We start from the raw sequence: 72,089 nt of genomic DNA, 5'->3' as shown, positions 1-72,089 counted from the left end.
CTCAAGGCTTCTCCGTAGCTATCTCCCACCAGGAACTCTTTCCCTACTTGGAGTCCCGGGGGCCCTACTGCTGCCCGATGGGGATGATGAGACCCCTGAGGTGGTGAAACTCACACAAATCAATTTTTTTCATCATTTTAGGCCAATTTGTTTTCTGCTACATATTTTTGGTAAAAAACAAAAAACGCAATAAGCATATTTTGATTGGTTTGTGCAAAAGTTATCACATATACAAACTACAGGAAAGATTTATGTAATTTTTGATTATTTATTACTAGTAATGGTGGCGATCTGCGATTTTTAGCGAGACTGCAACATTGCGGTGGACAGATCGGACTCCTAACTGACATTAGATAAAAAAAATGACACCATGCTTGAAAGTCGGAACTGGTTACTACAATTTTTGAATCCCACCACTGCTTTAATTTAATTTTAATTTAGTCTAATTTATTTTAAAGGGTTTTTATTAAATCCTTTGATCTGTTGCTCCTTCCATTAGTGCATATTTTTTTCTGGTAACCTGCTTGGGTACCCACTGGTGGATAGCCTTGTATGTTGTGAGCAGCCTAACGTGAGCCAGTGAGCTCTCAAAATGTTTTTGTCTTTGTATTACTTTATATGAACTCACATCAAAGTCCCAGCACCTCTTGGATGCTTTTTTCTTCATTGGAGGATTTTTAATCCTGTCAATCAACTTTTGTGATTTATAAAGTGAAGGGATACAGTGGTGCTACTTTACTGTCTGCAGCCTAGTGATTGGACAATGTAGGAGTAGAAACACTCTAAAAATGTAATTACCTTTGATCACTTTGCTTTATTCTTCTGTCAGCATGATTCCAGATGGAAAACACCAATTAATCTTTACTATAAAATGCTTACTTGGCATTTTCCACATACACCCATACTTCTCACTGCTTCCCTGTACTTTCACCTGAAATGTAGCAAAATACAATAGTCACTGTGAATCTTAATAACAAACTTGATATAGAAGATAGTAGCTACTGCAAACAGTTTCTGATACTACTCTTTTCTTAACCACTTCTGAGCCAGAAAGACTTACCCCCTTAAAGCGGAGTTCCGGCCACAAAACCATGCCTTTAGATTTTATGGCATCCGCTTCCTTATCCTTACCTGAGCAAGAATTGGATATTCCCGGTTTTTTTTTTTTTACTTACCTTATTACAGAGGATAGTATACACGCCTTTACATCCACTTCCTCCTTCCTCGGCCGCGGTCCGCGCCGTCACTTCCTGTCCCGCAATGCATCCTGGGAGCTCTTACTTGTCGCTCCCAGGATGCAATTGGCCGCTCCTCTCATCGTGTTATTTCCAAACAGTAAATAATGATAGGTATCCCTATACTATGCCGATTGCATAGTACTGAGCATGCGCGAGATTTCGCACTGCATTCACTGGCCCCTCTCCTTCTCGAACCAGGAAGCAGGGCATTCATTAACACAGCGGCTTCATGGGAACCCGGACAAAGATGGCGGCGCTCAGGAGACTTTTTATAAAGTAAGATTTTCTAATTTCCAATCAATTATTATACTGTAAAACACAGGATTAGTTGATGTATGAAGGGGGGGTGACATTTTGGGAGGTATTGATAAAAAAAAATGATTCTGTGGCCGGAACTCCGCTTTAATGACCAGGTAATTTTTTGCGATTCGGCACTGTGTTACTTTAATTGACAATTGCACAATAGTGCGACGCTGTCCCCTAATAAAATTGATGTCATTTTTTTCCCCACAAATAGAACTTTTTTTTGGTGGTATTTGACACCTCTGCGATTTTATTTTTTGCGCTATAAACAAACAAAGAGCGACAATCATGAAGAAAAAAAAAAAACAATATTTTTTACTTTTTGCTTCCTTTTTTTCCCCAATAAAAAAATTTTAAAAATCTATTTTTTTTATCATTTTAGGCCCAATATGTATTCTGCTACTTATTTTTTGTAAAGAAATCCCAATAAGTGTATATTGATTGGTTTGCACAAAAGTTATCATGTCTACAAACTAGGGGAAAGATGTATGTAATTTTTATTTATTGTTTTTTTTTAGTAGTAATGGCGGCGATCAGCGATTTTTAGCAGGACTGCAACATTGCTGCGAACAGATCAGACACCTAACTGACATTTTTGCCACTTTTGGGGGGACCAGTGACATTACTACAGTAATCAGTGCTAAAAATATGCACTGTTACTGTACAAAAGGTTAAATGTGGGTGCTAGGGTGCTTTCTAACTGTGGGAGGGGCTTGGTGCATGAACACAGAGACCTGTGTTCCTAAATAAGAGGAACACAGGATCCCTGTCTTCATTACTACCAGAACAGCGGTCTGCCGTGTTTACAACGGCAGACCGATGTTCTGTCTCCACGGGGAGCGATTGTGGTTTTGCACAAATCAGCCCCGAGAATCTTCTTCTGGGGTTCCCTGCTGGTGCTCCTAGCTCCTCCCCCACTCTGAGTGCCCTCCTAGCAAGACTCTAACTATGAGGGCACTAGGGTTGCCATCTCATCCCTTTATACCAGGACACATATTAATTACACAGGTTCTGAGGCTAAAAAAATGCACATAAGGCACTAAGTGAGTTTAATTACTACCTTAATCAGCCACAGAAGCTGTGTAATTAATGTCCCGGTTTAAAGGGATGAGGTGGCAACCCTAGAGAGCACTCTTGTGGGTTCGTGTCTGAGCCGCTGTGTGTGTCTATTGACACACAGAGTGTGGTTCAGCCCCATCTCCTGCTCTCTCCTCAGTGGCTATGATTGGCAGCAACAGGTGTAAATGGGTCATCAATGCAACAGAGTAACTAGATATTATGTTAAAGTGCAACTCCAGTTAATTAGCAACCCCTCCTCCTACCCCTCTCTAACTAACCACTGGTAAAAAAAAGTTAAAAGAAAATTAACCACTTAAGGGCCCAATTTTTTTTTTTTTCTGACATTTGTTGTCTACAAGTTTTAATCTGTATTTTTTGCTAGACAAATACTTTCAACCCACAAAAATTATATTTTTTAGCAGAGACCCAAGAGAATGAAATGGTTGTAGTTGAAATGTTTTATGTCACACGGTTTTTGCGCAGCAGTTTTTAAAACAAACCTTTTTGGAAAAAACACACTTTAATGAAATAAAAAAAAACAAACATGTTATATACCCTAATTATTTTGTAAAATATGAAAGATTAGGTTACACTGCGTAAATAGATACCTAACATGTCATGCTTTAAAATTCATTTAATGGTGCCAAATTTTGTTACCTAAAAATCTCCATAGACGACGCTTTAAAAAGGTCTACAGGTTACCATTTTAGTGTTACAGAGGAGGTCCAGTGCTAGAATTATTGCTCTCGCTCAGACGTTTGCGGCGATATCTCACATGTGTGGTGCTAACACTGTTTACATATGTGGGCATGACCTATGTATGCCTTCACTACTGCAAGTGGGGACAAGGGCGCTTTAAAAAATATATATATATTATTTGGAATTATATTTTTTTACATTTTTACACTGTCCCTTTAAAAATCATGGTCACTTTTATTGCTATCGCAAGGAATGTAAACATGCAGCATGACAGGTCCTTTTTATAGAGAAATCTGGGGTCTAAAAGATCCCAAATCTCTCCTCTTACAAGCAAAAGATCAAAAAAAAAAAAAAAAGGAAATTATCTTTTGCTTTAAGAATTAAAAAAAAAAACATGACGTCCCTCCAGTCTTCCAAGTGCATAGAGATGACCGGTGGCCATCTTGCAAAATCCCTGCTAACGATGGGTGGCTTCTGGGTTCAGCAATCGGTAAAATTAGCCTGGGAATGACTGGGAAGTGGCGGGAGGAGGGGTGCTTCTAAAAGTGATCCCGCAGTGAATGCACCTGCTGGGATCACTTTTAACGGAAAGCCGGCCGCCTAAGGGAAAGAATGATGCCAGGGTTATGGTAAGGTGACCAGATTTTAAAGTGAAGTCCATGGACAAATAGCACAGGATCGCATAATACAAAGAGCGCTGGGTACAGGGCTGCATTATACACAGAGCGCTGGGCACAGGACTACATAATATAAAGAGCGCTGGGCACAGGACTACATAATACACAGAGCGCTGGGCACAGGACTACATAATACACAGAGTGCTGGGCACAGGACTACATATTACACAGAGCGCTAGGCATAGGACTACATAATACACAGAGCGCTGGGCACAGGACTACATAATACACAGAGCGCTGGGTACAGGACTGCAAAATACACAGAGCTCTGCTTACATGACTGCATAATACAAAGAGCGCTGGGTACAGGGCTGCATTATACACAGAGTGCTGGGCACAGGACTACATAATATACAGAGCGCTGGGCTGCAGCCATAACCCCAGTAATTAGCATCAAATACATGATGTACATTCCCAGTTAGGCGGTTGGCAAGCCGCCCATTTTATTCCAGGTGATTTTTTTTTTCTCTTCATCTGTTTTCTTCCTGAGGTCCTTATTCTGGTGTTCACATCGTCTGCATGATGTGGACATCTCCTAATGGTGGAGGTGACGCTTCCAGCAGCTGGATCCTCTCTCATAAGCTACTAGGGCAGGAGAACTTACAGTGATGGATCAGCCACCAAAAACATAACAAGCAGGAAAAAAAATGTTTGGTTCCCAAGGCAGGGTATTGTCTTGGCTTATGGAGGAATCTGTGACATTGATCCATTACACTGCAGGATGGCTTATGGAAGTGTTTGGAATCAAGACTGAGGAGTAAGATAATTGATGCACAATGCACTATTTACATGTCATTTCAGAGTTGGGCTTTATTGAAAGCTGAAAATTTTAAATAACTTTTAAAATGACATTAACACATTATATGAGATTTTAGTGATTACCGTAAGGCTCCTTTCAGACATGCTGTCCATTTGTCCATTTTTCATCCATCTGTTAACGGATGAAAAATGGACATCAATGCATCTCGATGTAAAAAGCTGATCATCCATTTACATCAGTTTACATTTGCATCCGCCATCATCCTTTTTTTTTTAAATGATCAAAGCTCTATTTTCCTTCCATTAAAAAAATTAAAAATGGATGTAAATTGACAAAGGGCCCTTTCACACAGGCTTTCCAATCAGGTCTGTCTGTCAGTTTTTCAGGTGGACCTGATCGCAGTGGCGGCTGGTGCTCAAAATTTTTGGTGGGCACAAACAGAAAAATGTAATAGGCATTGCTTTGCGGCAAAAAACGCTGTAAATAATTGCATGACTTTGAGGTCGCAAAAGTGTGAAAGGGGCCTTCAGTTATTAAGGTATAGTGTGCCCCATTTCAATGCAGAGAGACCAGCATGCCCCTTTCAATGCAGAGAGACCAGCATGCCCCTTTCAATGCAGAGAGACCAGCGTGCCCCCTTTCAATGCAGTGACCAGCGTACATGCCCCTTTCAATGCAGTGACCAGCGTACATGCCCCTTTCAATGCAGTGACCAGCGTATATGCCCCCTTTCAATGCAGTGACCAGCGTACATGCCCCTTTCAATGCTGTGACCAGCGTACATGCCCCCTTTCAATGCAGTGACCAGCGTACATGCCCCCTTTCAATGCAGTGACCAGCGTACATGCCCCCTTCAATGCAGAGACCAGAGTACATGCCCCCTTTCAATGCAGTGACCAGCGTACATGCCCCTCCAATGCAGTGACCAGCATATAGGCCTCTTCAATGCAGAGACCAGCGTACATGCCTCTTCAATGCAGAGACCAGCGTACATGCCCCATTTCAATGCAGTGACCAGCGTGCATGCCCCCTTCAATGCAGTGACCAGCGTACATGCCCCCTTTCAATGCAGTGACCAGCGTACATGCCCTCTTTCAATGTAGTGACCAGCGTACATGCCCCTTTCAATGCAGTGACCAGCCTACATGCCCCCTTTCAATGTAGTGACTAGTGTACATGCCCCTTTCAATGTAGTGACCAGCGTGCATGCCCCTTTCAATGTAGTGACCAGCATACATGCCCCTTTCAATGTAGTGACCAGCATATATGCCCCTTTCAATGTAGTGACCAGCATACATGCCCCTTTCAATGTAGTGACCAGCGTACATGCCCCTTTCAATGTAGTGACCAGCATACATGCCCCTTTCAATGTAGTCACCAGCACACATGCCCCTTTCAATGTAGCGACGAGCGTACATGCCCCCTTCAATGTAGTGACCAGCGTACATGCCCCCTGTCAATGTAGCGACCGGCGTACGTGCCCCTTTCAATGCAGAGACCAGCGTGCGTGCGTGCGTGCCCCCTTCAATGCAGTGTGCCCCCCCCCCACACCAGTGCACTTACCTGGAGCCCTGGAGCAGTCCCGGCGTTGGCTTCTCTTCAGTCCCCCGGCGGCGCGTCTCCACGAGTCCTCCCGCCCCTGCCTCCTCCTCGGCCAATGGCATGGGGTTTGCCTTGCGGCCAATCAGGAAGCGCGTATCGAACGTGCTCCCTGATTGGCCAGGAGGAGGATCCGTGTGACAATAGCGAATTTTCATTCGCTATTGTCACACAATGGGTGGGCTCGGGGGGCACTGCTCTGCGCCTCGGGTCTACCCTTTGCATTGCCCTATTAGAGTCTCTGGCTCTAATCAGGTGATGCCAAAAAAAAAAAAGCCCCATTGAACTCCATGCGTCCAGCGCCCCTGCATGTAGATTAGGGGGCCGGACACATGGATAGGGGGGGCGGCGCCCCTGCGCCCCCAACAAACCGGCCGCCACTGCCTGATCGGACCCTCCATGCACCCCTATGGAGCAGCGAATGTCAACCGTGAAATGTCCGCTGACACCCGCTGCTCCCCGATCCAATCCTGTCCGTGAAATCCAGATGGATGGAAAACCTAGTTTCTATCCGATTGGAGGATTCGATCAGATAGGATCGGACGAAAATGGACAGGCGGTCCATTTTCATCCGATCTTCCATAGAGGGGATTTGACAGGTCTGTCTCTGCAAAGTAAGCGGAGCCAGACCTGTCATCCACCTGCTCAGCGGGGAACGGTGGGATCGATCCCCCGCTGAGCAAAACTGAGTCTGCCAGGCAGAAAGCCCATCTGAAAGGACCCAAATGGTCAGTTTTCCCATCTGTTTTTGCATCAGTGGTGGATGTAAAAAAAACTGATGAAAAACTGATGATCACTGATGAAAAACTGATAAATACTTCATCCATTTTGACATGACAAGTGATGAAATGATGTGTGAAAGGGGCCTTAGATTTACGGTCATGCGCAATGTGTATGAGTATTTCCTGTACCAAAGAACATCAGTCTGATATTATCTGTGCATATTCTGATCATGTAATGACAATCTAGTTACTGTTTATAATCCTGCTTTCCATATAAAAGATCGTTCATCCGCAGACTTGTCAAGTCTGTTGCTCGGTGTCGAATGTTAATAGTTACGCTTCATTAATTTAACTAGAAGTTTAAAGAAAGAACGCTAGCATAGTATCTAATTTCCTAGTAGATGATACTTTGCCAAATCATATGCTTCATCGGTGGCAGATGTACAGCGCAAATCATAATCATCATTTGTGCAAATTCATTGCTGCATAGTAAACCTGGAAAATCACAATGCAAAGTCATTTTTATATTGCTAGAACTTTTCCAGTCATGACTGTGTTTGTGACCGAAAAACCCTTTGTGAGAGAGCACATTCAATTGCATTGCTAACATCCCCCCTCCCTCTCATGGTTTCCTATGTGACCTGGTGAATTCGGTTGGACCGCCCAGAATGCAGTGTGTTTTTTCCTTATAGCTTTCTATTGGAATACAAATAGATTTTTTTAACATCTGAATCAGGGTGTTTTGCTGCCATCTACTGTGTCTCATTGGGAAATGCAAGGTGAAATCACAGTCCGACACCAGCATACTAAAATGGTGGCCTTAATTTTCTTTGGCTTATTAAATATTCACTTCATGCTCTTATCACATTTGCTCTCTGCTTAGGTGAAACATTTTGATAACTAACCAGCATGTCAGGCTTTTTTTTCCCCTACACTTGAAATATCTGTAATCTGTACCTTTTAATACATAGATTTCCAGTATTTACAGTATATCAGGGCAAAAAAAAAAATTTAAAATGAACACAAAACGGGTATAAAAGTAAAGTTGTTGCCAATAGCAACACTCCTTATTTGTTTGTAGAGCATAAAAGAAGACCTCCGCCCGTTTTCTTTTCTCAGTTTAAATTAAATTAAATACACTTTGAGCTGGTTAGGCTACATATATCTGGAATAAGACATAGAAAAGGAATAGTAAAAAAAAAGAAAAGGAATAGTGATTTGGTCATTTTAAAAAATCCATGATTCAAATTATATATATATATATATATATATATACTATATTGTCAAAAGTATTGGAACCCAAGGATTTGTGTATCTGAAAAGAGTTATTTAAATAATATGATGACTAAAGCCTTTACACTGCATCCATGGTTTAAAAATAATAGTGCGTGTACAGTATCTCACAAAAGTACACCCTCACATTTTTGTAGATATTTTATTATATCTCTTCATCATGTGACAACACTGACGAAATTACACTTTGCTACAATGAAAAGCAGTGGGTGTACAGCTTGTATAACAGTGTAAATTTGCTGTCCCCTCAAAATAACCCAATACACAGCCATTAATGTCTAAACTGCTGGGAACAAAAATGAGTACACCCCCTAAGTGAAAATGTCCAAATTGGACCCAAAGTGTCAATATTTTGTGTGGTCACCATTATTTTCCAGCACTGCACTAACCCTCTTGGGCATAGAGTTACCTGAGCTTCATAGGTTGCCACTGGAGTCCTCTTCCACTCCTCCATGATGACATCACCAAGCTGATGGATGTTAGAGATCTTGCGCTCCTCCACCTAGGTCTGGAGACATGCTTGGCCAGTCCATCACCTTTACCCTCAGCTTCTTTAGCAAGGCAGTGGTCTCTTGGAGGTGTGTTTGGGGTCGTTATCATGTTGGAATACTGCCCTGTGGCCCAGTCTCTGAAGGGAGGGGATCATGCTCTGCTTCAGTATGTCACAGTACATGTTGGCATTCATGGTTTCCTCAATGAACTGTAGCTCCCCAGTTCCGGCAGCACTCATGCAGCCCCAGACCATGACACTCCCACCAACATGCTTGACTGTAGGCAAGACACACTTGTCTTTGTACTCTTCACCTGGTTTCTGCCACACAGGCTTAACACCATCTGAACCAAATAAGTTAATTATGGTCTCATCAGACCACAGAACATGGTTCTAGTAATCCATGTCTTTAGTCATCTTGTCTTCAGCAAACTGATTGCGGGCTTTCTTGTGCATCATCTTTAGAAGAGGCTTCCTTCTGGGACGACAGCCATGCAGACCAATTGTATGCAGTGTGTGGTGTATGGTCTGAGCACTGACAGGCTGACCCCCACCCCTTCAACCTATGCAGCAATGCTGGCAGTATTCATACTTCTTTTTCCCAAAGACAACCTCTTGATATGACGCTGAGCACGCGCACTCAACTTCTTTGATCGACCATGGCGAGGCCTGTTCTGAGTGGAACCTGTCCTGTTAAACCGCTGTATGGTCTTGGCCACCTTGCTGCAGCTCAGTTTCAGGATCTTAGCAATCTTCTTATAGCCTAGGCCATCTTTATGTAGAGCAACAATTCTTTTTTTTAGATCCTCAGAGAGTTCTTTGCCATGAGGTGCCATGCTGAATTTCCAGTGACCAGTATGGGAGAGTGAGAGCAATAATACCAAATTTAGCACACCTGCTCCCCATTCACACCTGAGACCTGGTAACACTAATGAGTCACATGACACCGGGAAGGGAAAATGGCTAATTGGGCCCAATTTAGACATTGTCACTTAGGGGTGTACTCACTTTTGTTGCCAGTGGTTTAGACATTAATGGCTGTGTGTTTAGTTATTTTGAGGGGGCAGCAAATTTACACTGTTATACAAGCTGTACACTCACTACTTTACATTGCAGAAAAGTGTAATTTCTTCAGTGTTGTCACATGAAAGGGCCTCCTTATGGTGTTAAAGGATAAGTTCAGCTTTTTCCAAAAATGTATATTTGTTGTAGGAGCCTGTAAAGCATTGCATCAGTGACCAGCGGATCGTTGATGCCATGCCAGACTCCTATAGACCTGTCAGTGTATCGGCTTGCTTGTACCTTGGACGGGCAAGCCGATACACTCTGAGAAGAAGAATCAATAAACCACCACAGCGCTCATAGCACCGTTGTAGTTCATTGAGAGCTACAAGCCGACTGCCGCTAAGGCTGTCTGGACCTGTTGTTTCCTATTCACAAAATACTGTGAATGATTGACGCGGCTGGACAGGCAGAGCCCCGCACCTTTTTCAAATTTTGACAGGTACCGGGGGGGGGGGGGGGGTAGTTGAGAGTGGAAAGAACAGGGGGGAGTCGGGGTTAGTTCTTTCATAACATGTTATACCCTAAATATGAGTGTAACATGACATGGGGCCTTGTCTATTTGCATAAGTAAAAAATGTATGTCTACACCATCATAGAGCCTTCTCTGCTCTTTCAGTAAGCAAAAGGCTCATTCCAAGCAGGGCCGGTGCTAGACTATTCTGCACCCTAGGCAAGACCAGCTACTTGCGCCCCCCCCCCCCCATAAATAAATAAATAAAAACATCAAAATTTCCCTATGTTCCTATATTCGCAGCACTTGCATCAATGCATTCTCCATACTCCCCCCTATACTTGAATTACTCATAGTGTCACGGAGAGGGGGAGAGCAGTGTGTCCGGGTGGGGGGAGAACAGGGTGTCAGGTGAGGGGGGGTAGCAGGGTGTCAGGTGAGGGGGGGTAGCAGGGTGTCAGGTTAGGGGGAGTAGCAGTGTGTCAGGTGGGGGGGGGGTAACAGGGTGTCAGGTGGGGGAACAGTGTGTCAGGTGAGGGGGGGGTAGCAGGATGTCAGGTGGGGGGACAGTGTGTCAGGTGGGGGGACAGTGTGTCAGGTGGGGGGTAGCAGGGTGTCAGGTGAGGGGGGTAGCAGCAGGGTGTCAAGTGGGGGGTAGCAGGGTGTCAGGGGGGGACAGTGTGTCAGGTGAGGGCGGTAGCAGGGTGTCAGGTGAGGGGGGTAGCAGGGTGTCAGGGGGTGTCAGGTGAGGGGGGGTAGCAGGGTGTCAGGTGGGGGGTAACAGGGTGTCAGGTGGGGGGACAGGGTGTCAGATGAGGGGGGTATCAGGGTGTCAGGGGGTGTCAGGTGAGAGGGGGTAGCAGGGTGTCAGGTGGGAGGTAGCAGGGTGTCAGGTGGGGGGACAGGGTGTCAGGTGAGGCGGTAGCAGGGTGTCAGGTGAGAGGGGGTAGCAGGATGTCAGGTGGGGAGACAGGGTGTCAGGTGAGGGGGTAGCAGGGTGTCAGGGGGTGTCAGGTGAGAGGGGGTAGCAGGGTGTCAGGTGGGGGGACAGGGTGTCAGGTGAGGGGGGTAGCAGGGTGTCAGGGGGTGTCAGGTGAGAGGGGGTAGCAGGGTGTCAGGTGGGGGGACAGGGTGTCAGGTGAGGGGGGTAGCAGGGTGTCAGGGGGTGTCAGATGAGAGGGGGTAGCAGGGTGTCAGGTGGGGGGGACAATGTGTCAGATGAGGGGGGTAGCAGGGTGTCAGGTGAGAGGGGGTAGCAGGGTGTCAGGTGAGAGGGGGTAGCAGGGTGTCAGGTGAGGGGGGTAGCAGGGTGTCAGTTGGGAGGACAAGGTGTCAGTTGGGAGGACAAGATGTCAGGTGAGAGGGGGTAGCAGGGTGTCAGGTGGGGGGTAGCAGGGTGTCAGGTGGGAGGACAAGGTGTCAGGTGAGGGGGGTAGCAGGGTGTCAGGTGGGGGGTAGCAGGGTGTCAGGTGGGGGGTAGCAGGGTGTCAGGTGGGAGGACAAGGTGTCAGGTGAGGGGGGTAGCAGGGTGTCAGGTGGGGGGTAGCAGGGTGTCAGGTGGGGGGTAGCAGGGTGTCAGGTGGGAGGACAAGGTGTCAGGTAAGGGGGGGTAGCAGGGTTTCCGGTAACATAAGGCACAGCACAGCAGCAGCAGCACACAAAGGTCTCCATGCACTTACCTCTCCCCGAGCAGCCACAGCACCGCCTCTTCATGGCTCAGCAATGCATCCTGTGTTCTCTGGTCTTCGGGCAGCCAGTCCCGCCGCCAGCACTTCCCTTCCTGCCATCACGGGCGCTGAGAGAGGAGGAAAGCGCTACGGGGGCCAGCATTCATGGGGGGGGGCGCAGCGTGAGTGGGGACAGCATCCAGGGGGGGGGAGGCGTGCAGCATGAGGGGGCCAGCATTCGTGGTGGGACTGAAGCAGGAGGGAGAACTGCATCCGTGACTGCGCCCCTAGGCAGCAGTGCGCCCTCGGCGACCGCCTAGCTCGCCTAGCGGGAGCGCCGGCCCTGGGTGTTGGGGATTTCCAGTGTTTAGCTATGGCAGTTTTCGCTGCAAGAAGCAGATGTATGATAATCGTCCTATGACAGGGCTTAAAGTCATGTACATTGATATGGAGGATGGCCAAAGCCGGTGATGGAAGAACCTTATCTTGTGTTATGTCCGAAATGAGTGCAAATAAAGCGTTCCAGAAGGACCGCAGCGATTTACAGGACCACATTGTGTGATATAGAGTACCTATTTCTCCGCATTGCCTCCAGCAGAGGGAGGAGTGGGTTGGGTAGAACTTAGAAAGTTTGAATGGGGTGAGGTACCAGGAGTGTAACACCTTCTGGTACTGTTCCCAATGAGTAACACATTTTGTGGAGCCAAATGTTCTAAGCCAGGTGGAATCAGAGAACGAGGACGCCAGGGTACGTTCCCATTGGAGGACTGAAGGGGGTTTAGCAAAAGAATTGTGTTTGTTGTAAATGGCATAAAACAGCGTGATACCTTTCATGTGAGTTGCTGTGTTTTGAAGGAAAAGGTATACCAAATTGGGTATCTCTATATAAGTGGGGAGCGGTTGTTTGTGGAGAAAGGATCTAATCTGGAGGTATGAGAGGAATGCCCCCTGCGGGAGGCCGTAGCGGGCTTGTAGGCTAGCAAATGTACATATGCGAGAGTCGAGATACAGGTCACTGAGGAGAAGCACTCCATGTCGCAACCATTGTTGTACATCTAGGTGTGGGAGGATGTAGCCCAGGACCTTCAACGGGACATGTAGTTTGTGCATAAAAGTGGCAGGTAATTTTAAATGACAAAACTCAGGGAGGGAGGGAGGCCTGCACCATCGGGTTCTCGGATGTCCCAGGCCAGTCTCTAAATGCAGTAGCTACAAAAGCCAACTGTAAGTCAAGACCTGAGACGTCAGAGGACTCAATGGAAGTCCACGACTTGTGTGGGGATGGCACCCACCAATATCTAAGTTGGTCTAAAACACATGCCTTGTGGTAGGCGGCCAAATTAGGGACCCCCATACCGCCGTGCCTTCTGTGTAAGACCATGGTTTTAAGGGGGCATCTCGGAGGCTTTGCGTTCCACACAAAACAGGTCAGTTGTTTTTGGAGAGCAGAGAGGAAGGACACCGACAAGGGTATGGTAAGGGTTCGGAATAGATAAAGTAGCTTCGGGAGGACAAGCATTTTAAAGGAAGCTATTCGACCCATAGTGGATAATTCCTGCGTTCTCAGCTGTTGCAAAAGGGAGGGCAGGGAATCTAGGAAGGGTTTAAAGTTTTGAGCATACAATTGTGACGTGTGAGGTGTAAGGTGAATACCGAGAAAGGGGATTGAATGAGGAGACCAGATGAAAGGAAACCTCCCGGCCAAGGAACTCTGCAGGGTGGGCGGCACGTTAAGGCCCAAAATTTGGGATTTGTTAACATTGAGTTTATAGTATGATACCCTACTGAACTCAGTCAGGAGGGAGTATGTTTCCGGTAGGGAGGAGGCAGGGTCTGTGAGCATAAGCATAACATCATCGGCAAAAAGGCTTATCTTGTGGTCCAAGCCGGCCACCGACAAGCCTTTGATGCCCGGGTGGGAGCGAAACCGTTCCGCCAGGGGCTCTATGAGAAGGGAGAATATAATGGGGGACAGAGGACAGCCCTGTCTAGTGCCATTAGATATCTGGATGGGTTTCAGTCCCGAGGTGAGGACAGTGGCTGATGGGTTGGAGTACAGAGACAGGACGGCTGACTGTATCCTCCAATCCCAAAGGCCTCAAGAACCGCCCGTAGATACCCCCAGTGGACCCGGTCGAACGCCTTCTCCGCGTCCAAAGAGAGAAGCAGAGAAGGCGTTTGAGCGGCCCCAGCCCGGGAGATCAAACCGACAAGTCGCCTCGTTCCATCCGGAGCCTGATGGCCAGGGACAAAGCCAACCTGATCCGGATGAACCAAAATAGGCAGAACCTTTTGGATCCTGAGGGCCAGCAGTTTAGCGAATACTTTAACATCGGTGTTTAGAAGGGAAATCGGCCTATAATTGGCCGTAACCTCAGGGTCCTTGCCTGGCTTAGGAAGAGTCCCTATCACAGCCCTCAACATTTTCCGGAGGGAACATAGACGAGGAGGAAGCAAGTTCAAAAACAGGCTGCAGGTGCGGAGTAATGTCATTAACCAACGCCTTATAATATTCGTTGGGGAGACCGTCTTCCCCCGGGGATTTATGGTTGGGGAGTTTGCTGATGGCCGATGATATTTCAAGAGAAGTAAAGGGTTGAGATATAGACTGGAGTTGATCCGCCGAAAGAGCGGGAAGCTGGACCTTGCTAAGAAAGTCCGCAATCAGTTCAGGGCTGTGCTGAGGAGTGGCAGGGTCCGACCGCAGGTCATAAAGCGATTGATAGTAATCCGCAAAGGCGTCGGCTATATCTTTTGGATTAGTCTTAGGGACTTTCGTGTCAGGGTGCACGATGGAAGCAATTTTGCGTTTGGCTTGTTGCGTTTTGACCCGCCTGGCTAGCCACGCCCCAGCCCTGTCCCGAAGACCATAAAATTTGGCCTTGGTATATTTTAGGTGGTTCTCATACTTATAGAGAAGTAGTGAACGCAGTTTTTGCCTCTCAAGCAACAATTCCTTAGTACGAGTAGGAGTCGGATTAGATTTGTTGGTTGCCTCCTTGGTAGCTATGGCAGCTAAAAGTTCCTCAACCTGCTTCCTCCTTCGTTTCTTAAGACCTGAAGCCAGTTGTAGCAAAATACCCCTCATATACACCTTATACGTAAGCCACACGGTGAAAAGGGAAATATCAGCTTTATCATTAAACTCAAAGAAATCATTATGTGCCTGCACGATCTTTTGGTACGAAAGCTTGTCCTCCAACAAGGAGGTATTTATCCTCCAAATGGGGGGAGGCGAGCTGCTAAGATTATCGTCAAATTCCAATGTAATCGGAGCATGGTCGGACCAAGATATCGTACCAATCTCAGAGCGCAGAACATTTTGTAAGGACCTCTTATCCGTCAAAAAATAGTCAATACGAGAATAAGAAGAGTGGACAGAAAGGTGAAGTCCTTCTCGTTACCATGGAAGCATCTCCATATATCATACAAGTCATATTTTTGAAGCAGGGATGAAAGAGAGCAAGTCGGTCTCCTAGCCAGGGCAGTAGAGTCCATGCTTGGATGCACAACAGTATTAAAGTCCCCTCCAACAATAAGCGTGCCTTGCACAGACCCATCTAGCAATTTAAAGAGGCGGGTGAGAAAGTGTCTCTGCCGGACGTTGGGAGCGTACAAGTTCAACAGGGTGAAAAGGGAGCCGTTAATTTCACACATCAGAACAATATACCTCCCCATCGGATCCTCAATGGTGCGTTTGTGCAGGAAGGTAGCTGAGGCGTTTATGGCTATAAAAACCCCCGCATGCCTTTTTGGGAGCATTAGCCATATACAGGTGAGGAAAGTTAGGGAAGGAGAACTTCGGACACTTTTCCTTGGCGAAGTGGGATTCCTGCACAAACAGAACATCTGCGCGAAGGGACTTCGCTTCTCTCAGCAACGAGGCCCTTTTAGCTGGACAGTTCAGGCCCTTAGCATTCAATGACACGAACTTCAGCGGCATAATATCATAGGAGGGCTGCGTAGTTTAGTGGCAATGAAATGCAATAAAAGAAGATGTAATACTACTACTTGCCGATATATAATGTCCTGCACTGGAATTGGGTATACGCCACGAAGTCCAAGCAACCTGGGGAGCAGTCATCACGACATCTTCGGAGCAACAGTGCACTTCGACAACCAAATAGGAGGGCGATGGTGAGCACAATGAGCCACGGTGGCCACTGGACCAGGAGGGAGAAAGCCAGAAGAGGGGATAGCAGGGGAAAAAAAATCAAACCAAAAAAGTACACAGTTACACATAAAAAAAGTCTGAGCATGCAGGCGCAATGGGCGGCCGAGGCCGCTACAGCACAGCGGGGGAGATGACAGAGAAGCATCACTGAGAGGCAAAAAATCAACCAATGTGAGAGGTTCCCTGTCCCATCCCTCCTATAGTGGCATAATGAAGCGGAGAAGCGTAGTAATTCAAGTATCCATCCCAGACCCGGCTTGGTTCAGACGCTCAGGGGTGGACCTCCCAGGCGGCTCAGAGTCAGCCGGCAGCAGGTTCCATTGTTTGAACAGTTGGATGCCCTTATCCACGCTGTGAATAGGAAACATTTTACCATTCCACGTGACAAGCAGTTTAGTGGGGAAGCCCCATTTGTAGATAATACTGTTGTTACGGAGAATTTTTGTAAGCGGGGACAATTTCTTCCTGTTGAGAGCCGTTTGTTGGGATATATCAGTGTAGAGGGATATACCCGTAAATTCATCAGGCACAACCGGGTCGTGTTTGGCTGCCGCCATAACCCTCTCCTTAACATGATAGTAGTGGATACGGGCCAGAGTGTCTCTAGGTGCGGTGTCTGGCAGGAAGTTAGGCTTAGGGATGCAGTGGGCCCTATCCACACACAACTCAATGTCACTGAGAGAGGGGATAAGTGACTTCATAAGGCGCTGAACAAAGTTGGTCAAATCTTTATGCGGCACAGATTCAGGGATGCCTCTGAATTTCATGTTATTACACATAGAGCGGTCCTCTAAGTCCACAAGTTTGTACTGGAGGCGCAGCATCTCACTTTCCTGGTCAGCATAGGCATGAACAAGGTCATTGTGGGCAGTGTACAAATCCGCCATTTTAGACTCTAGATGCTGTATCCTGTCATCATGTACTTGTACAGTGTCATGAAGTGGAGAGAACATGGTGGCAAGTTCATTAAACAGGGTGCTTTTCATGGAGAGGAGCATCCGTTTCATGGTGGCCTCTGAGATTGCCTGATCTGAGGCAGGGAATGCCTCTATATTTATGCCTGGGTTAGGCAGAAGTAGTGCCTGACAGGCCGCAGCACGAGCTCCAGGGGGGTCTTCTCCCTCAAGCCTGCGGTACTTAGTTTTTGTGGGGCTACTGGTGGTAGGAGACAGGGGTGGAGAAGGCACATCCAGGGCGCTCTGGGTGGATCAGGTCCGGAGCCGGCGCCATCTTGCCGGCTTCTGTGAGGAGCCACCAGGTAGAAGTCCGTCAGCCGCTGCGGCGGCTTGTTAGTCTTGCACCGCTTGGACATGCTCGGGACCGGTCTGTGGGAGGCTCGGAAGGCTGTAGGGAAGTTGCTAGCCCGAAATTCCGCTTCGGTCCGCCGCTGTGAGGAGAGGTAACAGGGAGCTCTCACGCTATGCGGCCATACTCAGCGCCGACATTAGCTTATTTGATAACTTGTATTTACAGATCCTTTGCTAGTGTTCCTCTGCCTAGAACATCTGGGTTTGTGTCACGGAACCATGAACCAGACGTACAACAACAGATAAGTGAAAATAAGAAGGCTTTATTGAAAATCAAGCTGTAAAGCAAAAGTCCAAACGGATGGCGAAACCGAGGCAGAGTCCTTGCGAAACCAGAGGTCAGGAACCAGGAGGGTAGTCAGACGAAGCCGGAATCAGGAACCAGCAGGGTAGTCAGACGAAGCCAGGATCAGGAACCAGCAGGGTAGTCAGACGAAGCCAGGATCAGGAACCAGCAGGGTAGTCAGACGAAGCCAGGATCAGGAACCAGCAGGGTAGTCAGACGAGGCCAGGATCAGGAACCAGAAGCAGCAGCAGTCTTAGAAGCATGTGAACACAGGAGGACCAAGCAAGGAACTGAAGCCACAGACCTCCTATATATATGAGCTAGGCATCCAGCTCCTCCCAGTGGGAAGGAGGAGCCGCAGGGTGGGAGGCTACAAGAAACCCAGAAACCAAGATGGCCACCAGCACATGTCAAACGAAGGAGAACCGCAAGAAGGTAAGACCATGACAGTACCTCCCCCTCAAGGGCCCCTCCTCCGCGGAGTAAAGAACGGTTTCTGAGGGAAGCGTGCGTGGAAGGCTCGGAGCAAGGCAGGAGCATGGACATCTGCGGAGGGAACCCAGGAACGCTCCTCTGGACCATAACCACGCCAATGAACCAAAAACTGCACCCGACCGCGGACCAGGCGTGAGTCCAGGATATTGCTCACCTCATACTCCTCACGATTGCCCACTTGGACCGGACGAGGCCGAGGAACCGAGGAAGTGAAACGATTACACACCAGTGGCTTCAACAGGGAGACATGAAACACGTTGGAGATCCGCATGCCAGGAGGAAGCGCAAGGGCATAGGCTACCGGGTTTACCCTGCGAAGCACTCGGAAGGGACCAACAAAGCGAGGCGCCAGCTTGGGAGTGGGCACTCGAAGGTTGAGGTTGCGGGTGGACAACCATACACGGTCTCCGGCCTGGTAGGAAGGAGCAGGCGCTCGTCTGCGATCAGCCTGGAGTCTCTGGCGCTGCGCAGAGACCTCAAGGGACTTCTGGATCTGTACCCAAGAAGCACGTAGGACGGAAAGGTGATCCTCCACAGCCGGAATATCCTGGGGAGAGAATACCTCCGGTAACACGGCAGGTTGGAACCCATAATTGGCCATGAAGGGAGACGTCCCAGAGGAAGAGTTCACCGCCGTGTTCCTGGCAAACTCAGCCCAAGGCAGGAGGTCAACCCAATTGTCTTGGTGATCGGAGACATAGCAACGAAGGAATTGCTCCAAGGCCTGATTGGATCGTTCTGCGGCCCCATTGGACTGAGGGTGGTAGGCCGAGGAGAAGGAGAGATGAATCCCCAACTGGGAGCAAAAGGCGCGCCAGAACCTGGACACAAACTGACTCCCCCGATCCGACACAATCTCCTTGGGCAAACCGTGCAACCGGAAGACCTCCCTGGCAAAAATCGTGGCCAACTCCTGTGCAGAGGGTAACTTCTTGAGAGGAACACAGTGGCACATTTTGGAAAACCGATCCACAATCATGAGAATGACCGTATGGCCTCGGGATGCAGGGAGGTCCACAATGAAATCCATCCCCAGGTGTGACCATGGGCGCTCCCCGGTGGCTATGGGTTGCAGAAGGCCCAACGGAAGGTGCCGAGGGGACTTACTCTGGGCACAAACGGAGCATGCCGCTACATATGCGGCGATGTCGGAACGTAGGGAAGGCCACCAGAACAGACGTGAAACAGCCCAGGACAGCTGATTCTTTCCAGGATGCCCCGCGGTCTTGGAGTTATGGTAGGTTCGCAACAACCGAGTGCGCAACTCCTCAGGCACAAAACATCTGCCGTTGGGTCTCCCAGAGGGAGCACCAGATTGAGCCGCCAAAATCTGCTCACCCAGGGGAGAGGTCAGGCTGGTGCGAATGGCGGCCAGGATCTGATTCGGAGGTATGACCGAAGTCGGAATCGACTCCTCCCTGGACAGGTCGGAGTACTGCCGTGATAAGGCATCCGCCCTGATGTTCTTGGAACCGGGTAGGTAGGAGACCACGTAATTAAAACGTGACAAGAACAAAGCCCATCTGGCCTGACGTGGTGTCAATCTCTTGGCCTCAGAAAGGTAGGTCAGATTCTTGTGGTCCGTCAGGATGAGGACCGGAACCACCGAACCCTCGAGCAAGTGCCTCCATTCTTTAAGGGCCTGCACGATGGCCAATAACTCCCTGTCACCAATCTGATAGTTGCACTCCGCGGAAGACAGTTTCCGGGAGTAAAACCCACAAGGGAGCAGAGGACCCTCTGGTGTTCTACGCTGAGACAGAAGGGCGCCTACTCCCGTCTCAGACGCGTCCACCTCGAGGACAAAGGGCAACCCAGGGTTGGGATGCGACAGAATCGGAGCCGACACAAAGGCGGACTTTAGAGCCTCAAAAGCTCGGATGGCCTCGAGCGGCCAGACCTGGGAATTACTGCCCTTCCTGGTCAGATCCGTGAGAGGCTTGGCTAGTATGGAAAAGTCCCTGATGAACTTCCGATAATAATTGGCGAAGCCCAAAAAGCGCTGCAGGGAGCGAAGACCACTGGGCTGGGGCCACTGTAAGACAGCCGAAACCTTCTCAGGACCCATGGAGAACCCCTCAGCGGAAATTATGTAACCTAAGAAGGTTACCTGGGATCGGTGAAATTCGCATTTCTCAAGCTTACCGAACAGCTTGTTCTCTCGTAACCGTTGCAACACTCGTCTGACATCCAGAATGTGGGTCTCCATGGATTCAGAATATACCAAGATGTCATCCAAATAGACCACCACACACTGCTGCAACAGGTCACGGAAAACATCGTTGATGAATTCCTGAAAGACTGCGGGCGCATTGCACAACCCAAAGGGCATAACCAAGGATTCATAATGACCGGTCCTGGTGTTAAACGCGGTCTTCCACTCATCGCCCGCCTTGATCCTTACGAGGTTATATGCCGCCCTCAGGTCGAGTTTGGTAAAGACCGTGGCCCCTTTAAGGCGATCTAACAGCTCGGAAATCAAGGGTATCGGGTAAGCGTTCTTGATCGTGATGCGATTGAGACCCCTGTAATCGATGCAAGGCCTCAACTCACCGCCCTTCTTTTTCACAAAGAAAATCCAGCCCCTGCCAGGGACGAGGATTTGCGAATGTGTCCGCGTGAAAGCGCCTCCTTCACGTACTCCTCCATGGCCTCATTCTCCGCTACCGACAGTGGATAGACCTTGCCACGAGGAGGAACGGCACCAGGTTGTAACTCAATGGCACAATCGTATGGGCGGTGCGGAGGTAGGGCAACCGCACGCACCTTATCGAATACATCCCAGTACTCCTCGTATTCAGGAGGCAACAGAGAGTCCGAGGAAGTACACAGCAACTTGACAGGCCCATGGATGCAACTAGCCCCACACTGCGGTGACCACGAGAGGATCTCGGCCGATCTCCAATCGAAAGTCGGATTATGCTTCTGGAGCCAGGGGTACCCCAAGACCACCGAGTAGTGTGGAGACGAAATAACCTGGAAGCAGACCGACTCTCTGTGAACGGCACCAATGGCTATCCCCACTGGAAGGGTCTCATGAGTCACGTGTTGCGGCAGAAGGGGTCTGCCGTCTATCGCCTCAAGAGCCAGTGGAGAACCTCGAGCCTGCAGAGGAATGGAATTGGCGGCAGCGAACACACTATCAATGAACAAACCACCAGCACCAGAGTCCACCAACGCCTGGGTCGTCACCGAGCCCCCGACCCAGGAGAGGACAACAGTGATCAGTGGTTTGTCAACACGGGAAACCGGGGACGAGGAGACTCCACCCAAGATCTGCCCCCGACAGGATCTCAGGTGCGAGCGTTTCCCGGATGGTTCGGACATGCCAACCGAAAATGCCCACCGAGACCACAGTACATGCATCGGCCCTCGCGTCTCCGGAGTACCCTCTCCCCCTCGGACAGGCGAGCAAACCCCAGCTGCATGGGTTCACCCCCAGCCAAGTCATCCCCAGGAGGCGTGGGAGGAGAGGGAGGCACGGGTGGGACAGCAAAGGTAGGCGCCAATCTGTTAGGAGGCCTCCGCAGACTCTCCTTAAAGGAAGGTCTCTCCCTGAGTCTGGTGTCAATCAAAATCAGGAAAGAAATAAGAGACTCGAGCTCCACTGGTAGGTCCTTAGCTGCAACCTCATCCTTCAAGACATCCGAGAGACCATGAGAGAAAGCAGCGACCAGAGCCTCATTATTCCAGCCCACCTCTGCTGCCAGGGTACAAAACTCAATGGCGTATTCAGCTACGGATTGTGAACCCTGTCTGATGGACATAAGGAGCTTCGCAGCAGAGGCAGCACGAGCCGGCACATCGAATACCCTCCGAAGAGAAGCAACAAAACCGGAAAACTCGGCAACCACCGGATTGTTGTTCTCACATAAAGGGCTGGCCCAGGCCAAGGCCTTGTCCGAGAGCAGCGAAATTAAGAAGCCCACCTTTGATCTCTCAGTAGGAAAGGCATGTGGCAGCAACTCGAAATAAATGCCCACCTGGTTAAGGAAACCTCGGCACTGAGTTGGCTCTCCCCCAAAGCGCTGTGGAAGGGGGGCAGAACCGGTCATACCCCGAAACACCGCAGGCGCAACAACAGGTGTCGGGGTAGACTCTGGCGCAACAACCGGAGCGGCAGTAGGAGCGGGCCCAGGAGCGACAACCGACCCATCGGCAACGGGAGCGAAATGAGCCGTGTGTTCAAGCAGGGTTTGCAACGCCACGGCGAACCGACCCAACAGGTGATCCTGCTGATCAAGTCTGGCAACCAGCGTGGGTAGCGAGGATGGCCCTGTACCGTCAGAATTCATGGCTTGGTCCTAATGTCACGGAACCATGAACCAGACGTACAACAACAGATAAGTGAAAATAAGAAGGCTTTATTGAAAATCAAGCTGTAAAGCAAAAGTCCAAACGGATGGCGAAACCGAGGCAGAGTCCTTGCGAAGCCAGAGGTCAGGAACCAGGAGGGTAGTCAGACGAAGCCGGAATCAGGAACCAGCAGGGTAGTCAGACGAAGCCAGGATCAGGAACCAGCAGGGTAGTCAGACGAAGCCAGGATCAGGAACCAGCAGGGTAGTCAGACGAAGCCAGGATCAGGAACCAGCAGGGTAGTCAGACGAGGCCAGGATCAGGAACCAGAAGCAGCAGCAGTCTTAGAAGCATGTGAACACAGGAGGACCAAGCAAGGAACTGAAGCCACAGACCTCCTATATATATGAGCTAGGCATCCAGCTCCTCCCAGTGGGAAGGAGGAGCCGCAGGGTACAAGAAACCCAGAAACCAAGATGGCCGCCAGCACATGTCAAACGAAGGAGAACCGCAAGAAGGTAAGACCATGACAGTTTGAGCAGTAGGACTGCTGTGGCACAGAGATAACAGATTTGCACTTTAAGGTTCCATCTGGGTTTCGCTGCATTTGGGTAGCTTTGCTAAAACAAAAACTGAATGTGAATGTTTGAACTGCTATCATGTATATTGCCTGAACTGCTTTTATGAATATTGCTTAACTGAGACTGTTTATTGCCATAATTTCCTAAAGGTGTCAGTTGCTATGATACTGAATGGTTTTGCCAATAAAGATTGTCAAGTTTACTGTTATGCTTTGTAAAACATCTAATTCTGTCCATTACAATCTCTTTTGTGTGGTGTAGTGTTGGGGTTATCTGATCTATACTTACTGTAAGTGCACCTGTACCCAGACTATGGACATTTAACTATTTACATATCCTTTAGAAGCAGAAAAAGGTTTTGAAACATGTCCCATATCATCTCTCTAGCTGCTCCTACTGGGAAATAATTAATTTTCTGAAGAGGCTGGAAGCACATAGTTTTTGTTGTTTCAAAGGCACACGATTTATTTTTTTCTTTTTGTAAACTCTTTTTATTGAATTTTAAAAAAGTAGGTATATAAAACAAAGCCTATTGGGCATACCCAGGCTTAAAGTAGAACTATAGGCAAAACTTTTATTTATTTTGGCTAGAACAAGGGAGAGTTATAACCCCTGTCAGATTTTTTTCTCCCCATTTGTGTCCCATTGGGGAGATTTTCCTTCACTTCCTGTCCCATAGCCAAACAGGAAGTGAGAGGAAATCCCTGAAAAATCCACTTTAAAGCCAGAAATGTGGAAGTGGGGTACTGGTATGGGCGTGTATTATTACAGATGAGCTAGTTGGACCTTTTGCGGTTGAAGATGGACTCAAATTCAACTCCCAAACCTACTGCCAGTTTTTAGAAGACACTTTCTTAATGCAGTGATACAGGAAAAAGTCTGCATCTTTCAAAAAGACCATGATATTTATGCAGGACAATGCTCCATTGCATGCATCAAAATACTCCATTGCGTGGCTAGCCAGTAAAAGCCTTAAAGATGAAAGAATAATGACATTGCCCCTTCCTCACCTGACCCAAACCCTACTGAGAACTTGTGGCCCCTTCTTAAGCAGGAGATTTACAGAGAAGGAAAACAGTACACCTCTCTGAACAGTGTCTGGGGGGCTGTGGTTGCTGCTGCACAAAAAGTTGATCATTAACAGAACAAGATATTGATTCCATGAATGGAAGGCTTATGACTGTTATTGAAAAGGGTGACTTTTTTTTTTTATGTCAGAAATGTTTATTTGTAAATTTTGATTTGTTTGTTAATTATTCTCACTTAAACAGATGAAAAAAAAAAAAATCAGATGGGAAAATGTTCGTTTTTCATTTAGTTGCATAATAATTCTGCACACCAATAGTTGCTCAATAATTGTGTATACAGCCAAAACCTCACTTTTACTTTATTAAATTGTCAGGTTTGAGGTTTATTAATATTTCGGATTGACCAAGAGCACTATAGTTGTTCAATAATGAAATTATTCCTCAAAAATACAACTTGTCTAATAACTGTGCACACAGTGTGTGTGTGTATATATATATATATATATATATACATACTGCTAAAAAAAAAAAATGAAATGAACAATTTGAAAACACATCAGATCTCAATGGGGAAAAATATCATGCTGGATATCTATACTGATATGGACTGGATAATTTGTTAGGATCGAAAGGATGCCACGTCGTTTAAAGGAAATTAAAATGATCAACCTACAAAGGGCTGAATTCAGAAACACCCCGAAAAATCTAAGTGGAAAAATGATGCAGCGAGCTAGTCCATTTTGCTGGACTGCAGCAACTCAAAATGGTATAGTATAGACCGATTATGGATAGACCGATTATCGGCACGACCGATATATCGGGGGCCGATATGCACTTTCCCCGATATATCAGCCCTGGGACTGGCCGATATTGCCGATATTTTTGTGACGTCATTCTGCCTTCTTAGGCTGCCTCCCTCGCCTTGGACAGCCTCGTCTGGAGTCGGGACTAGTCTTGTGAGAGTGTATCACAGCCATACACCCACCCACAGCAGCCCGGTGCCAGCCAGCCACCCACATCCACAAGCCCTGTACCAGCGAGCCAGCCAGCAACCCAGAGGCCCTGTACCTGCCAGCCAGCCACCCACAGGCACTGTACCAGTCAGCCAGCCACCCACAGGCCCTGTACCAGCCAGCCACCCACCCACCACAGGATGCCAGCCACCCACCACAGTTTGCCATACAGCCAGCCACCCACCACAGTTTGCCAGACAGCCAGCCACCCATAGACAGGGTGCCAGACAGCCAGCCACCCACAGGCACTGTACCAGCCAGCCGCCCACGGGCCCTGTACCAGCCAGCCAGCCACCCACAGCCCCTGTGCCAGCCACCCACCTACCACAGGTTGCCAGCCAGCCAGACACCCTCCAATATCCCAGGAGTTTACTTGCATTGCCAAATGCAAAACTAGTGAAAAACAGTAAGAAAAGAAGAGTAGGGGAAAAAATGTGAGTGGCCTCCACCTGTAAAACCATTTCTGTTTTGGAGGTTGTCTCATTGTTGCCCATCTAGCGCACCTTCCATTAACACGAAATCAGCTGAAACTGATTACCAACTCCCTCTGCTACTTAAATGACCAGATCAATATCCCAGGAGTTTACTTGACTTGATGCTATACTCTGATTAAAAAGTGTTCCTTTAATTTTTTTGAGCAGTGTATATATATATATATATATATATATATATATATATATATATATATATATATATATATATATATATATATATATATATATATATATATATATACATATAAAGTATAGATTTCTAATTGCTTTGTGGTATCCTAACCCATTCTCCCTTATTATTTGAACCAATACATTTTGAAAAAATAATATTGAATAGGAAGGCTGAAAGGGCCTGAAAAAACAGATCCTTCAGGAGCCAAAGCTATAAAGATAAACTTTGTGTGTTTTTATGGACAGAAGTGAATGCAGCTCTGTATTCAATAATACAACATTAAATGTATTTTTTTTTTTTTTTATACCATAGAAAGTCAGTGACTTTGACATGGTAACAGCCTCTTACAGTCAATGCGTAGAGAAGCTCAGGCTGGGAAAAGAAGTAGCAGTACAAGACACCAAACAGATGTGTTGCAATACTTGTTTGCTAGCAAAGAAAATGCTGATAGGAGCAGAAAGTGGCCTAGAGATGAACTTATAAGTTTGTTTATTCTCATTTCATTGTCCAGTTTCAGGCTGCGGGGGGAACCCAACTTGTAAATTTTACCGACAGCACAGAAAAATCAGGTCTCCTGCTATGTCAAACAGGGTTGTGCTCTGTGGCAGAGCGATCTAAATCTCAGAACTGAATGGACATAAATGCAAATCCTCTGGCAGGTAATACTGCACCATATACTGTACATATTTTATCTGTTATATTTAGCTGTTTTGGCTCAAGTTCAGTAAATCTTGCATACATTTTGGTAAGAAAGAAAGTTGCAATTGCCCTTCTCCAAATTCCTGATCTTGCCCCTATATTATGGGATGATGGTCATGGGAGAAATAATGATGCTTCCACTGCTGAGTTCCTTTAATAGTTTAATAAATCATTAGTTGGACAGACAGGCAACCAAAATTTTCATAAGAAAGTCAGTAAAGGCAATTTATGTATCTCTCTTAGACTTCATATACTTGCATCAGGTAGGTCATAAATTTGGTCTGTTAAATAGTGTATACCATTGAAAGTGTTTGGTTATATGTTTGGTAAGTTTAAAAAAAAGTGCGGTCTTGATTATTACGTGAAAATAGAAGAAAAAAAATTGCAGCCACCACCATTAAGAACTGGTAAACTGCAATATAGTAACTTTTTGTGCATGGGTTTATGTATACTTTAGGTTTTTAGACTTAAACACAAAGTAAATAAACACAAAACATTTGTTTTAAAGGTATTTCCAGACCCTCGAAAAAAAATTCAACCTGAGGTTTCCTGCAAGAAAAGACCAATTATACTCACCTTTTCTGATGGCCCATATCTCCAGAAGACTCTTTGGCATTTAACATTTCCAGGATTACTGCATGCCTGTATGCATCTGTCATTCCCAAAATGTCAAATTCTGAAGAGTCTTGTGAAGGCTATATTGCTGTAGAGCATAGTAGGAAGGAGACATGGGCCTTTGGAGAGGTACATTTATTGGTTCTTTTATTGGATTCTTTTTTAAAGCATACCATGGTCTCTTTAAGCTAAAATTAGTTATCTGTAATTTTCCTAAATGTACTGTAGACTGTTGCAGACAATCATTAAAAAAACCTGTAATACTCAGACCTCACCCTAAAGCTAGTCTGGCATCAGACGTCTCTGGCACTATTTCGGGAAGACAGTAGTAGTTGGTTGAAAAAACTCTTAACGCATCTAATTGCTATTTCCCCAAAACCTAGTCAACCAGGGATGCGTGTAGATGCCCATGGACATTGCCTGATGTTGATGAAATCAGTCAGGTAGTTACTGCATTTGGTGTATATTTCATGTATTGTTTCTTCATTTCATGTACTACAGAACATTAGCCAAATTCTGATACTTTGGAAAGTTTGCTTATAATGATTAAAGAGCTTGAATGCCTGTCAGCAGCTAACTGATGAACGCTTCATTGGATAATGCAAAGCAAGCCTTAAAAATGGCAAAGTGCCCAGTGAAAATGTGCACAGACCTTGCTGCAGGACATATGACCCAACTAGTGGCAGGTCCACACTGCATAGAAATCAAAGCATGCATTATTTCTGACAGTTTCTTTGACATAAAAATGTAATTTAATGAATGGAATTAAAATAATACAGTATTTGATAGTAAAGGTTTTGATTATACCCACATTTGCTTCAATCATACATTTCAGTGAAAAGTGTTTATTTAAAGAGATGTAATGCTAGACATTATACATATATACAGAGTTAACAGATATGCCAGAATGAACATTTTAAAGTGTAACTCCACTTTTGTTGAGAAAAAAACATTCCCCTCTGGGTGATCTCAGTACATTACAAGGTTTTTAACAAACTTTGTTGCAGATTCCTACCTTTTGTTATTCTAAAGAAATCGCTGTTTGTACCTCTGTGCCCCTGTGCCGAGTGAGTCTAATGCCTCGTACACACAATCAGATAATTGGACGACTTATCGTTCACATTTTGTTGCATGATACTAGTATCGAATTCATCAATGCGTACTAAACATATGATTTTTTTTGTACGATTCTGGAAAAGCTTCCTGGTTGTGTAGCTATGTATCGGATAGTGAAAAACAAAAACAATGGCAGCCAGGATTTTTCCAGGTTATTTTCGTGTTTCTGATCATGCGTGGTCTTTGTCTATGGATTTTTTAGCGGACGCACACTTTTATGATTAAACGATTGTCGTCACTAGGCTATCGTATGAGAAACGTTTTCGTGTTTGTCCCTTTGGACTTTGTTGGACGAATTGTCGTGATCGGCTGTCGAAAGCTGTGTACTAATGGTCAGATTATCATGCGATCAATTCGAAAGCAATTTTTTTCGTATGATTATCTGATCGTGTGTACGAGGCATAATAGAGGGGGTTTCGTAATTATCAATCAACTGCAGCAGCTGTGGAACACTAATGATGAAATCTGCTGGGCCTGCATACCTTTAGACGTGTTCCTATTGGGAGTATCTCACCAAAAATTACAAAATTACAGGGGATGCCAGAAATCTGAGTTATATCCTAGTGCAGAGTTCTGGGAATATCAAAGAGCCAATCACACAAGCAGGAAATTATGTTTCTGGGGTGTGGTCAGTACACATTGTGTGTACAGAATGCCTCCAGATAGCCATATTGTATTGCATTTTCAGAAAATTACAGCGGCTGCGGATTGAAAAGGAAAGGTTATTTTTAATAACATTCAATTACAATATGACCTGTGTCACAATTGCATACATTACAGTATTTTTTTCTTTATTTGCAATTTTTTTCCCCACGAAAGTGGAGTTACCCTTTAAGTAAATGCTCAATGCTTAATTCATCTTCTTTTTTTTTTTTTTTAGTGGCCTTTATTAGTCATGAGTTGTAATTTGCTTTAAGTTGATCTGTATTACAATTATATGTGTTTTAAATAAGTACTGTAAACTTGTACACATAATACACAAAATAAAACTTTCAGGGCATTGTTGTCTCTGTGATGCAATAAAGTATTTATCCAACACAGAACTAAATTCATATTGTACTCATTTCCCTTAAACATTATTGCAGTGACACATCACATGCAGATAGTGCTCATATTTTCAAGTTTTTCCTAGCTAGCTTTAGGAAGTTAATTTAATTTTGTGATATTCTTTCACCCATGTAACAACTCTGTAAGTAAGATTCAGTTCTAAATTTGGAAAAACTGGTTTTGGTAACTCATAATGCAATAAACATAAAACGTGCTTAGTGTAAGAACTAATAGCTCCAAGGCCGCTGATAGGGGGGGGGGGGCAGTCCTCCTGCAGGGGGCCCATAGGAGGCCCCAACAGCACAGGGAATCGGTGCGGTCGGGCGGAGGGGCGATTACAGAAGGAAGCCCTGTACGGCTGAAAGCCAGTTTCTCCCCCTCCTGCCAGCTTTCAGCTGCTGGGGCTAGCACTGCAGGCTTCCCTGTCCTGTAAAAAATAACAATTGTAGAAAATAAAATAAAATAACTGTAAAAATATTTAAAATTTTATAAAATAAATTATATATTTTTTTGTAAATGTAAAACAAAATAAAAAGGACTAATTCACACAGGTTCTCTGTTATGTCTGTTAATAATGATTTTAGTGTATTTTTTGTTAAAATATTGTCTTGATACATTCAGGGGCAGGGGGCCTGCCAGGTAGGCTGTACAGGGCCTCATGATTTCTAACAGCAGCCCTGAACAGCTCAGCAAAATGTGAATTAATAAAACTTTGTTCAAAAGATTAAAAAAAAAATATTTTCTTAACTACTTCCGGTCCGCGCTATAGCCGAAGTACGGCTACAGCGCGGACTCGAATTTCCGGGAGGCCGTCTTTAAACGGCCTCCCAGAAACAGGCTCCCCGGGCGCTCCCGCGAGCGTGCATCTGGGAAAATCTGTGTTGGCCGTGTCCCTTGGACACAGCCAATCACAGATCGTGGTAAATGGCCAATCACTGCGGCCATTTACCACATGATCGGGCCGTGCAATGAGCCAGCTCTCTTCCTCACACGGAGACTGCAGTGTGAGGAAGAGGAGAGCCCGAACACCGGTAAGGGAACACACAGGAATGTATTCAGGGCACTGATCACCAGTGCCCTGATTACAGAAGAGGGGAAAAAATGCCACAACTGCCCACAGTGCCCGCCATCAGTGCCCCCCATCAGTGCCCACAGTCAGTGCCCATAGTGCTGCCAGTCAGTGCCCATCAGTGCCTGCTCATCTAGGCACTGACTAGCAGCACTATGGGCACTGAGTGTGGGCACTGCCCATCAGTGCTGATCAGTGCCACCCGTCAGTATCCATCAGTGCCCATCAGTGCCGCCTCTCAGTGCCCATCAGTGCCGTCTCTCAGTGCCCATCAGTGCCGCCTCTCAGTGCCCATAACTGCCGCCCGTCAGTGCCGCCTCTTAGTGCCCAGCAGTGCCACCTCTCAATGCCCAGCAGTGCCACCTCTCAGTGCCCAGCAGTGCCACCTATCAGTGCTCATCAGTGCCGCCTATGAGTGCGCATCAGTGCCGCCTATCAGTGCTCATCAGTGCGGCATATTAGTACCTCCTCATCAGTTCCACCTCATCAGTGCCCATAAGTGCCACCTCATCAGTGCCCATCAGTGCAGCCTATCAGTGCCCATCAGTAACGCCTCATCAGCGCACATCAGTGAAGGAGAAAAATGTATTTATTTTCAAAATTTACTCACAGAAAATAAGAAAAACTTTTTTTTTTTTCCAAATTTTCTGTCTTTTTTCTTTTTTTTTTGTAAGAAATAAAAAAGCCAGAGGTGATTAAATACCACCAAAAGAAAGCTCTATTTGTGTGAAAAAAATGATAAAAATTTCATATGGGTTCAGTGTATCATGACCGCGCAATTTTCATTCAAAGCGTGACAGCGCTGAAAGCTGAAAATTGGCCTGGATAGGAAGGGGGTATAAGTGCCCAGTAGGCAAGTGGTTAAAAAGTACACAGATTTTTTACTTTTCAATGTATACTTGCTTATTGCTACCTGATTTCCAAAGACATTCACTTGAACTGAAGATTTATCCCTGGAAAAAAAATATTCCTAATTTTTAAATTTGACCAGCTGTACCATAAAATACTTTTATGTCTGTTAGGTTCCACTGTTTGGCTATTGTATTGCTATGGGGTATTTTTTTAAATGTATGTATAACTAGGGTTGTATTGTTCTGGATCGTACCGGACACGGACCCAAACATTTTACTGTATATTCGGGATACAGTCTGTTGTTCGGTAAGCGATCTACATCGATTTTATTGTGTGATCTTTTTGCCCTGACCTGAGCCCAGTGAGGAGGAGGGAGGAAAAAAAAACTTTTATCAGTCTGTTAGGTGGGCGGCATGCGGCGTGTAGCAGCCATGTAATGCAAGCTGTATATGTGTCTGCTTAATCTGGATTTAAAAAAAAGAAAAAATGTTTTCCTTCATATTTTACTGTGACATACAGTGTTTAGACACTGCTGTTCTAATCTGCTATTCTAAAATCACCAATTTAAGGGGAAAAAATCTTTTTCAGTTTTCATTCAAATTTTTTTTTTTTTTTTTTTTATTCAATAACGGAATAGAACAACAACAGTATCCAACCTGTTAGGCGTGCGGCGTGTAGCAGTCATGTAATGCAAGCTCAGTGCATATGTGTCTGCTTAATCTGGATTTAAAAGAAAAAAACTTTTTTCCTTCATATTTTACTGTGACATACAGTGTTTAGACACTGCTGTTCTAATCTGTTTTTCAAAAATCACCAACTAAAGAGAAAAATAACAATTTTTCATTCATACGTTACTGTGAGATACACCCTTTGGATACTGTTGTTCTATTCTGCTATTCAATAAACACCCATTTAGGGAAAAAATTAAAGTGCGGCCTAGTCTGCATATTTTACTGTGAGATACACCCGTTGAATACTGTTGTTCTATTCCCCTATTCAATAAACACCCATTTAGGGAAAAAAAAAAATTGCAGCCTAGTCTGCATATTTTACTGTGAGATACACCCGTTGGATACTGTTGTTCTATTCCGCTTTCAATAAAAACCCATTTAGGGAAAAAAAATGTAATTGCTGCCTAGTCTGCATATTTTACTGTGAGATACACCCTTTGTATACTGTTGTTCTATGCTGCTATTCAATAAACACCCATTTAGGGAAAAAATATTAAATTGCGGCCTAGTCTTTAGCTGAACGTGTGAGATACACCCTTTGGATACTGTTGTTCTATTCAGCTATTCAATAAACACCTATTTAGGGGAAAGAAAGATATTAAATTGCGGCTTAGTCTGTATCTGTACGTGTGAGATATACCCTTTTAGATACTGTTTTTCTATTCTGCTATTCAATAAACACCAATTTAGGGGAAAATGTATAATTTTGCAGCATTTGCTGATTATGTTACTGTGAGATACACCCTTTAAATTTGTTTGGCGCATCTCCTTCCACCACCGAGGATTGCAGGGCGCTTCAGTTTGACTTCTGTTGCTAACTCCTCCTACTCCGCTTCCTCATCCTCTACCGCCTCCGCATCCGGAGCAGTGATCATTTCCAAGGCTTTCAGGGCAGTCATTCACAAGTGGCTCTGAGGGTGGGTTCCTGCACCCACAAACGCTAGGTACACAATTGTCCAGCAAGGGCACAGTTATTGAGGTTGACCAGGTAGAGGATGAGGAGGAGGAGATGGAGGAGGAGGAGATGGAGGAGGAGGAACCATGTTCACAGCAGGGTGGCACCCAGATAACTGATAACAACAGATACTACACTTGATCTTAGCCAAAAGGTCGAGAAGCGATGCTGGTGGCATTCCCACCTGACAGTGGGGGCACAATGGAAGCACAAGGCGAAGGCAGAGGAGGAGGAGGAGGTCGCCAACGCAGCCAGGGCATCGCCAGCACCTCAGAAGGCAGGGTTAGCATGTATGAAATGTGGAAAAGCTTTGTCGGCACGCCACAACAGCCAGGACCACCAGCTGTTTTTTTTTTTAAGCCCGTGCTGTGTGAACACACTCAGACTATCACCCGGTGGGTGCATAAAAAAGTGCATACCAAAAAAGTGAAACACAAAAAGTGCACAGGGTGTACACATGGTCCCTGACCCTGATCCCCCGGGGTGCAAGGCTCCTGACAGAGACTGGGGTACTTACACTGGCCAACCTGGCCGAAACCAGGCAGCCCTGTTCTTTAGGAGGTATGCTGAAACAGACCACCCCAAGTACTAGGTGGGGCTCTCCCGAAGAGAGACACCATGAGAGAGGGCGAACCAAGCCAGAAGGCCATATCCACCCCCTCCCATGACTTTCAGGGACAGGCCCAAGGACCTACACCCTACTAATCACGCTGTGCAAAATAAAGTGTACCGCCACAATAAAAAACACAAAATGTGAGACACACAACACATAAAATTGGAGAAAGGTATAGTGAAGAAGAAGTGCAAGGTTAGTGCCACGTTTCAATACTAGGGCAGGCCCTTCGGCCAGGAAAAAAAATTCCTCTGGTCCTGAATAAAAGGCCCGACCCTAGAGGTAGGTGTGAAAAACGTGTGTAGGAAGTGCAGTGTCCTTGGTGCCATACTCATAGTGTTGCCATCCACCATGAATTATGGCACCCCTGGACCCAGGGGCACATACACCACAGGCTTTTCAGAATCCCGGTCCCTGGCAAGACCAGTGCAGCCCCATCCCTACCAGAAGGCCTCAGAACTTAGACAGCTTTGGGAGAGCCCGGCCCACAATCAGGGACACATACCTTTTCCAAGGCCAGACTCAACCCAGAAGGGGCAAAAAAGACCCCCCCCCGCGCCGCCATCACCGTTCCTTACCATATACCATATACAGTTCCTTACCGTTCCTTGCGTACTATACACGTACTGAATGACGGGTCTGCCCCCTTCAACTGCTGGGTCTCCAAATTGGGCACATGGCCTGAGCTTGCCCTTTACGCCTTGGAGGTGCTGGCCTGCCCTGCAGCCAGTGTATTACCTGAACGTGTATTTAGTACGGCTGGGGGCGTTATCACAGACAAGCGCAGCCACCTGTCCAGAGCCAGTGTGGACAAGCTCACGTTCATTAAAATGAAGCGGGCATGGATCCCACAGGACTTGTCCGTACCTTGTGCAGAATAGACATGTATACCGGCCTTACCCAGCCATTGTTGTATTTTTTGATCTTTCTCACTCTTTTGGGGTGTACCCTAATTTAAGAGAAATAAAATTAAAAACAAAAACCAGTGTTGGCTACCTAGTCCTCCTCCACTGCCACTTCCATTTACACTGCTACATCCACCGCCACCTCAACCTCCTACTGCATATGGGCCTCGTCCTCCTAGATCAAGAGGATCCTTTTATATTTTTATGTTATTTTAGGTTATTTCCCTATCCACATTTGTTTGCTGAATGCTTGTCATGCTCTTAAGAAGATTTTGCTGCCATTTGCAGCCCTCTAGCCCTTTCCATGTTTTTTTAGAGCCATTTTAGTGCTCAAAAGTTCGGGTCACCATTGACTTCAATGGGGTTCGGGATCGGGGTAAAGTTCGGGTTAAGTTCGGGTCACGAACCCGGACTTTTTTTTCAAGTTCAGCCGAACCCGCCGAACCCGGACATCCAGGTGTTCGCTCAACTCTATGTATAACCAAAACCTTTATTCCTAGTTTTGAATGGAGTAGGGAAGGGCTGGAACCCGCCAAGTTTATATTGCTCTTTAAAGAGATTGTAAGGTAAAATGTTGAAAAAAATAAATAACAAACATGTCTATAGTTTCTTGCTCTGTGCAAACCGAATCTCTTCTTCCCAGCTCCACCACTGGTGCTTCTGGCTCCTTTTCTCTGTCCAGTGTCTCCATGGGAAGCGGCTTCCCATGGGGGCAATCGTGCATGCTCGCTCCAGCTACTGCGTCCATTGAGACAGACAGTGGGACTCGGCCCTACCCCCCCCCCCACTTCCTTGTCACTGGCTTTTATTGACAGCACTGGGAACCAATGGCTTCTGGTGCCCCAGCAAAGCTAGCGACTCAGAAGTGATGGGAGAGAAGAGCTGGAGACATGCACAGTGCTGGATTGAATGAGGGCTCAGGTAAGTAAAGGGGGTGTCAGGAAAGTGCTCACCTGCTGGTGGCTCTGTAGCTCCCAGATCTATAGGCTGCAGTTCCAGTGTCCACCAGTGGGTGTCTCTCAGCAGCCAGAAGCTGACATCTCATGCAATCAGTCATCCCCTGATGCTGGTTGCAGGAAGTGTATTTAACCACTTAAGCCCCGGAGGATTTTCCTGCTCAAAGACCAGGGCCTATTGTGCGATTCGGCTCTGCGTGACTTTAACGGACAATTGCGCGGTCGTGCGACGCTGTACCCAAATTAAATTGACGTCCTTTTTTTCCCACAAACAGAGCTTTCTTTTGGTGGTATTTGATCACCTGTGTGATTTTTATTTTTTGGGCTATAAACAAAAAAAGAGCGTCAATTTTGAAAAAATAACAATATTTTTCACATTTTTTTATATGAAATTCCCCCAAAAAAATGTAAAAATCAAAACTTTTTAACATTTTAGGCCAATTTGTTTTCTGCTACATATTTTTGGTAAAAAAAAATCGCAATAAGTGTATTTTGATTGGTTTGTGCAAAAGTTATTGCGTTTACTAACTAAGGGAAAGATTTAGGTCATTTTTATTGTTTTTTTTTAACTAGTAATGGCGGCGATCTGCGATTTTTTTGCGGGAATGCGACATTGCGGCGGACAGATCGGACCCCTGACTAAAATGTTTGACACTTTTGGGGGTACCAGTGACATTACTACAGTAATCAATGATATACATATGCACTCTTACTGTATGACACTGGCAGGGATGGGGTTAACTTTATTAGTTATCAAGGGGTTAAGTGTGTCCCTAGTGGCGTGATTCTAACTGTAAAGGGGCGTGGCTTGTGATGTAACCACAGAGACATACGATCCTACATAGCAGGATCGTATGATCTCTGCAGTTACACCAGGGAGAATGACAGGCAGCTTTGTTTACATCAGCCGCCTGCCTTTCTCTCTCTCCAGCAGGAGATCGCAAGTGGCCGGCGGTCATCGGAGCCGCCGGTCACTCGCATGGGAATGCCCGTGAACGAGTGGGGATGGGAGCGCGCCTCCGGCGGCACGCGCTCACCCACTGCAGGCACAGTACTACATCACTTTGCCCAGGAGGGGCTGACTGCCGCAGTAAATATACTGTGGGCGGTCGGCAAGTGGTTAAACCCTGTGCATGCTCTTCCTCGCTGCCTTGGTGTTGTCTCCATGTGCTCCTGACCTGCATTCCAGTGTTCCTGCATCCTCATCCTGGTCTCTGATTCTGACTCTGCAGCCTAATTCCTACCTACCTGCTTACTCCATCTCCTGTTACCCTCTCCTTGTTCTGTTCTGTCTTGCTCCCAGCTCCCTCTGCTTGATCTCCCAAGTATGACCCCGGCTCTGTTACAATTATGATTTTGTTTTCTGTATATATTTGGTTTGAGCAGTTGTTCGCTGTGTGTCACTATTGTTTTGTTATCTGATTTGATTTACACAGTTGTAGTTTTCTGGAGGTGCGTTTACATTTGTGTTATTCATCTATTTTTAAATAAATGATATCTTTCACACTTTACTTGTGCCTAATATTCTCTGTGGGGCAGTCCACACATTTCTGGTCACACCTTTTGCTGACTGGGGGGGGGGGGGGGGATGCTGATGCCTAAACATTTTTTACCTTAATGCAAAAAAAAATGCATTAAGGTAAAAACTGTTTAGGCTTTAGAGCCACTTTAACACCTTACTGGAGCGAGTACCTTTCTGTGTTTGTAATGATGATTATTTTCACCAGTACAGAAAGAGATGGAAAAATTTAAAAAATGTTGTGATTTTCCATAAAATCAATGGGGACACCTGTTTTAGTGATAGTTGTCTAAGAGGGAATTCCGCCATTATTTGCGGAGATTTAGAAATCTGTGGATAAATCAGTGCTAATTCCAAAGTAAATGAATATAACTCAACCTACTAAATTCATAACACTTCAATCAATAAATATAGAATGAATAATCATAAGATCAAATGAACTGTGCAAAAAATATATATATCAGATGATATAAAGTCCATATGCAAGTGCAACAAATAAAAATATTTGAATGATATAAAACGTGAAAGCAATAAAAGTATAAGTCCATGAAAAGTCCATGTGCAGGTGCAAGAAAATATAAAACAATGGTGATCCAAAAACGTGATAAAAACTTCAATCCAACAGTGTCACCGATGTGAACAATCCAAAACCAAGGAATATGACCTTGAGTGCAATGGCTGCTCACCTCAAAAAATAATAAATGAAACGTTGTTCATAAATAAAAAATTTCTCTGCGCAGCTCCAATGATAGCAGTATAACAGCTAATAGGATGTAGTAGATCACTAGCCCAAAATGGGAAAAATGGTCAAACATTCCTATACCTTGTGGACAGCCTTCCCAGAAGAGTAATGCCCTGTACACACTATCAGATTATCTGAAGACTTTTGTCTGCAGACTTACCAAAACCATACAATATGAGGTCAAACCTAAACATTTTTAATTTGTATGCAATTCGGCAGGCCCTTGCACTACATAGAAAAAGTAAATCTGAAGACAAAAGTCTTCAGATAATCTGATAGTGTGTACAGGGCATTAAGCTGGATACACACTATACAACTTTTGTTGTTAGATTTCCTTTAGATGTACCTTTACTATGTAGTGCAAGGGCCTGCCTGACTGCATACAAATTGAAAGTGTTTAGGTTTGACCTCATATTATATGGTTTTGGTAAGTCTAAAGGAAAAAATCTAAAGACAATTGTATAGTGTATATGGCCCCTTAAAGCTGTTATTGAGGCAAAGGGTGGGCCAAATCAATATTGAACCCTACGGACTAATGGGCCATACACACTATAAGATTTTCTGAAGACTTTTTCCTTTAGACTTACCAAAACCATATAATATGAGGTCAAACCTAAACACTTTCAATTCGTATGCAATCTGGCAGGCCCTTGCACTACATAGAAAAGGTAAATCTGAAGGAAAAAGTCTTCAGAAAATCTTATAGTGTGTATAGCCCTTAAGACTGGGATGCCATTAAACTTCATGTGTGTGTAAAGGCAGATGTCCCAATACTTTTGACAATATCGTGTATTTGTTAAGAGAGGTTTATGCATTCTGTCTCAGAATAACAAACACTGTATTACATTGGGATAAAACGTTTATCAAACATAGATTTTGCTCTTCAATTTAAAATCTATAATATGCATTGCTTTTGATTTGTTTTTATTTACCAGAACTGTCAGCAAGCATATACATCCGAATAAAATCAAATTGAAAAATGCAGAAGAGTAATTACATACAAATTGAAGATATCTGGATGCACCAAGGTATAGCAAAATCAATTGCTGAAATAAACTCCTTTTAATTGAAACAACATTTTTGTTAGAAGATTGTAGTGCTGTGTTTGTGAATTCAGTTATGACAAGAGACTCTTGGGAACAGATTCAGGGACATGAAATCAAGTCCAACACCAGCTACCCGTGAAAACATAACATTGTACAGTAGTGTGTTTTTAAGATAATGATATGAAATGATAACATAAAATGTAGCATATAAATATACAGTAATATACATTTTATTATACAGTATGCTATGTCTCAAGCTCCAGGCCTTTCATAGATGCATTTTATTACCTATCTGTTTTCATTTAAATACTTTTTTTTTCTTTCATTTTGGAATAATCAGTTTCATATATGCTTTGAGCTCAGTGGGTCTGTAAGAAATATTTTAAACTATGTCTTGCAGCATGGACTGGCATAGCTTATCTAAGAGCCTCAGAAAATGAATGATCATTTCACATAGCGTTACTGAAGTGTTAAGCGAATAGCCAAGCTCTGCAACATTCCACAAGAGATGACAAAGTATCAGGTCCTTGACATAAATTTAATATTGTACAGTCTCTATTCAATGTCTTCAGGAAAGAAATGCATGTAGAACTGAAAAAAAAAAAACAGAAGATAAACTTTTTTCAATCCATCTACATTATAGAGTATTAAAGTTCAAATTAAACATAATGAACTGGGAACAAAGATATGCCATAATGCATATTTCATTAACAATGATCCAAGTGAAACAGTTTTTGCATAGATAACTAAGATATATTTTGTCCATTAAAGTTATCACATTTGTGAGTCATACAGAAAAATATTGGAGCCTGCACAAAAGTTTTGCAATGCTCAAGAAAAAATTATGCTTACTCTCATAATTGCAAAATAAGTTTAAAAATTATGTTTTATTAATATATACCATATATAAGCAGCAGAAATAGTCAAATCAACAGATGATATATTGGGGTTGCTTTACTAAAGGCAAATAGGCTGTTTGCTTTGCAAGGCACTTTGCCCCAGAGTTCAGTGAATCAAGGTGAAGCTCTGTTGACTTTCATCATTGAATCATGCGCAAGCAAGAATGCTGTTTTTTTTTTTTTTTAATTCCCTGTACATGATTGGATATTCTTTACAAACTGAAACCACCACATTCACTAGAAATTCCATTGCAAAGTGAATAGCCTATTTGTCTTTAGTAAAGCAACCCCACCAGCAGAAACACTGGCAGAGGTTTAATATGGCAAAAAAAGCAATTAAAAATTACATTCTTGTAGGCACGTTGTCAAGTGTACGTTAGGCAGTTTTGTGGCCCTAGCAAGGGGGAAGGGGTTAATGTTTTTACTGCGTCTCTGGACTAAGTTTTTTTCAGGGCCCGGTCTCCCATCCAATGGGATTATAAAAGAGAGAAGGGTTCAGATCCCACAGGCTGGAGAGTCTCCGGAAAGCTGCTGCACTCTGGCAATATGTAGAAGGACTGCTGGGACTTGCGGTCTGCTCCAAGGAACACTGACTCATTGGGACACCATTGTTATGGACTACTGCTATTCTGGACTTACCATTTATAGACTCTTCCTATGCAGGTATGCTGGAGCAGCCATAGTTAGGGTTACTTAGGAAAGATAAGTAAAATAAATGTGTTGCGCTAAATCATAAAGGTACACATGTGAAACAATCAAATTTATCAATATATGAATAGTAAAAAAAAAGTCAGTGTGATTCAAATAAGTGACAGAAATGATGAATAAGTCCTTTCGGAAAAATCATATACAAACTCCACGTGTAAATATAGTGCTGTGACCTATAGATTCAGAACTTCTCCGTGACTGTGACCAAACTTCTCCGTGATTGTGACAAAAACGGAGCCGTGCTGCGGACGTCACACCCTTCCATGGAAACATTGCTGTCTATCAAACTCTTACATTCTAGCGTTTTGTGAGTACCCTATATTCTGAATAAACTTCTGCCTGAATAGTTTAAACAGAGAGCACTAGATTTTGTTTGCTTTGGTCCCCTTCTACATTTGGCCCTGTGATATGGACGTATGAGCTGTCTGATCCTGAACTCTCCTGCATACACCTTTTTGCTGGCATTGATTACCCCTGTAGGAGACTGCTGTTTCTGACCCTGGGTGGCACCTGGGTCAGATATTAAGGTGAGAGGCTTGCACTTCTGGTGGTGGATTTTTTCACAATCACAGAGAAGTTTTTGTCACAGTCACGGAGAAGTTCTGAATCTATAGATCACAGCACTATATTTACACGTGGAGTTTGTATATGATTTTTCCGAAAGGACTTATTCATTATTTCTGTCACTTATTTGAATCACACGGACTTTTGTTTCACTATTCATATATTGATATACTGTATATATAGATTGATATTGATTGTTTCACATGTGTACCCTTATGATTTAGCGCAACACATTTATTTTACTTATGTATCTGTTTGTGTAGTGGGATCACAATTAGTGTTTGCAGCTTATCACAGTACTTGCACTTTTATTACTGCGCTGATAGTTTTTCACATTTTTTTTTCCAAAATATTTCACATTTTGGTTACTTAGACAAGAGACTCTTGTCTGTAAAACTGTTCTGTTGTGTTGTGCAAGTAAAGTCTTTGAATCGCTTTGAGCCTGGTCTGAAGTTATTCAAAGTTGTGCATGTTAGGTTTTAGCATATGAAAAGAACTAGGGTCTGTAAACGCACCAAGGGATATGAAGAGCCTGTCAGGGCTTGGCTTTTAGCAGCTCTCTTCTCAGAGCTCAGGCTGCTCAGCTGTCAGATAATTACCAGCCACTCATTGTTTCCACAATTACTCACCTGCTTACCATTACCCGCCTCATTAGTCCAGCCTACAGTCAGCCCCTTTTGGCTATTTAAACTGCCTGGCTCATTCTTTCAGTGCCTTCGCCTAGTCAACATATCCAGTGTATTTCTCTGCTGTGTTCCTGTTTGACTTTGCCTGGCTGACGCTTCTCCTGGTTACTGATCCTGATCTTTAGCTTCTGACTACGCGTATTCCTGGCTCCCTGATTCTGGCTCGTCTGATTTTCTGTTTTGGCTTCCTAAACCTGGCTTCTATTTTTGATTACATTCCTGATTTGCATTATTTTACTATATCTGCTACTATATCTAAATATGCTACAACATGTATTTATTTATTTATTTCAGGTACTTATATAGCGCTGTCAAGTTAAGCAGAGCTTTACATAAACATTGCACATTCACATCAGTCCCTGCCCTCAAGGAGCTTACAATCTAAGGTCCCTAACTCACATACATACACAGTAGGGCCAATTTTTTTTTTTTATATACAGGATCCAATTAACCTACCAGCATGTCTTTGGAGTTTGGGAGGAAACCGGAGTGCCTGGAGGAAACCCACGCAGGCACAGGGAGAACATGAAAACTCCAGGCAGGTAGTGTCATGGTTGGGATTCAAACCAGCGACCCTCTTGCTGCTAGGTGAATGTGCTAACCACTACACCACTGTGCCGCCCCCTAACATTGGTCGTCGCTTTTATGTAGATGGCCGAAAGAGAAAGCAGGTGGCCCCTGCCCCCGAAAGTATGTCGTGTGCGATTCTCAAAAGCTGTTTTGAATGCCTACCCCCTTGGTGGTTGATATAGGCAACCATCGTGACATTGTCTGAGAGTATCTGGACATGTCTGCCGACCGTTTCTTCCTGAAATGCATGAAGGGCTACCCGCACGGCTGCCAGCTCTCTTACGTTTGAAGAAATTTCCTCCCCAGAGTGGAACCAGGTACCCTGACTCACCTGGTGCCCTATGTGTGCCCCCCAACCGAAGGCACTTGTGTATGTGGTTACCTTGATTTGGATGGGAGGCAACCAGAGTCTTCCGAGTGAGAGGGAATCTTCCCTTAACCACCATGCCAGGGATTTCTTGATGACTGGGGGGGATTACAATCTGACCGTCTAGCGAGGAAGTTTTCCTGTTCCAGTGGCTCAATGATGGCACTGCAAATGTCTCATGCAAAACCCCCCCTTAAAAGAAAAAAACATTTTTTTTTCCTAAGCCCCTGGGGCTCCCCTTGCCCTGCAGGGTCCAGCCCCCCTCAAAGCCTCTCCCCTCCACTCACTATTGAAAGACTGGGACCCGAATCAGCAGTCTCTGGAATGGGGGCCAGGTCCTCCACCATTAGGACAGCCTGGAGGGAAGGTAATCACGCTGGCCGCAGGAAGGAAAGAACACTGCTTTCAAACCCTCAGAGAGAAGCATCATTATATGCCCAGTAACCGCCCCTTAATCAGCTGAATCGAGTGATTATTCAGCGAGCGGTGGTTCCCTCATCCAAGATTGGCTGGCGCTTAACGTTCGGTGGTGGCGCCATCTTGGATATGTCACTTCCGCCGCGCCATTACCACGGCCAGACAGCGTGAGACATGCCGAGACTCACCCTGGAGCACCGCATGAGAAGCCAGAAAAACGAGGGCCGGCGGCCAGCTGTGCACATACCTCCGGCTGGCTGAAAAAGACCCTCCATGGCTGCCACGTACCTGAACACCTCTAGGCAGTAAGGTAAGTGGGAAAATATCTTATTTAAGGATAGAAATACACCTAAGGCTCCACCTCCATATCCCTGATATGGTCTAGGCGATCCCGAGCCAGGTCCAGAAAGAAAAGGGGGGGGGGTCCTCCGTAGGTAGTCCCCCCCCCCCCCAAAAGAGGTCCTCCTCCCTCATCCCCAAAAATGCACCTGAGGCATGGTGGTCTCACTACCCGAGTACAGGTGGAGGGAGGAGGTATCCAGGGACGCCTGCCCCGGACAGGGAAGAAAAATAACAAAAAGGGGATGAATGTTTGCCATGCTCGTGTAAGCAGGACAGGAAACACAAGAAAACTGAGGGGCAGCCTAGAGGCGGCCATTTAAAACTTAACTGTGCTTGTGTTTCTGTAGGAGGAGGAGCCTATCTCTCATGTGACCGTCCTGGAGGATGACTTCGGAAAAATATTGTTTTGTTATTTGGCTGCCATCTAATTCTCATTAACAGCTTTAAAAATAGTTAATTTCTTGTATATTTTTCACATGAAAGATAACAGATTTTACATATATAATATGTAAATATTATACCATAATAATATAATGCTTACAGCTACAAAAATTACAAGTTAACAGTTGCCAGACTTGCATCTTCCATTTATATTTCTAACTTTGCAATTGCTCATGAAAATGGTGTACAAGACATGTCCCTAAAAAACTGTGACAATCTTCTTATCAATTCCTTTGCGTGGCTAGATAGATTTTATAGGGAGTTTTCCCCTTCTGGTAGAGATTTCATATGTATCTACGGTAGGAATATTGCCTTCAGTGAATTTGGTGCTTGCTCAGCAAACAAAAAAGGCTGACAGATCTGAAAAAAATCCTGGCTCCACTGCTCTGTGGAGTGCTGGCAAGATCAACTCCAGATCGTAAAAAGTTCAAAATCTTCCATATGTTAATTTTTATTTTAACATGATATGATTTAACTGTGTTTTTGGCTCTATTGCTTTTAAAGTTATACATGTAGGAATTTGAAATAATGCATTCATAATGTTTCAAACTCCTGCAAGCAAAAACTAAACATAATACAGCCAAAATACAGTTAAATCATATTTTTAAAAAAATTTAATAAGTTGCAGTTTTGTCAATATAGATGGGGATGAGCATCCCATAAAGATTAACCAGTTATGGACCACCCCACGCAAAAATACTGTGGCAGGGCTGCCCTCCTGCGCAAAATCACGTTCCTGTACGTGATTTCGTGCACTGGGTCTAGGGCGCATGCGCGCGCACTGCCAGTAATCCACTCCCACTGTGATTGGACACAGCAGGAGCCAATCAGCAGGTCAGGCAGACGCAATATCCACCAGGACACGCTGATCATTGTCAGGAAACAAGGCAGACCGCCATTCTGTGAGAGAAGAAAGAGTCTTGTGTTCCTGCTTCCCCCATTTAAAGCATCCCCCACACAGTTAGAAAGCGCTCCCTAGGAGCACATTTACCCCTTTGATTGCCCCTGATGTTAACCCCTTTCCTGCCAGTATCATTAGTACAGTGACAGTGCATTTTTTTCTCACTGATTACTGTATTGGTGTCACTGGTCCCCAAAAAGTGTCATTTAGTGTCAGATTTGTTCACCGCAATGTTGCAGTCCCGCTAAAAATTGCTGATCACCATCATTACTAGTAAAAAAAATATAAAAAATTCAATAAATATATCTCATAGTTTGTAGACTCTATAACGTGTGAGCAAACCAATCAATATACACCTATTGGGATATTTTTACAAAAAATATGTAGCAGAATACATATTGACCTAAATTGATGAAGAAATTTGATTTTTTAATTTTTTTTATTGTGTATGCTTTATAGCATAAAGTAAAAGATATTAAGATATTGTTTTTTTTTTTTTTGTTTTGTTTTTTTTTAATTGTCAGTGTTTTTTTGTTTCCAGCGCAAAAAATAAAAAAATTGCAGAGGTGATCAAATAAAATACCACCAAAAGAAAGCTCTATTTATGGGAGAAAAAAAACGACATCCATTTTATTTGGGTACAGTGTCGCATGACTGCGCAATTGTCAGTTAAAGTAACGCAGTGCTGTATCGGAAAAATGGCCTAGTCTTGAAGAGGGGGTAAACCTTCCGGGGGGAAGTGGTTAAAGAATAAACTAAAGTAAAACCAATGCTTAGATGTGGTGGTTGCACTTATTTTCTTTTTTTAGTTATATTTTTTTTATTTTATTTTTTTTTTTAACTTGGTTTAGTCAACTAAATGTGTACACCAATCATATGGTATACATTCACATGTATCAGTACAGAGTCATGAACAATATGAAGGAGTATGAGAAAATTGAAGAGGAAGTGGGTGTGGCGCTGCAACCAATACCTCTTCAATTTTCTTATATAGACCCTACCTAGGTAGTTGTCTTAGTGGAGGCAGCAGCTCCCACAAAATTATATAACTAACCATCTGTGCCGAACACCCCCAAACTCTATAATATCCAGGAGTATGACATATCAAAGAAGAAACAGTAGTCATCATCCCATTACATGTATACACATATTTCTCAAACACAAGATAAAGGAGAAAAACAAAAAGAAACAGAAACTAACAAAAAATAAAAACTGCCATAAACCCATAAGGTATATGACAACAGGTATAATATTATCTTTTAACTACATTCGTTCACCTGTGCTATTGTCCAGCTGAGAGGAAAGCAAATACCTCATTATCCCAAATGGCCCAGCAAACTATTCCATTGGCCAATCAGTACAGAGACATGGTCATAGTCTAGCAATTAGTTCACATAGGAACGGAATGTAAGGGTTAATTAAAGTTTAGAGTCAGAAACCAAGTAAAGAAGGAAATCACTAGTATCTTGTGTTTCTAACCAGGGACCAAAAACTTTAAGGAACTCCTTAGACACCCCCTCACCTCGTATGTCAACTTGTAAAGCAGCAGGTTCTGATTAATCAGCTTTTTCCACAAGCCAATACGGAGGCTATCCAATCCAGTACAAAGCAATTGTTTTCCTGGCATAGTAAAGTAATATCCTAAGAAATCATTTAGCCCCAGCAGAGAGCTCTGGCTCCTCAAATATACCCAGAAGGCACCACTTACAACTACAAATGTTGTGAAGACCAAAATTAGATGAGATGAAAGCAGTACCTTCTGACCAAAAAGGTCTAAGGGTATTATATGACCAAACCATATGAAGGAAGTCACCTTGTTTGGCCTCACATTTATGGCGCATAGGACTATCATGTTAATGCATGAGGAAATATTTTTAGGGGTATAGTATGTTCTATGGAGATATCCCAATTGAATAACTTTGTCCCTGGTTGATATAACAGTGTCCAAAAAAGTAATTATAAACCTCCTGCTATTTATTCGGTTAGAGGTCAGGAACATCAACTAACCACACTAAGCAAGAAGTAAAATCCAGAAATAAGCCTTGTGTGATCTGAGGAGAGAAGTGAATGTTCCAGTTTGGAGTTACAAAGATGCACATCTCTAAGTCCTAAGTGGGCCTCTGCCGCATGTCTAAATTGAAGATATCTAAAGTGCTATCCTTTAGGGATACCCAGCTCCTGCTGCAATCGTGAAAGGGATTTAAACACATCACCTAAGTATAGCTGGTGGGCATATGTCAAACCTCATCAAGCCCACAGGAGCTCATCAGGTAAACCAAAGAAGTGAGATTAGGGCTGTGCCATAAAGGCTGGTTGGGAGAATGAATATGATCATTGTTTTTATTATTATTATACAGGATTTATATAGCACCAGTAATTTGCACAGCACTTTACAATGTTAGGGCAAACAGTACAGTTACAATATAATTCAATATAGGAGGAATCAGTTTACAATCTAGAAGGGGGGGGGGGTGAGCTGATGAAGAAAGTTAAAGTACAGGTAGAGGCAGGATAGGCTTCTCTGAAGAGAAATGTTTTCAAGGATCGCCTAAAAGTGGATAGATAAAGTGTGTGCCTCACAAAAGCCATAATATTACAGATATGGGGGTACCATCATCCCAGTGTTGCCAACCGCCTGTTAATTTACAGACGGCATGTAAATTGCAGCCCATGTTCAGGCTGCCTGTAAATGTCCGTTACGGGCAGCAGTGCCCGTAAAAAAGATGGCTGTGGCCTGACAGTGTAACTACGCATGCACCATTCCGACACCTGCCGAGCTCAGGAAAACTCGTACAAGCTTGGCCGGGCTCGGGCGGATGATGTGCAGTTACGTAATGGCACCGCCTTGCCACCACAGCAGAGGAGGAGCTGAGGAGGAGTAAGGATACTCCTGTAAGTTGGGGGGGGGGGGGGTAGAGGAGGACATTACTACAAGCAGGAGGACACTGATGTGGGAGAGATAAAAGGGGCACAGGAGGAGGACACTGATGTGGAAGAGATAAAAGGGGCACAGGAGGATGACACTGATGTGGAGAGGTAACATGAAGGGGGACAGAGGAGGAAACTACTGTGAGGGGGTGAGGAGGACACTATCATGTCTGTGCAACCTCTGACCACTTTTTGTACTATGTCCACAGTCTCTGACCGCCTGCTGTACTATGTCCACAGTCTCTGACCACCTCCTGTACTATGTCCACAGTCTCTGACCACCTCCTGTACTATGTCCACAGTCTCTGACCACCTCCTGTATTATGTCCACAGTCACTGATCACCTCCTGTACCATGTCCGCAGTCTCTGACCGTCTCCTTTACCATGCCCACAGTCTCTGAACACCTCCTGTACCATGTCTGCAGTCTCTGACTATCTCCTGTACCATGTCTGCAGTCTCTGACTGTCTCCTGTACCATGCCCTCAGTCTCTGGCTACCTCCTGTACCATGTTGGCATTCTCTGGCCACCTCCTGTAGCATGTCCGCAGTCTCTGACCGTCTCCTGTACCATGTCCGCAGTCTCTGATCGTCTCCTGTACCAGGTCCGCAGTCTCTGACCGTCTCCTGTACCATGTCCGCAGTCTCAGACCATCTCCTGTGCCATGCCTTCAGTCTCTGACCACCTCCTGTACCATGCCCGCAGTCCCTGACCATTTCTTGTATCATGTCGGCAACCTCTAACCATCTCTTGTCTTTTATCATGTCTGCAGTCTCTGAGGGAGAGTCTGGAGAGAAGTCAAGAGTGAGAGCGTTGCCCGATCAGGGTCACGGGAGGAGTCAGACACGTGTGGACTGTAGAAAGGAGACTATAGGATAAAACTGGAGCCGACTGGGGTCACTGATGTAAGGGGGGAGTGAATACAATATTGTAGGGGGGCACCGATATAAAAGTCCCCCCTATATTAGTAACCCCACCCCCCTTACCCTAGTGTATTCACCCCCCCCCCCCAACATCAGAGTTCCTGGTGTTCAACTTTACATCAGAATATTCAGGATTCCCCCTTACAGTACAAAGGGGAACTCTGTGGACCCTGATGTAATTGGGAACTCTAATTTAAAGGGGAACGCAGTGGACTCTGATATAAGGTGGTCTTTGGTCACCAGAGCCCCCCCTTACATCAGAGTACCCCCCTTAGATCATGACCTGCAGCGTTCCCCTTTACATAAGAGTTCCCTTCCACTGTAAGTGGGATTCCTGCAGACTCTGATGTAAGGGGGAACTCTTTGCTGGATGGGTTAAAGCAACCTGACCTTCATGTAAATGGAGAAATATGTTTTTTGACTTTTATTTAACTTAAACACATTGCTAATAGCACTAGCCATATTTTTATAGTTAAAATATTGATATTTGCACTGTTTAGCACTGAAAATTGTAATTTTAGGTACATTTTTTGCAGTGTCAGTAAATTTCATGATTTTTGCCAGTACAAAATTGGTGCCGTTTGTAAATTTTGGTATCCTGCTAGTAAATTTCACTTCAGGGGGTTGGCAACACTGCGTCATCCTAATGAAAGCCATTTTTAAAAGGAGCTCGGGGGTACCCCTATTTGGTCCTGGCGGGAAGGAAATTAGACTATCTTGGTACAAGTAACAACAAATATATAACAAGATTTACATTTTATTTATACGAAGATCATCAAAATGAAAGGACACAAATCCATAGATTTGATCAAAAACAGTAATTACAGTAATACATATTTACTCCAATTGGTTTTTGCTGGTGATGTAGTGTCCTCAGATGGTATTGAGGGCACGAGATGTAATTAATCTTAATGTATAGTCAATCCTCTACATATTTTGCAGTGAAGACTGCTTTTTCAGGAGGAATTAATTACTATCATCTACGTATGGTAAAAACAACTGGTCATAGTAACAAGCTTGTGTAAGATATGATATTAAACATTTACCATAGAATAAACCGGGGGGGGGGGGTGAGCAGAGGGTTTTTAGGTCATTATGTTGCTTACCCAGGATAACCAGCAGCCAATAAGAACAGCAGTGGCAAGGGCACCCGAGAGTACTCACCTGCAGCACACATGGGAGGTGACCACAAACGCAAAAATCTATAAATCATGCAAAATAAGTAATAATGATATTTCACGTTTCTCATAATGTTATATTCCCCTATAATATAGAAACCTATATTTTTTATATTATTATATAGGACAAGGGGGGGGGGGGAAGAAAAGGGTAGGGGAAAAAAACAAACCCCCTCCCCTTTTCTTCCCTCCCTTTTCCTCCTTTCTCTCCTCTTTTCAAAGGTTTCCTATATTATAGGCAGATATAATATTATGAGAAACATGAAATATCATTATCACTTATTTTGCAGTAGGTGGGGCTGCCAGGGGCTATAAAGGGAGGTCAGAGACCCAGCGCCATCTTGGTTTGCTTCATAGAACCTGATCTTACCAGATCTTCAACTCTCCTCTCTCCCTCTGTGTAAAACACTGTAACCGCATGGCGGCCGCCATCTTGCCATGACAGTGTGCCGCTGCAGTCCTCAGAGGTGAGGGGAGGAGAAGGAGCCACTGCAGAGCCGGAGGGGGTGTCTCTGCGACCGGCAAGCACCGAGACTCTGTTGCGAGAACGCCGCAGGCGCCCAGACGCAGGTGAGTACGCGGCAGTGCCGTGACACCTGTCTTCACCACAAAACATGTAGTGGATTGACTTTACATCAAGAATAATTACATACTGTGCCCTTAATACCACCTGAGGACACTACATCACCAGCAAAAACCAATTGAAGGAAATATTGTAATTGCTGTTTTTATTCATCTGTATGGATTTGTGCCCTTTTCTTTTAATTCATTTTGTAGAAATAAAATGTAAATCTTTTTGTATAATTGTCATTACTTCCTGGGTACAGAGTCCATTTTCCTTCCTGCCAGGGGCACAACAGAGGTAGCCTCAGGCTCCTTTCTAAAAGTGGATAGAGTTGGAGATAGTCGGATAGATTGGGGTAGGGAATTCCAAAGGATGGGAAGGTGGAGGAGGTGATGAGGTAGCTAGAGAGCAGGAGGTCTTGGGAGGAATGAATAGGAAAGTTTAGTTGGTATTTTGAGACAGGGTTAGTGATGTAGCTGGGGGCAGAGTTGTGGATGGATTTGTAAGTTATTGTTAGTATTCTGAATTTAGTAAGTTGGGTAAGTGGCAGACAATGGAGGGATTGGCAGAGAGGGGTAGTAGACACTGAGTGGTTTGTAAGGTGAATAAGTCAGGCAGCAGCATTCATAAAGGACTGAAGGGAGAATAACCTATTTAAAGGCAAGGCAATGAGGAGGGAGTTGCAATAGTCAAGGAGAGAGATAACCAGGGAGTGAATTAAGAGCTTTGTGGTTTCATTGGCTAGGAAGGAGCGTATTTTGGAGATGTTGCGTTGGTTGAGGCGACAATCTTTGAAAAGTGATTGGATGTGGGGCCGAAAGGAGAGTTCAGAGTCCAGGATAACACCTAGCACCCTGGCATGCGGGGATGGGTTGATGGTTGTGCCATTGCTCTTGACAGAAGTCAGGGGAAGAGACACGTGGGGAAGGGAATATTATGAGATCATTCTCAGCTAATAAAGTTAAACAGTGATTATAAGTTTGTGTAGAAGATTGTAAGTTCACATTACCTCTGGTCGTATTAAGTGTGTGCCTATAGATCAACTTACTTAAGGTTTTATTGGGTGAGACCACTGCAGCCTCAACAGCAGTAGCTGCATTATTAAGCTGAGAGAACATCCACCAGTGTATATAAACTAATTGGGCCGCATAATAATAATAAAGATGGAGGTTAGGAAGCGCCAGACCCCTCCTAGCGGTAAGGAGCAGTAGTGTTTTCAGAGAAAGCTGGGGCACTTTCAAGGACCAAAGAAATAAAGCTAGCTAAAGAGCTTAGGGTGTCTACTTTCTGAAAAGGGGTCATTTGGGGGGGGGGGGGGGGTTGTGCTATCTTGGCTTTTCATGGCCTCCGAATCTGTGATAGGTAGTGAGGAGTGAAATCAACAATTTACACCCTTAGAAAGCCTGAAGGCGGTGATTTGTTTTTGGGGTCCAGTACACAGCTAGACTGCCAAAATGTTTCACACATGGGGTATCCCCATACTCAAGAGAAGCAGCAGAATGCATTTTGGGGTGTAATTCCACATATACCTATGGCATGTATGAGCAACAGGGTTTTTTTCTGCCGGAACACGCCGGAACGACTTTCCGCCACCTATGGCACAGAGGTGGGGGGGGGGGTGGTAATTTGTACCAGAGAAGAGCTAGGAGAGGGGAGTTTAGCAGAGAGGAGAGCTGGGAGAGAGGATTTTAGCAAAGGGGAGAGATGGGGGGGGTTAGCAGCAAGGAGAGTAGGGGGGGGTAATTTGTGCAGAGAGAAGAGCTTGGGGTAGGGAGTTTAGCAGAGAGGAGTGCTGGGGGTTTAGCACAGAGGAGAGCTGTGGGGGGGGGGGGGTAGGCAGTGAGGGAAGCTGGAGGGGGGTTATATAAAGGAGAACTGGGAAAGTGTGTGTGTATGGGGGATTTATGCAGATAGCGGAGCAGGGGGAAAATTTAGCAAAGAGGAGAGCAGGTGGGTGGAGAATTGTACAGGGAGGAGAACTGGGAAAGTGGGAGATTTATGCAGAGAAAAGAACTGGGAAAGGGGGAGATTTGTGCAGAGAAAAGAACTGGGGAAGGTGGAGATTTCTGCAGAGAAAAGAACTGGGAAAGGTGGAGATTTCTGCAGAGAAAAGAACTGGGAAAGGTGGAGATTTCTGCAGCGAGGAGAACTGGGAAATTTGAGATTTCTGCAGAGAGGAGAACTGGAAAAAGGGGAGATTTGTGAAGAGGTAAGAGCTGTACAAGGCAGGTTGTGCAAACTGAGAGGAGCTGTAGAGTGTGTAACAGATTGTACAGAGGTGAGAGCTGTGGGGAACACTGGGGGTGCAGATGGGGGCAGAGATAATGTGAATGGGGGTGCAGAGGTGAGTTGTAAGCTGGGGTTGAAGGGGTGTAGAGGTGAGATTTTTATGAGGGGGCAAAGGTGAGTTGTGGATAGGGGTGCAAAGGTTTACTGTTGATAGTGGTGAAGAGTTGAGCTGTGGATGGGAAAAAAGAGGTAACATGTGAATAAGGGTTGCAAAGGCATGTTGTGGATGGAGGCCACAGAGGTAAGCAAAGAGGTGTGCATAGGTGAGAATTTGATGGTTACTTTGAGGGTGATATTTGAGGGAAAGGAGGGGGGTTTGCTTAGGAAGACCAGGGAAATTTGCTGCGGGACAGTAGAGCATACAGAGTTCAGTGACCAAGAGTATGTAATGTATGGCACAGCATGCAGGGTCCAGTGGTGGGAGTTTTGTAACATACTGTAAATGACATATTCAAGAACTGTATGCTGTATGTTACATATCTTTTTCAGTGCGTGTTACATATTAAAGGCCTTGGGATCGTACTCCTGAATTCTGTACTCTGTACATTGGGTTTTGTGTTAAATACTAGTCCTGAGCCCTGCACTCTGTGTGCTGGATTGAATTTTACATATGCTTTATCGCTGCACTCTGTGTGCTGGTCTATATGGTACATATTCCTGACCCCCCCCCCCCCCCCCACACACACACACACACTCTGTACACAGGGCTGTATGTTGCATATTCCTGAGCACAAGGGATGCCTGACATTGAATGTAAGTACTATCCCCTTTGCTGATTTTTTATTTTTTTTTTTCACAACTGCACAATACACACTCCTTAGCCCTGTGTGTTATGCACTCCTGAGCCCTGTACTTTGTGTGTTACATATTCCTGAAGCATGTGCCTTGTGTAATATGCAGTTTCTAAGCCTTCACTTATTACCATTATTTGGTGCCGCTGTACTTCTCTACCCTAAGGAAGGTGTGGTTGGAGGCAGAGTTTGGGCATGGTTGGGGTGGAGTTTGGGCGTGGTTTGGGGTGGGGAGTTGGTCAGAGAGGGAGAGTTTCTGCACCTATTATCTGAGAAAAAAAGCTCTGGTGAGCAATATATAATTTCAATGACAACTTTGTGTAAGAAAAAAAAAAAATATATATATATATATTTTTTTGTCATTTTTCAAACGCCTGTGGCAAAAAAATTAAATATTCAATGGGCTCATCATGCCTCCCATGAAATTCCTTGGGTTGTCTTCTTTCCAAAAAGGGGTTATTTGGGGGGGGGGGTTGGCATTTTAGCACTTCAAGAAATGAGATAGGCAGTCAGAAAGTAAAAGCTGCGTAAATTCCAGTATATACACCATAGTTTGTAGGCACTATAACTTTTGCACAAACCAATAAATATACGCTTATTGAGATTTTTTTTTTATCAAAGACCTGTAGCTAAATACATTTTGACCTAAATGTATGACAACAATTAAGTTTAGTGGATTTTTTATAAGAAAAAGTAGAAAGTTTTATTTTTTCTCAAAATTTTCGTTTTTTTTTCATTTATATCGCAAAAAATAAAAACCGCAGAGGTGCTCAAATACCACCTAAATAAATCTCTGTTTGTGGGGAAAAAGGACATAAATTTTGTTTCGGTATAGCATTGCATGACTGCGCAAATACCAGTTAAAGTCACGCAGTGCCAAATGGCCTAGTCATTAAGGGGATAAAACCTTCCAGTCCTTAAGTAGTTAATATTTAATTGCAGTACAGAAGGCTGCCCCCCTAGGATATACACTATATTGTCAAAAGTATTGGGACGCCTACCTTTAGACACACATGAACTTTAATGGCTTCCCAGTCTTAGTCTGTAGGGTTCATTATTAAGTTGGCCCACCCTTTGCAGCTATAATAGCTCCAACTCTTCTGGGAAGGCTGTCCACAAGGTTTAGGAGTGTGTCTATGGGAATGTTTGACCATTCTTCCACAAGCACATTTGTGAGGTCAGGCACCAATGTTGGACAAGTAGGCTTGGCTCAAAGTCTCCGCTCTAATTCATTCCAAAGGTGTTCTATCGGGTTGGAGTCAGGACTCTGTGTAGGCCAGTCAGGTTCCTTCACACCAAACTCGCTCATCCATGTCTTTATGGATCTTGCTTTGTGCACTGGTCCAAATAATTTGATGGAGGGGGGGGGGGTGATTATGGTGTGGGGTTGTTTTTCAGGGGTTGGGCTTAGCCCCTTAGTTCCAGTGAAGGAAACTGTTAAGGGGTTTGCATACCAAGACATTTTTTGACAATTTCATGCTTCCAACTTTGTGGGAACAGTTTGGCGATGGCCCCTTCCTGTTCCAACATGACTGGGCACCAGTGCGCAAAGCAAGGTCCAAAAAGACATGGATAAGTGACTTTGAGGTGGAGGGACTTAATTGGCCTGCACAGAGCCCTGACCTCAACCGGATAGAACACCTTTGGGATGAATTGGAGCAGAGACTGTGAGCCAGGCTTTCTCATCCAACATTAGTGCCTGACCTCACAAATGCGCTTCTGTAAGAATGGTCAAACATCCCATAGACACATTTCTAAACCTTGTGGACAGCCTTCCCAGAAGAGTTGAAGCTGTTATAGCTGCAAAGGGTGGGCCAACTCAATATTGAACCCTACGGACTAAGACTTGGATGCCATTAAAGTTCATGTGCGTGTAAAGGCGGATGTCCCAATACTTTTGACCATATAGTATATGTATCTGTTGGTCAAGCAGTGCTTTAGGATGTCACCCAACAGTGCCTTGGGATAAAGGTTTCCCAAGTAGAAAGTCTATCTGCGTATACAGTACATTGGATAAAGCGATACAATGTGTATCCCCTAGCAGACTGTGCAATATGATATACAATTGCCTAACAGTCAGTAAATTGAGATATATATATTTTTTCTGAAAGAAGTCTTTTGTAATAAATGTATATTTGGCAAGATATATTTTAGAATATTTATGTGTATGGCAGACAATGCTTTAAAATATAAGCAGGCATCTAAAGCTTCAGGCTGCATATCAGTTATCCTATCAATAAATCACCAGGATACCTACCTCTTGGGTAGGCAGTACATTAGCAGAGATATTGCACAAGTAAGCAGTATATTACTATACGTGTCTACCTGAAATTACAGTTTATCAAAGTAGTGCTTTAGAATAAACTGTACATCAGGATATATATGTTACTGCTAGATATGTGTATATCTTTGTATAGCACACCTTACTGTTTTATACACATTTTCTTGTTAGGTAAAGGCTTCCAACGTACAGTATATGTATTTGCCTGGCAGGCATTCCATCAAAATAATAAAAACAGTATTAAATCCAAGACCAAAAATGTGAAATATTGCAGTTTATCAATCATTAGATGTGATAGCTGAATTTGTTTATTTTAAGGCTTTTTAGAATGTTTGTTCCCTCCATTTTCCGTGATCTGGCCAGTAACACACCTCCTGTATTGGAGTGCCCCCACACTGGATGAAGACGCACAGGGGTACCTTTGGACAGCAGCATTGTTAGCTTGGAGGAGGAGGGTTGTTAGAGGTACTATCAGATTTAGATGCACTAACAAATTGAAGCCAAATTCCAGCTAATACTTAATAAGTAGTTACAACAGTTGTTTTTTTTCTTTTGGGACAAAGGTTTAACCACTTGCCGACCGCTTACAGTATATTTACTGCGGCAGTCTGGCGCTCCTGGGCAAACCGACGTAGTACTACGTCGCTCGCCCAGAAGCCTGTAGGGGGCGAGTGCACGCCGCCGGAGGCGCGCTCCCACCCCCGCTCATTCACGGGCATCCCCACGCGTGTGACCGGCGGCTCCGATGTCCGCCGTCCACTCGCATTCCCGCTCAGGAGAGGGAGAAAGGCAGACGGCTGATGTAAACACAGCCGTCTGTCATTCTCCCTGATGTAAAGGCAGAGACTATACGATCCTGCTATGTAGGATTGTATGTCTCTGTGGTTACATCATTAGCCACGCCCCACCATAGTTATAAACACGCCCCTAGGGATACATTTAAACCACTGATCACCAATAAAGTTAACCCCTTCCCTGCCAGTGTCATTTTGACAGTAACAGTGCATATTTATAGCACTGATTACTGTAGTAATGTCACTGGTACCCCCAAAAGTGTCAAAAATGTCATTCAAGGGTCCGATCTGTCCGCCGCAATGTTGCAGTCCCGCAAAAAAAAAAAAAAACCGCAGATCGCCGCCATTACTCGTTAAAAAAAGAAACAATAAAAATGACATAAATCTTTCCCGTAGTTAGTAAACGCAATAACTTTTGCGCAAACCAATCAAAATACGCTTATTGCGATTTTCTTTACCAAAAATATGTAGCAGAAAAAAAAATGGCCTAAAGTGTTAAAAAATGTGGATTTTTACATTTTTATGGGGGGGGGGGGGGGGGGAATTCATATAAAAAAATGTGAAAAATATTGTTATTTTTTTTAAAATTGTCGCTCTTTTTTTGTTTATAGCGAAAAAAATAAAAATCGCACAGGTGATCAAATACCACCAAAAGAAAGCTCTGTTTGTGGGAAAAAAAGATCGTCAATTTCGTTTAGGTACAGCGTTGCACAACCACGCAATTGGCCGTTAAATTCACGCAGTGCCGAATCGCAAAATAGGCCCTGGTCTTTGAGCAGCCAAATCCTCCGGGGCTTAAGTGGTTAAGATGATAATTGTAAACACCCCTGTCAGTAGTAAATGGTTTGTCTGAATCTTGTAACTGCTACATGATAGCTTGTTCTTTTGGAAAACAACTGACTTACTAGGCAGATCACCAGGAGAAAACCAGGGAAAGAAAACCTAACAAAAAAAAGAAAACTAATGCAGCTACCACATTTAAGAATTAGTAAACTGCAATATAATAAATGTTTGCTTTTGGGTTTAGCACCGCTTTAAAGCTGAGCTAAACTCCTTGATACTTACCTTTCCTTAAATGGTCCGATGTCCCTCGACCAGCACTGGCATATTCTACACAAAGTCTTCCAGGCGCCGGGCTCTGGCCATCTTTATTGGCTGGCACAGGATGATGCCACTCCTCTGCATGTGCATTAGTGCAGTTATACCGCTATACAAGCACTGTGCCACAGAGTACTGCAAGCAGACAGGTAGGTTTCTCTTATTGCAGAAATAATATTGCATGCCTTCTGTAATAAAGATGCGAACTAAGAGAGAAAGCGGCCACACACCACAAAAGAGCTTGAATGAAGTGATTTCTCGATTACTGACACATGTCCAAGTACAAGATACAATGAGGAAAATGTAGACGCGTTTCACACAGACTCAGCGTGCTTGTTCACTACAAAGTAGACATCAAAGAACCATTGTTTAAGTACACACCCCATAGGGCTCACACCCATAATCAATTGGTTGCCTGATTGTCTCTACATTGTCTCTACATTGACACATACAAACTTTTATAGTAAAAACATCAATGTGTACATACAATTAAATACAGACATATAAAAAAAGAAAAGAAAAGAAAAAAAAGAGAACACAAGAAAAAAAACAGTATCTCAAATTAAAAATGACCGGACCGTAAGAGAGAAAATGCATGTGGCAGTATGCTAAATATACGTGAAAACCTTTATATTGCATAGTAACAGGTAACAAAAAAATTTGTGTTCCCCTCTGCTTCCACTTCCAGCAATGTCTCCTCTCTCCTTCCATGAGGACCACTTGGGGATCACTGTGGTACTATGCAAAATCTAACTAGTATCAGCAACACTGGTAAAGAGCAGCATAAACAGTGAAAGGTATAAACTGCAATGAAAGTTTCACTGTAACCCTCAGCAACAAATGATCAAAAGTGTCCCATAGTGAACTCTGTGTATATACCCCCAAGTGTAGGTACAGTATCTGACAAAAGTGAGTACACCCCTCACATTTTTGTAAATATTTTATTCTATCTTTTCATGTAGCAACACTGAAGAAATAACACGTTGCTACAATGTAAAGTAGTGAGTGCACAGCTTGTATAACAGTGTCAATTTGCTGTCCCCTCAAAATAACTTAACACACAGCCATTAATTTCTAAACCACTGGCAACAAAAACAAGTACGCCCCTAAGTGAAAATGTCCAAATTGGGCCCAAAGTGTGAATATTTTGTGTGGCGACCATACTTTTCCAGCACTGCTCTAACTCCCTGGTCATGGAGTTCACCAGAGCTTTACAGGTTGCCACTGGAGTCCTCTTCCACACCTCCATGACAACATCACGAAGTTGGTGGAAGATAGAGATATTGCGCTCCTCCACCTTCCGTTTGAGGATGCCCCACAGATGCTCAATAAGGTTTAGGTCTGGAGACATGCTTGGCCAATCCATCACTTTTACCCTCAGCTTCTTTAGCAAGGCAGTGGTCATATTGGAGATGTGTTTGGGGTTGTTATCATGTTGGAATATTGTCCTGCGGCCCAGTGTCTGAAGGGAGGGGATCATGCTCTGCTTCAGTATGTCACAGTACATGTGTAATGTTCTGGTACCTTTGGTACCCTAATTCCACTTTTCCTAAGTGTATGCGCCCCACCATTCTCTTTTGGTAAGGTGCGCATACACCTTTAAGACCGATGCTGTCATCACTGAGCGCCGCTGGAGCGGCTATTTCAACCTCCGGCGGTCTCACTCACATGTTCGTTCAACGCCGCATAATCTGCCTTGAAGCTCTCATGCTTGCAAGCATACCTCGCTATCGGAACCACGCTGCTGATCCCTGTATCCCGCTACCGGATCATCCGCTCTTGCCGAACCTCTCCTCTACTACATTGCTACTAGTGATAAGTACCCCACAGGGGAAACCTCTATAACCTTCATACTAAAGCTTACACTATCTAGCTCTGCATACTAAGGACTATTACTACATCTGCATTATCTAAGATTGCTAGCTCTTGAGCCTAATACCATCTGCTCTTGCACTGGGTTGGTCTATCCTGTATGTTCACCTGCTACTCTATCATCTGCTACCATACATGATTGCTTAACCTATCTGCATCCCATCTGCTACTATCTTACTTTCAAGAACATTCCTTTCAAGTGTCTGTTACATAGTTACATAGTTAGTAAGGTTGAAAAAAGACATCAGTCCATCCAGTTCAACCTATGCATCCAGTTCAACCTATGAATGCGTGTGTGTGTTTGCTTTTAATCGTACATAGTATACCCCTGTATGTTGTGGTCTTTAAGGTGTCCATCTACTAGTTTCTTGAAACTATCGATGCTCCCCGCTGATACGACTGCCTGTGGAAGAGAATTCCACATCCTTACTGCTCTTACAGTGAAGAACCCCTTACGCACTTTAAGGTTAAACCGCCTTTCCTCTAGTTTTAGTGAGTGGCCACGTGTCTTATTGTACCTCCTTTCTCTGAATAGTTTGTTCCTTATGCTCGGGTCACCAGTACAGTATTTGTACATTGATATCATATCCCCCCTCAATCGTCTTTTCTCCAGAGAGAAAAGGTTCAGTGCTTGTAGTCTTTCCTCATAGCTGATGTCCTCCATTCCCCTAATTATTTTTGTTGCCCTTCTCTGGACTTTCTCCAGTTCTAGCACATCCTTCCTGAGGACCGGTGCCCAGAACTGGACAGCATACTCCAGATGTGGCCGGACCAGAGTCTTGTAGAGTGGGAGAATAATCTCTTTATTTCTGGAGTGAATCCCCTTTTTTATACATCTCAGTATTCTGTTGGCTTTGCTTGCGGCGGCTTGGCATTGCATGCCACTGCCAAGCCTGTTGTCTACCAGTACCCCCAAGTCCTTTTCCATCCTAGACTCACCCAGAGGTTCCCCCCCTAGTGAGTAGCTTGCTTTCTGGTTTCTGGCACCCAGGTGCATTACTTTACATTTATCAACATTAAACCTCATCTGCCATGTAGTTGCCCACCCCGTTATTTTGTTCAGGTCTGCTTGCAAGATTTCCACATCCTGCATAGAAGATATTGGCATGCCTAATTTAGTATCATCTGCAAATACTGAGATTGTACTAGATATCCCCTCCTCTAGATCATTTATGAATAAATTAAACAGGATTGGTCCCAGGACAGAACCCAGGGGGGACCCCACTTTCCACACCCGCCCAATCCGAGTACTCCCCATTAATCACCACCCTCTGTACTCTCCCCTGGAGCCAGTTCTCTATCCAGGTACTCACCTTATGGTCCATACCTACCTTCCTTAGTTTGTACAGTAATCGTTTGTGGGGAACGGTGTCAAAGGCCTTTGCAAAGTCCAGATACACCACATCCACAGGCTTACCTTTATCTAGGTGGCTGCTCACTTCATCGTAGAAGGTTAATAGATTGGTTTGGCAAGAACGATTTTTCATGAATCCATGCTGATTACTACTTATAATACCAGTTTCATTACTAAAGTCTTGTATGTGGTCCCTTAACATCCCCTCCAAAATTTTGCAGACTACTGATGTTAGGCTGACCGGCCTATAGTTACCCGGGATATATCTCGGCCCCTTCTTAAATATTGGTACCACGTTGGCTTTTTTCCAATCAGCTGGCACCATACCCGTCTGTAAACTATCCTTAAAGATCAAGAATAATGGTCTGGCAATCACCTGGCTGAGCTCTTTAAGAACCCTCGGGTGCAAGCCATCCGGTCCCGGGGATTTATTTATGTTAAGTTTCTCTAGTTTAGCTCTAAGTCTATCTTCTGTTAACCATGGCGGCACTTTCTGAGGTGTATTTTTGGCCTTACAAGCTGGGTTCGTGTAGCCCCCCGATTCTTTTGTGAAGACTGAAGAGAAGAAATTATTTAACACTTCCGCCTTTTCTCTGTCCTCAGTGGCCATATTTCCCTTATCATCTTTTACGGGGCCAATGTGTTCTGGCCTCGCTTTCTTACTGTTTATATACTTAAAGAACTTCTTAGGGTTCTTTTTACTCTCCTCCGCTATATGTCTCTCGTGTTCTATTTTAGCCGCCCTGATTTCGTCTTTACATTTCTTATTACACTCTTTGTAATGCTTAAATGCTGCCAATGACCCCTCATTCTTGTATTTTTTGAAGGCCTTTTCTTTAGCACTAATATACATTTTTATGTTGGAGTTTAGCCATCCAGGGTTTATTTTTGCTCTTTTAAATTTATTTCCCTTTGGAATGCACTGGCCAATCCCCCTGTTTAGTATGCTCTTGAAGCACTCCCATTTTTCCTGTCATCTACCATCTCTACCCAACCTGTCTCTTCAGCCTATCATCACTATATTACTATACATATAAGTCAGTCTAGGAACATCTTATTGAGTGTGTGTATCTACTTGCTGAATTGAGACTATCCACACATGATGAGTCTTGGGAGTTGGGATTGGTGTCTCAGCGTTTCTCTACATGACTACTGAAGTGGAATATTTCTGCAGCTGTAAATCCACATTATACATAAAACGCAGGAGCGTTACAGATTGAACTAACCTCAAATGGATTCAGCAGAAATAACCACTCAGATGACACAATTAAAACAGCAAGTAACTGCGTTAATACACACACTTGCTGAATTAAGAGAAGAAAATCAGGCTCAGACGCAGCAGGTAACCAGACTGACACAACTTACCACTGCTCAGTCCCCTGAACCCAAAATAAATCCTCCTTTGGTATTTACAGGCGATCGCAAAAAATTTCGCGAATTTAAAAACGCATGTGAGTTACTTTTCTTGCTAAAACCCCGTACCTACCTTACTGATCACATTAAGGTTTGTACTATTATTTCTTACCTAACAGGCTATCCTCGGGCCTGGGCAGACTCTCTTTTTGAGAAAAACGATCAGCTTCTCAAATCCTATACCTTATTTCTAGCAGAACTTACTAGCCTATATGATGATCCCAATAGGCAGAGTACTGCCGATCTTCAATTAAGGTCCTTGAAACAAGGTAGGAGACCTGTGGAAGACTTTGTCGCAGAATTCAAGAGATGGACCCTTGATTCAGAATGGAATGATGCATCTCTGAAAACTCAATTTAGGCTTGGCCTATCAGAGGCCGTTATAGAAGAGCTCGCCCGAGCGGATCTGCCAAAAACCCTGGATGCATTGATACAACTCAGTATCACCATAGATAGAAGACTACGAGAAAGAAAGGCTGAAAAAATGGGAATGCCATTATCCAGTTCTTCTCGGATTTCGGCCGATGACCCCACTCCTATGGAGGTAGGAACCATACGCCCACCTCTATCAACTATGGAAAGAGCCAGAAGACGATCTGGTAATCTCTGCTTGTACTGTGCATCCCCGGATCACAAGATAAACGTCTGTCCCCTAGTCTACAAAAAGAAGGGTAAGTGTTCACATGTCCTCCTAGGGGGATTGACAACTTCAATTACTAACCCTTACCTTTTTGTTTGCTTAACATTACAGTGGGACCAGAACAGGATTACTACTAAGGCCATGATTGACACAGGATCTTGTGGAAATTATATTGACATACGTTTTGCTGCTTTAAATAAAGTCCCTATTATTTCTAAACCTAAACCTGTCTCAGTGAGTCTTATTAACGGTGTTCCTTTATCCTCTGGTCCGATCACTGATCAGACACAGGCACTCCTAGTCACTACTAACGGGTCTCATATGGAGACCACTACCTTCGATCTAATACCTTCACCCCACTTTCCCATTGTTTTGGGACTTCCCTGGTTACACACACATCAACCAACCATAGATTGGAAGGAACGGACCCTGGCCTTCCTCTCTTGCTATTGCGAGGGTACGTGTAACCTCCCGTCTTCCGGGAAGATCCTGTCTGTGGTGACAGATGAGATTGCACCACTATGTTATCAGGATCTCTCTGAGGTTTTTCTTGAGAAAAATGCTCAAGCACTACCTCCCCATCGAGACTATGATTGTAGTATTGATCTACTCCCAAATAGCAAATTGCCGTTCGGTCATGTTTATCCTCTTTCACAGGATGAACTTTCCCATCTCAAAGAATATTTGGATGAGAATTTGAAAAAAGGTTTTATTAGACCTTCCACTTCTTCCACAGCAGCAGGACTCTTTTTTGTCCGCAATAAGGACTCAAGTCTCAGGCCTATCATCGACTATAGGCAATTGAATGCTATTACAATAAAAGATCGCTATCCTCTACCGCTTATCCCTGAACTCATTGAGCAGGTGCGTGGAGCTACCTATTTTTCAAAATTGGACCTGAAAGGGGCATACAATCTCATTCGAATCCGTGATGGACACGAGTGGAAGACTGCATTCAGAACCAGATACAGATTGTTCGAATATCTTGTAATGCCATTCGGGCTATGCAACGCCCCTGCAGCCTTTCAACGATTTATAAACAATATTTTCAGAGACTTACTAGATGTCTGTGTTGTGGTATATCTGGACGATATACTTATATATTCACGATCCTTGTCTGAACACATAAGACATGTAAGACTAGTATTATCGAGATTGCTTGCACACAACCTATACGTGAAACTGAAAAAATGCTTGTTTCATAAAGAAGAGGTACTGTTTCTAGGCTACATCATATCCAAAACAGGAATCAAGATGGACATGAGTAAGATATCCTGAATTCAGGATTGGCCTACACCAACCACCCGCAAGGCGCTACAGCGATTCCTTGGATTTTCTAATTTCTACAGGAAATTCATCAGGAACTTCTCTGCCATTGTGAGACCCCTCACACAGCTCACTAGCATTAAGAGACCATTCAAATGGTCAGATGAAGCAAATAAAGCTTTTCACCTGTTAAAGACAAGGTTTACTTCTGCTCCCATACTACGCCATCCAGACCCATCCCTCCAATACATTCTGGAAGTAGATGCGTCAAACATGGCAGTAGGAGCAATACTCTCCCAACGACCAACTAACACTTCACCACTCCATCCAGTCACCTTCTTTTCTAAATCCTTAAGCAGTCCAGAGGTAAATTACCCCGTGGGTGAAAAGGAACTGCTTGCTATAAAATTGGCTCTGGAGAATTGGCGACATCTACTCGAAGGCACCCGATTACCAATACTTATATACACGGACCATAAAAATCTTCAATATCTTCAGACTAACAAAACTCTCTCTCACCGACAGGTACGATGGTCACTATTCTTTCTAAGGTTTAACTTCCTAGTGACCTACACACCTGCAGATAAGAACAAAAAGGCGGTTGCACTATCACGACTAACTGAAGAAAACTACTTCGAAATCCCTTCCGTTCCTATAATACCTCACAAGCGTATTATTGGAGTTGTCCGTTCTTTGAAAGGAAGAGGTTTTGCATGGTATAAGTTTAGATTCACCCCCACCACAACTAAATACCGATGCAGAAGGCTTCCTCTACTACAACGACAAACTTTACATACCACCTACCATGCGCACCAAGATCTTGGAATTATCGCATGATGTGCCTATGGCAGGACATATGGGTATGACAAAGACTCTTAATCTGATTACCAGACAATTCTGGTGGCCTGACATGAAAACATCTATACAAAAATTTGTCTCTTCATGCAATGTCTGTGCCAGGTCCAAAATTGACACTACGAGACCATCCGGTCTACTATGCAGTCTACCAATACCCCAAACTCCATGGGAAGTTGTGTCCTTGGACTTTATAGTAGAACTACCTCCTTCCAAAGGATTTAATACCATCTTGGTGTCAGTGGACCATCTGACAAAGATGGCACATTTCATTGCTATTCGCAGACTACCTTCGTCCAAACAAACGGCAGAACTCCTGATGAAACATGTCTTTAAGTTACATGGTATCCCAAAAACTCTTCTGTCTGACCGTGGATCACAATTTATTTCCAAGTTCTGGCAAGAACTATGTCACATACTACGAATTGAGCGGAAGCTCACTTCTCCTTACCATCCGCAGACCAACGGACAGACTGAAAGAGTCAACCAATGCATCGAGCAATATTTACGTTGTTACACTTCTTACCAACAGGATGATTGGGTGGATCTTCTCCCTCTGGCAGAATTTGCCTACAACAACGCAACCCACAGTACGACCAAGCAGAGTCCGTTCTACTTGAACTATGGGTTTCATCCCTCTATTCTTCCACCACGCATCCTTCCTTCAAATAACCCAGTAGCCTCAGACTATCTTACCCAAATAAAGGACTCTCTGGGTTTGCTTAATACTACCATTGCACACGCTCATAGTCAACAAAAGAAGTACTATGATCTTCGCAGAAGACCTTCTCCTCAGTATGCTATTGGGGACCTCGTTTGGCTCTCAACAAAAAATTTAAGACTGAAAATCCCTAGCAAAAAGCTTGGACCTCTCTTCTTGGGACCTTTCCCAATCAAGAAACTTATTGGAAAAGCTGCAGTACAGCTTACATTGCCAATAGACCTCAAAATACATCCCATTTTCCATGTGTCGCTACTGAAGCCCCATGTTCCTGACCAAGGAATAAGGCCTACTATCCCACTTCCTCCTCCTGTACAAGTTGAAGGTGGAGAAGAATATGAGATAAAAGAGATTCTGGATTCTCGTATCCACAGAAGAAAACTTCAATACTTAGTTCGATGGAAGAACTATGGGCCCCAAGACGACACCTGGCTAAACACCTCTGACATACATGCCCCTAGATTAATCCGCAACTTTCATGCGAAGTACCCAGACAAACCAGCTCCAGAGGCCTTCAGGAGCCGGCCTTAAGGGGGGGGTACTGTAATGTTCTGGTACCTTTGGTACCCTAATTCCACTTTTCCTAAGTGGATGCGCCCCACCATTCTCTTTTGGTAAGGTGCGCATACACCTTTAAGACCGATGCTGTCATCACTGAGCGCCGCTGGAGCGGCTAGTTCAACCTCCGGCGGTCTCACTCACATGTTCGTTCAACGCCGCATAATCTGCCTTGAAGCTCTCATGCTTGCAAGCATACCTCGCTATCGGAACCACGCTGCTGATCCCTGTATCCCGCTACCGGATCATCCGTTCTTGCCGAACCTCTCCTCTACTACATTGCTACTAGTGATAAGTACCCCACAGGGGAAACCTCTATAACCTTCATACTAAAGCTTACACTATCTAGCTCTGCATACTAAGGACTATTACTACATCTGCATTAACTAAGATTGCTAGCTCTTGAGCCTAATACCATCTGCTCTTGCACTGGGTTGGTCTATCCTGTATGTTCACCTGCTACTCTATCATCTGCTACCATACATGATTGCTTAACCTATCTGCATCCCATCTGCTACTATCTTACTTTCAAGAACATTCCTTTCAAGTGTCTGTCATCTACCATCTCTATCCAACCTGTCTCTTCAGCCTATCATCACTATATTACTATACATATAAGTCACTCTAGGAACATCTTATTGAGTGTGTGTATCTACTTGCTGAATTGAGACTATCCACACATGATGAGTCTTGGGAGTTGGGATTGGTGTCTCAGCGTTTCTCTACATGACTACTGAAGTGGAATATTTCTGCAGCTGTAAATCCACATTATACATAAAACGCAGGAGCGTTACAACATGTTGGCATTCATGGTTCCCTCAATGAACTGTAGCTCCCTAGTGACAGAAGCACTCATGCAGCCCCAGACCATGACACTCCTGCCACCATGCTTGACTGTAGGCAAGACACACTTGTCTTTGTACTCCTCACCTCATTGCCACCAGACACGCTTGACACCATATGAATCAAAGAAGTTTATCTTGGTCTCATCAGGACACAGGACATGGTTCCAGTAATGCTTGTCTTCAGCAAACTGTTTGCGGGCTTTCTTGTTCATCATCTTTAGAAAAGGCTTCCTTCTGGGATGACAGCAATGTAGACCAATATGATGCAGTGTGCAGCGTATGGTCTGAGCAATGCTGGCAGCACTTATACGTCTATTTCCCAAAAACAACCTCTGGATATGACGCTGAGCACGTGCACTCAACTTCTTTGGTCAACCATGGTGAGGCATGTTCTGAGTGGAACCTGTCCTGTTAAACCGCTGTATGGTCTTGGCCACTGTGCTGCAGCTCAGTTTTAGAGTCTTGGCAATCTTCTTATAGCCTAGGCCATCTTTAATTAGAGCAACAATTCTTTTTTTCAGATCTTCAGAGAGTTCTTTGCCATGAGGTGCCATGTTGAAATTCCAGTAACCAGTATGAGAGAGTGAGAGCGATAACACCAAATTTAACACACCTGCTCCCCATTCAAACGTGAGACCCTGTAACACTAACGAGTCGCATGACAACAGGGAGAGAAAATGGCTAATTGGGCCCAATTAGGACATTTTCACTTAGGGGTGTACTCACTTTTGTTGCCAGCAGTTAGACCTTAACCACTTTAGGACCGGGCCTTTTTCTGACACTTGTTGTTTACAGGTTTAATCAGTTTCTTTTGCTAGAAAATTACTTATAACCCCCAAACAGTATATATAGATTTTTTTAGAAAAAACCCTAGAGAATAAAATGGAGATTGTTGCAATATTTTTTATCAAACCGTACTGTAGCAGTCTTACAAACACAATTTTTTGGGAAAAAAATTAGTTTTTTTAATTACAAAATAAGAAAACAGTAAATTTAGCCCAATTTGTTTCTATAATGTGAAAGAAAATGTTACGTTGAGTAAATAGATACACAACATGTCATGCTTCAAAATTGCACACGCTCGTGGAATGGGAACAAACATTGGTACTTCAAAATCCCCATAGGCGACACTGTAAAAATTTCTACAGGTTACCAGTTTAAAGTTACAGAGGAGGTCTAGGGCTCAAATTATTGCTCTCGCTCTAATAATTGTGGCAATGAAGAGAACAAGTTGGTTGGTATTTTGAGACCAGGTTAGTGATGTAGCTGGGCGCCAAGTTATGGATGGCTTTGTAAGTTATGGTTAGTAACTTGAATTTAATTTGTTGGTTGAGTGGCAGCCAATGGAGGAATTGACAAAGAGGGGTAGCAGACACAGCGGTTTGCAAGGTGGATTAGCCTGGCAGCAGTGTTCATGATGGACTGAAGGGGGGATAGCCTTTTTAAAGGTAAGCCAATGAGAATGGAGTTGCAGTAATTGAGACGAGCGATGACCAGGGAGTGGATTAGAAGCTTTGTGGTATCATTGGTTGGAAAGGGGCGTATCTTAAAGATGTTGTGGAGGTTGAGGCGGCAAGCTTTGGACAGTGACTGGATGTGTGGCCGAAAGGATAGTTCAGAGTCCAGAATTTATACCTAGGCATGGGTGGACGGGTTGATAGTTGCACCATTGATGTTGACAGAAAAATCAGGGGAAGAGGAAATATCATGAGCTCGGTTTTGGATAGGTTGAGTTTGAGGAAGTGATGCAACATCCAGGCTGATATGTGTGTTAGTAACCCGGTGATGTGTGAGTAGACTGATGGAAAGAGGTAAGGGGTGGATAGATAGATTTGGGTGTCATAAGCGTAGAGGTGATATTGAAAGCCATGGGAGGCAATCAGCTGACTCAGGAAGGAGGTGTAGATTGAGAAAAGGAGCGGACCAAGAACAAAACATTGGGGGAACCTGACAGAGAAAGGAAGAGGAGAGGAGGTAGTAGAGTTGTAAGTAGCAGTGGAGGTGTGTTGGGATAGGTAGGATGAGAACCAGTGAAGAGTACAGTCACGGAGGCCAAGGGAGTGGAGTTTTTTGAGGAGGAAGGGGTGATCCACTGTGTCAAAGGCAGCAGCGAGGTCCAGGAGGAGTAGTAGAGAATAGTGTTCATTAGTGTTTGCTGTTAGTAGGTCTTTTGTAGACCAATCGTTCAAGGAGTTTGGAGGAGAAGGGGAGTAAGGAGATGGGGCATATATTGCGAAGATTGGTGGGGTCCAGTGAGGGCTTTTTAAGGATGGGAGTGACTAGCGCATGTTTTAGAGAATTAGGGGAGATGCCAGAAGAGAGGGAGAGGTTGACGATGTGAGTTAGAGAGCTTAGAATAGAGTCAGAGGGTGAGGGAGCAGGATCCAGGGGGCAGGTGGTTAGATGGGTTTTAGATAAAAGTCCAGCAACCTCATTAATACTAGCAGGGTGGAACGAGGGAAGTAATGATTGTACCTGTGGATATGGGTTGTTAAGTGGGGGAGGTTTCTGCACATTGGAGATCTCCTTGTGAATTATATTGATCTTATTTTTGAAGTGATTGGCGATCTCCTGGGCAGTGAGTGAGTTAGGCGGAGGACAGAGTAGAGAGTTAAAGGTAGAGAAGAGATGATGGGGACTAGATGAGGATGTTTGGATGAGTGTGGCAAAATAGGTTTGCTTGGCAGTGAGGAGGCAGGAATAGTATTTTTTTTAGGAGGGAAGATTTACAGTATATTGGTTGAAGTCTTCCAGACACTTAGTCTTACGCAACAGGCGCTCAAGACCGCGGCTACGTTTTCTGAGACTTCTGGTGTTGTCTGTTTGCCAGGGTTGTAGTAGTCGGGTAGAATTCTGCGTGTAGTGATGAAGGGAGCGAGCTTCTCTAGGGTGGATGACAGTGAGCTATTTTAGATGGCTAGGCTAGGTTGGGACATGACAGGGGTAAGATTTTGTCATATAGATGGTCAGTAGCAGAGTAAAGCATAGAAGGGTTGAGGTGGCGAAGGTTTCTACGGGTAACTGTTAGGCGGTTTGAGGGAGAGGGGGTGGAAGACAGGGAGTGTGCAAAACTAATAAGGTGGTGATCGGAGAGTGGGAGAGGTTTGTTAATGAGGTTGCATGAAGTGCATAGATAGGAGAAGACAAGGTCAAGGGTGTTGCCAGTGGAGTGTGTAGGACCCTGTATCCATTGCTTCAGGTCAAGAGATGAGGTTAGACTGAGAAGTTTAGAAGCAGTATTACAGTAGTATTAGTGTTAACAGGGATGTTGAAGTCACCAAGAATGATTGTGGGGATTTCAGAAGAGTGAAAGTAGGGTAGCCAGGCAGAGAAGTCATCAAGGAAGGTTGATACCAGTCCAGGGGGCCGGCAGATGACAGCGATTCTTAAAGAAGCAGGAGAAAATAGATGAATGCATTGCACCTCAAAAGAGGAGAATGTCAGAGAAGGAGGTGGGTGAAGTACCTGGTAGGTGCTGTATGGGGATAGAAGTATTCCCACTCCACCTCCCTTCCGTCCACTTGGTCTAGGGGAGTGAGTCCAGAGAAGGCCACCATGGGAGAGGTAAGCAGGAGAAGTAGTATCGGAATTATGAAGCCAGGTTTTGATGATGGCGAGTAGGTTAAAGGAGTTTGTCATGAAGAGGTTGTGGAGGGAGGTGAGTTTGTTACAGACAGAGCAGGCATTCCAGAGGGCACAAGAGAAGGGGAGGCTGGTATTGTGAAGAAGAGGAATGGAGACTAGGTTCTGTGGGTTGTGGCTGCTGGCAGAGGGTGTAGAGTGGTGGGAGTGTAGGGAAAAGCCAAATGGAGGCCCTGGGTTTGGGGATATGTCACTGGAGGCAAGGAGAAGGGTGAGGGAGGTAATGTGGGAGTGCGATATATACGAAGGGACATGCCCCAGAGTCCTGGAGGTTTTCTCAGTATGTGGATGTTAAATTAGCAAGAGTTGGTAGGAGCAGTAATAGGGAGAGGACAGAAGACAGGGTGATATATAGAAGCTCTGGGGTGGAGAAGCGGGGTGAAGGTGAGTGAGTTTGAGAAGAGAGGACACAACTGTCAGCATTAGTGGTAGAGAGTGCATGTTACAGAGTGTGAGAAGAATAGAGAGACAGGGTCACCTGCAGCCCGTTTGGTGCTTGTTGGTGTAGTTTGCTGTGTATGCTCGCCTAGTGCAATCGCTGAAGTGAAGAGCTTGAAGTGCATATCACTTGTAGAAAGAATCACTTAGAAAAAAAAGCCTTAAGGAAAGATGCCCTGCAACGTGCTCCCCCAGCAACGCGCTGACCCCTTAAGGGTGCACTAAATTTCTACTGGTATAAGGGTGGGGGGTGGAAATTGGTTAATTAATCATGAGTGGATATAAGGATGCCTAAAAGAGTGGACCTTTCACTGCTAAAGTCAGACTAGTAAGGGGCAAGAATGACTATAAAGATAAGGCCTAATCGTAAAGCTTTGTAAGACATTTCAGAACAACAAAAACATCAGGTAAGGCACACAGGGCAACAGATGGAAAAAGGCCACATACCAAAAAGCACAGATGCACAGAGAGAGTAAACAGGTTTCAGTTAAGGTCGGATGTCTTTTCGCAGCTTGCGCATACCTGTGGAGGAACAGAGAAGAGATGTTCAGAAATAGAAATAAGCATGATAGGACCTCTTTAATTAATGTGAGAACTGTGGTCCCTTTTTCACATCTACACTAAAAAAAGAAAAAAAAAAGGGGGCATCTTACACAGCCTGAATTGCTCATAGAGCTCCTTTAACCTTCCTAGCGGTATTCCCGAGTGTGGCTCGGGGGTTAAATTTCAGTGCCAAAGCGGTAACCCCGAGCCTCGGGGTGTAAGATCCTGGTACCTGCGGTACCCTTCCAGCCTATTATTTGTACATTACGTTCCACCATATAGATAGGTGGAACGCATCTAGTACCTGTCCCTTTAAATTCCATGACCTCATCAGTGACTGCCGCTCTGAGCGGCTATTTCAACCGCCGGCATTCACTGTTCGTGCAAACCGCTTGCTACAGCATTACCTAACGCTGCCGAATCCTCCAGCTATTCCCTAATACCTGGATTGACCGAAGACTTGCTA

Source organism: Pelophylax lessonae, assembly GCF_965119305.1.
Source record: "Pelophylax lessonae genome assembly, chromosome: 3".
Lineage (NCBI taxonomy): Eukaryota > Metazoa > Chordata > Amphibia > Anura > Ranidae > Pelophylax > Pelophylax lessonae.
Note: the sequence above shows the minus strand (reverse complement) of the source record.